Source organism: Micrasema longulum, unplaced genomic scaffold (assembly GCF_059751315.1).
Source record: "Micrasema longulum isolate JH-2025_06_02 unplaced genomic scaffold, ASM5975131v1 h1tg001687l, whole genome shotgun sequence".
NCBI classification, from domain to species: domain Eukaryota; kingdom Metazoa; phylum Arthropoda; class Insecta; order Trichoptera; family Brachycentridae; genus Micrasema; species Micrasema longulum.
Genome location: NW_028278865.1, coordinates 39,649 through 111,737, shown reverse-complemented (window position 1 = coordinate 111,737; position 72,089 = coordinate 39,649). Strand labels below are relative to the sequence as shown.

At 37.5% G+C, this 72,089-nt stretch overlaps 2 protein-coding genes and 1 long non-coding RNA gene across 3 annotated transcripts in view; 2 read left to right on the top strand and 1 right to left on the bottom strand.

Moving 5' to 3' along the window:
• Positions 1 to 18,193: 18,193 nt before the first annotated feature.
• Positions 18,194 to 42,089, top strand: LOC148274321 (myrosinase 1-like; the record flags this gene model as incomplete). Its single annotated transcript, XM_088237289.1, has 9 exons — positions 18,194 to 18,300; positions 21,659 to 21,806; positions 23,239 to 23,444; positions 26,140 to 26,361; positions 35,619 to 35,707; positions 36,790 to 36,921; positions 37,839 to 38,015; positions 39,343 to 39,581; positions 39,710 to 42,089. Coding segments are annotated over 9 exons (1,432 nt in total), but the record flags the coding sequence as incomplete, so codon positions are not given.
• Positions 42,090 to 46,035: 3,946 nt separating this feature from the next.
• On the bottom strand, positions 46,036 to 54,419 carry Trissin (trissin). Its single transcript, XM_088237287.1, has 4 exons — positions 54,388 to 54,419; positions 51,860 to 51,907; positions 48,098 to 48,243; positions 46,036 to 46,931 (listed from the first exon to the last, which is right to left on the bottom strand). Exons 2-4 carry the CDS (start codon positions 51,888 to 51,890, stop codon positions 46,770 to 46,772), a joined length of 339 nt encoding a protein of 112 aa, XP_088093413.1. The 5' UTR covers positions 51,891 to 51,907; positions 54,388 to 54,419; the 3' UTR covers positions 46,036 to 46,769.
• A 14,327-nt stretch (positions 54,420 to 68,746) lies between these two features.
• LOC148274319 (uncharacterized) overlaps positions 68,747 to 72,089 on the top strand; it is a 7,161-nt gene continuing 3,818 nt past the window's right edge. The window contains exon 1 of the long non-coding RNA XR_015824323.1: positions 68,747 to 68,909. This is a non-coding gene — a long non-coding RNA (uncharacterized LOC148274319). The remainder of the gene's footprint in view (positions 68,910 to 72,089) is intronic.

Genomic DNA, 72,089 nt, shown 5'->3' with positions numbered 1-72,089 from the left:
TTGTTAATTCACAATTTTTGTTGATTTATTTAAATCTATTAATATTACCTTGGAATAGGCCGAGCATAGAACGCCACACACGTTTATCCAGACTTACATTCCTAGTTTCAACATACGTTTTGATATATTTTTTTCCGAATTTCGAAATGAAAGGGGTCTAAAAAGATGCCTTTTGGATTATTCGGAATGCAAAAAATATCAAAAAAAATATCTGATATCACTTTTGGCCTTCAACTAGAGCTTGAAATTTTCGAAAAAAGTCCATTTTTTTGCCCTAAACCGGCTGTCATTTCATATTTGAGTAAGAAAATAAGTCAAATTAAATTTTAAAATGCGCATTAAGCCTTTTTAAATAAGCATCTTAGGGCGTGAGTTGCACTTTGTTTCGTAATAAACGGGTATTGTTTTCGTCAATATTAGCCAGGCGCTCGACGGTATCAGTTCCGCGGAGTGTAAACTTTTTGCGTTTCGGTAGTTTTAAAACGTGATCGAATTTGTAATGCGATTAAATAATATCTTTACTAACAAAAAAATAATTTTAATAATATGGATAATTAACAAAATGTTCAGACAGTTATGAACTTCAAACCTCGATTGAGAGCCAAACGTAGTATGGAATTTTTTTAAAAATATTTTTACGTTCAATGTGATCCAAAATGCAACGTTTTAGACCTGTGTCACATTCATGTCTAATAAAATAAAAAAACTTCATACTCTACTGTGCATAATCTCTTATTTTAATAATTCTCCCCTGATACATATGTATGTAATGTTAACAAATAAACGAACAAACAAACCATCTCGCCGTTAGGCAGCAAGGACAGAACGCCACATCACTCTGTCTTTGCATGCAGACCTCGCTCCCTCTACATTCATACATCTTCTCATGCACGCACGCCGATTTTTCCTACTTTTGACACGTCCGTCTTTAAGTATTTGATGGACTTGATCGTGCCATGTCTTTTTCTTGGTCCAATATAATATTTTTTACGTTCAATGTGATCCAAAATGCAATTACTGTCCAGTAAAAAAATTATGCTAATTATTAGTAGCATAAAAAATACTTTTAAATTTGTAATTTTGAATTCCCGCAAAAACCATGGTTCCGTGGGCCACGCCCCTAATACGTCACGATTCATGTTTATTTGTTCCTGGTCATTGAAATTTGTGTAGAACAATATCACGAATCTTGACGTCACAACAACCAAGGCCAAACACGTCGCGTTTTTCTACGAACGTATTTTTATTAAATTTATTTTTTACATTTATGTATGAAAACGTTTCTCTTCAATATCCTCTACATACTGATTTTGAAAAAAAATTAATTATTCTAAATATATTTCATATTTTTTTATCGGTATCGTAGTTTGTGATATTTTTCTACTTGAGAACAGAACTATGGACCAAATTCAATCGATTCACAGTATAGTCCTTCGGCTCAATCACAAATAACTATCGCCGTGCTAATAAGCGACGTGATAACAATTTCTCACCATGGTTGTTTATCGTATTCGCGATCAAAATGGAACATCCGTGAATACCTAATATTCAATGTCAAAATATTTACGTTTCGCGACGCATAATCCTGCTGCGCAATCACACATTTGATTTTTTTTTTTACAAATTTTTATTTAATGATTGTAATAATCTACTACTACTACCATCACGCCATTCCTCCGTAGAGGTAGGCAGAGAGAATGGACTGCCACACACGTCAATCCTAGCATACATTCCTAGCTTCTTCCACATTGATTTTGACATGCCCAGCCTTAAGATTTTGGTTTATCTGATCACGCCACGTCTTCCTCGGCCGTCCTCGTCTCACGTTGCCGTTCATTTTCGCCATACATACTCGTTTTACCATTCTTTCGTCGTCCATTCGTTCTACGTGACCGAACGATCTCAGAGACCCTTTCTTAATCTTGTCAATTGTACTTGACTCAGATTTACCCTCTCGCCTGATTTCATCGTTCGTAACCCTGTCATACATTGATTTCCCACAAATTCGTCGAAGAGATCGCATTTCAACCGCGTTGTCATCCTTCCTCTGCCAGTTCCACGTTTCACTTCCATACACAAGTATTGGGACTAAAACTCCGTTGTGCACTGCCAGTTTAGCTTCGATTGACATATTTTTATTAGCAATTACTGTTCATTTTGTTGCCCGCACTCACTCTTCTTTCAACATCCTTTTCTACTTTTCCATCTTTTGAAAACACGCTTCCCAGATACACAAATATACATAGATACATACAGAGAGGGAAAACATTTTTGAGAAGGGGATATGAAAGTCTAGGCATTTACAGGGCTTATGACCTGTCTACCTGTTACCATTTTGCCTAGGTTTGAAAATCCATATTTTTTCAATTCTTCCATTTGTTGATTTTAGTCAAGTTAAAGAGCCGAAACCTTTGTTGTTGTGAAGAGATTCCTCTGACTGAATTATTTCACATACTAGACGAAACAATTTTTTTATTTTTCTACTCTTCCGTCTCTTGAAAACATGCTTCCCAGATACACACATTCTTCTACTTTCTCGAGACATTCGTTGTTTACATTTATTATGCAGTCAGTACCCTCACTTTTTCCTTACTTCCTTTTTTGCATTTTCTGCAAATCATTCTTGCCGCTTGCTAGGGATTTAAGCATTGGTTGATTTCAAATAAAAGTAATAATTAAGCCAAGTGGTTTTTACTGATGATTCACCTAAATTAAATAATTAATTGTATGCGTTCTCACCTGTTTGATATCGCCTTGCGGTCTAATTAAAATTAAATTCAAACCATCTTGATTTTGATCGGATTGGATAAGAAATATCCGGCGGATAAAGTGAACCCCAACCGCAAATTTAAATACTGAAACAAACGTCTTAATCTTTAGACCACGGAGTGTGTTTTATTTTATTTAATACGAGCCAAACCCGGCAATTCTTAGCTATTGCTAGACTTGAGTACATCCATACTCGTTTATAGTCCAGAGCTTACTTCTTCCACTCCTTGACTACGCGGATGTATGTTATCCAGATGCTAACTCTGAATTTCTTGATAAGTTAGAACGTTTGCAGAATATTTGTATTCGTTATATCTTTGATCTTCGCAAATTTGACCACATAACCGAGTAGCGCACGCAGCTACACTGGCTCAGCATCAGGCATAGAAGAAACATTCACATTCTATCACTTTTATCACAATATCCCACTTCGCCTGTTTATCTGAGAGAGCTCATCCAACCTCTTTCACAACACGGGCTATCTCTCAGTGGCGAGCGGTGAGTTTTTAAATTGGTAAGCTACGAAAATTCTGATGAAATGTCCATGGCGGTAGTATGGCATATAAAAAACAAGTCTATTTTATATTTAATAAATAATTCCTAACAAATGGCTCCAGCGGCTAATAGTTTCAGTAAAAATATTTTCTAATGTAGCACAAACATTTGATTTAAAAAATACAATTTATAAAAAACATAATTGCAACATAATTGGCAAACAAATGTCTATCGCAGGAGGCTAAACTAGCAGTTCACAACGGAGTTCTAGTTCCAACTCTAATGTATGGGAGCGAAGTATGGAATTGGAAAAATAATGATGAAAGTAAGTTGAATGCTGTCGAAATGCGATCCCTCAGGCGAATGTGTGGTAAAACGATGTATGATAGGTGCACAAATGTCGAGATCCGTGAAGTGTGAAGGCTGAAACATGCATTATTGACAGAATTAAGAAAGGCGTGCTGCGTCGGTTTGGACATGTAGAGCGAATGGACAGCGAAAGAACGACTAAAAGGATCTACGATGCAAATGTTGATGGATGCAGAAAACGAGGAAGACCGAGAAAGTCATGGCACGATCAAGTCCATCAAATACTTGAAGATGGACATGTCAAAAGTAGGAATAATCGGCGTGCGTGCAAAAGAAGATGTATGAATGTAGAGGAAGCGAGGTCTGTATGCCAAGATAGAGTGTTATGGCGTTCTATCCTCTCTGCCTACCCCTACGGGGAAACGGCGTGATGGTTTGTTGTTGTTGTTGTTGTAATTGCAAAAAAAAATGGAACCCCTATGGACTCGAACCCCCGCCTGCGTCATTAGAAAGCAACGATCCATCCGCGCAGCTGTTTCGCGTTTTGGCCTAGGCGTCGAAAAAGTAATTAATAAACTAGATAATTCATTAGCGTACCGGTGCATCTTTGGTTAAGTCAGACTATTATAACTTGTCTTGAAATAAAACACTATTTCTTAATTTATGATAATAATTAAATAATTTAAAAGTATTCCTTACCGAGTACGATAGTTTTATTTAAATCTTAAAGTAGGGCACACATATCATACATATTGTTATGTGTGTTCTAATAATAACATTGCAAATATATTTAATTTATAAATTGTTTATCACATATGTCTTGACCATTATTTTAAATTTTGATATGTTTTTTTCTTCATAAATATTTTTTTCCATTTCGTAATACTTTTTAATTGCTTTAAATAATACGGAATTTTGTGACTTTGCCTTTTTCCTAAATGGAAGTCTAATTTTGTTCTTTTCTCTAGTATTGTGATCGTGTTCACGCTGGTTCCGATCAATTTTTTTCCAAAATTCTGTTTTTTTTATTAGAGTTTATAATTTTATGAACAAATATCATTGTATTGTAAAATATTCTTTGTTTATATGTTAATAATTTCATTTCATTTACCATCGACTTTACCCTCGTGTATCTGTTTTTTTTCAAAATGATTCTAAAGGCTTTATTTTGTAATACAGTTAGTTTATCTATGTTTTCTTTGTTTGATAAAAATAAAATGCTACTACAGTAGTTAACGTGTGGTTCAATAATTGCTTTGTAAATAGTTTTGCAGGAGTCCTTATCAATAAATCTTCTGATCCTTCCCAAAGTTGATATTGTTTTTGCAATCTTATTTATTACCATCTTAGCGTTTTGGTGAAATGTAAGTTTTGAATCCAACATTACACCTAAATATTTAATTTCAGTGACTTCATTAAGTTTTTCATTTTCTATTACAATTGATGCTGCAATTTCTATTCTTTTGTTTCCTATATTCATATATTTAGTTTTGTTAACATTTAATTTTAATTACCAAACAAAACATAAATTACGTTTTAAGAATCATTGTTTCATTGACTTTTATATCACATTATTATTCACAAAACGACATAAGTTATGCATATTATAATTCTTCATATATATTTATTCTTAATACTATACACTAGTAACGTTTTTACCATAACTCTAACTAAATTTGAAAAGTTTAAATAGACACTGAAGAATAACCTACAATATTCAACTGTCATCGTATGCACAAAAACGAATTACAATTCAAAAACAATTAGCGAATCTTTGTTTTTTAAAACCAACTAAAGGACTTATACTATATTATGGATTAAAATATCAATTCGTTTCGATTAAAATATCAAAATTTTTATTTATTTAAAGCAAATTTACTTTCAAACCACCGAAACATAAGTACGATCAATTGTAACTTCCGTGTTAAGACAGGTTGAAGAATTTGTATATCTGGGTAGTATGTTTACTAGATATGGAAATATGGACAAGGATATTGAAAGGAGGGTTAGTGCCGGTAACAGAGTTAATGGTGCCTTAAAGTCTGTCGTAGCAAATAAGTGTCTATCGCAAGAGGCTAAATTAGCAGTTCATTATGGAGTTCTGGTACCAACCCTAATGTATGGAAGCGGAGCATGGAGTTGGAAAAAAAGGGACGAAAGTAGACTGAATGCTGTTGAAATGCGATCCCTCGGGGGAATGTGCGGAAAAACAATGTATGATAGGTGCCCTAATGTCGAAATTAGAGCAGAATGCAAGGCTGAGTTAAGCATTATCGACAAAATTAAGAAAGGTCTTTTGCGATGGTTCGGTCATGTGGAGCGAATGAATGATGAAAGAACGGCCAAAAAGATTTATGATGCGAATGTGTCCGGTTGTAGAAGTCGAGGGAGGCCGAGAAAGACATGGCATGATCGAGTACAACAAATTCTTTAAAGTGGTCATGTGAAAAGTCGGAATAATCGACGTGCGTGCATGAGAAGATGTATGAATGTGAAGGAAGCAAAGGAAGTGTGCCAGGACAGAGTGGTGTGGCGTTCTATCCTCTCTGCCTACCCATCCGGGGAAATGGCGTGATGGTTAGTTAGTTAGTTAGTTAGTGTTAAGACATACAAAATATATTGGTTATCTCTTTCTCACACATAACGAGTGCGTATATTGTCACCTCCCTTAGACTGTCGTAAGTCAAATTGATGTATTTTAAAGAATACTAGCCCTTATGTCAAGTATTGAAAGACTAAATTGGATTAATGGACGCTGCAAGATTTTACTGTAATCGCAAGTGTAATTTTTCGAACGAGATTCTAAAGTTTTAGGTTAAAGACGTATTTGAATTAGTGATTTTAAAGGGAGCAGAGTAATCTCGTGAATTCCAGTAGTGATAATTTTGGCCAATAGAGGCGCAACTGGTCGCTGTATGGAGTAAAGGAATATGATATAAATTTACTTACCCAAGAAAAGTAATATATTTTTTTGGTGATGTGTTTTTTCCTATAGTACTACAGTATTATACAACATTACTTACGATGCCAAAAAAATATAGTAAGCTGCATGTAATCGATTATAAGGAGCATTCGCCCCTGCTATATCTTCGTTCTAGTAACCAGAGAACCCTTTTAATACCCTGTCATCGCTCTAATTTTCTTGCCTCCTCTTTCGCAGTAGTAGCCGCTCGACTGTGGAATAATCCACCCACTAATGAGAGACGACCCTTCTTTATTTACATATAAGTCAAGATTGAAATGTCACTTTATAAATATTTAAATTGTTCCTTTATCCTTTTTCTTTCCTTCCCATCCCCTTTCCTCTCTTCATAGTATAGTGCGTTTTTTATCTTTGCTTTTAATTTTTGTATAAATTTGTAAGATTCAATATGTCCGTGTATTTATAATTTTCTCAAACTGAACGGTTTGGGTAGGTAGGAATAAATTGCCTTAAGGCAATATGCCCGCCCTTGTATGTATGTATATATATATTGTATCGACACTTTCTTCTGTACGCGTTCAATCGCGGGAGTTGCCAAAGCCGTGCGCGACATTTGCGCAATTTGATGTATTTTTTCCTCGTGTCCCGCTGTCTTCGTTTGGAAAAAAGCGGACACAAGTTACGTCAGCTCAGAAATGTCATTGTTATTTTTGATTGTACTTTTTACAAGTACTGTGTGGAACGTATTTTAAATGAGGTTCAGTATATTGTGGGTCTATTTTTTTAAATATTTTTCTGTTTGCTATTTGATATTTTGTAAATATTAAGACAAGGAAACGTATTGGTAATAATAACACAGCTTTAATGTTTTTCTTCGATGTATTCAAGAAGTAAATTCTTTGATTCGCCAGTCAATTTACTATAATTATCGATTTCCTCTAGTGAATTCGTTCCACGTGTTTTTTTATTGCTTAAGTGTTCGACGTCTAGAATATTCGTATTCGTTAATCTGCGTGGCAAAAATAACTGTTATCCGCGTTATTTATTTATTTAAATATACGCCCAATGGGCATTTTAAGGACATATTAATACATGGAAAATTGTTGTAAAAGAAAGTAGAAAGACACAATGGTATATAGTAGTAGTGGTATATACCAGTGGCGAATGGTGATTTTATTTACAGGTAAGCTATAAAAAAATATCAAATATTTGTACCTACATAATGTAAGTAATAACTAACTAACTAACTAACCATCACGCCATTTCTCCAGAGGGGTAGGCAGAGAGGATAGAACGCCACACCACTCTGTCCTGGCACATTTCCTTTGCTTCCTTCACATTCATACATCTTCTCATGCACGCACGTCGATTATTCCGACTTTTCACATGACCACTTTCAAGAATTTGTTGTACTTGATCATGCCATGTCTTTCTCGGCCTTCCTCGACTTCTACAACCGGACACATTCGCATCATAAATCTTTTTAGCCGTTCTTTCATCATTCATTCGCTCCACATGACCGAACCATCGCAAAAGACCTTTCTTAATTTTGTCGATAATGCTTAACTCAGCCTTGCATTCTGCTCTAATTTCGACATTAGGGCACCTATCATACATTGTTTTTCCGCACATTCGCCTGAGGGATCGCATTTCAACAGCATTCAGTCTACTTTCGTCCCTTTTTTTCCAACTCCATGCTTCGCTTCCATACATTAGGGTTGGTACCAGAACTCCATTAAATAATATATACTTAAAATTGATTTTTTTCAGTGGTTCTGTGTGATGCAACATCTCTCATCCATGAAATCAACTCAATCTATGTAACTTCGTGATATATTATATTATAAAGATGTATTATCCATTACTTTAATACATAATTCATTAAAAAATAATAAAAAATACCAGTCGATATTAGGTATTCAATTGAAAACTCAACTGGCCGAATTGTTCTAGTAATTAATAGCGCTAAAAACGGCCGCGTGGAGCGCTATATGTCCCGCAATATGACGCATGAAAGTAATTATGGTCTTAATATACGTCAAAAGTACCATCTCAGAGAAAAATAGTCCTTAAGAAATAATGTTTTAAATACTTAACAAATTACAACAGAATACTTAAAATAAGGGAATACCGAAGTCTAGGCATTTACAGGGCTTATGCCCTGTCATTGGCTGGTTTAAGTGGCCACTTTACACACTGTGTAACATTCACCATTTTGCCTATGTTTAAACATCCATATTTCTTCAGTTATTCCATTTGTTGATTTAAGTGAAGTTGAAGAGCTGAAGCCTTTATTGTTATGAAGAGATTCATCAGACTGAATTATTTCACATACTAGGCAACGCCTGAAAACAATTTTTCAATTTTTAAACTTCTTCTTGGACCAGTAGGCTTCATTACAATATTTGTGTTTGTCCAAATGTTTGTAGACAAAATACTGGATTTCACCAGCTCGGGAGTCGTTAAGATTAACAAATTACAACAGGGATGGAGAATACCTTAAATAAGGGAATATGGAAGTCAAGGCATTTACAGGGCTTATGACCTGTCATTTGGCTGGTGTAAGTGGCCACTTTACACACTGTGTAACATTCACCATTTTGCCTATGTTTGAACATCCATATTTCTTCAGCTCTTCCATTTGTTGATTTAAGTGAAGTTGAAGAGCTGAAGCCTTTATTGTTGTGAAGAGATTCACCAGACTGAATTATTTCACATACTAGGCAACGCCTGAAAACAATTTTTCAATTTTTAAACTTCTTCTTGGACCAGTAGGCTTCATTACAATATTTGAGTTTGTCCAAATGTTTGTAGACAAAATACTGGATTTCACCCCCTCGGGAGTCGTTAAGATTAACAAATTACAACAGGGATGGAGAATACTTAAAATAAGGGGATACGGAAGTCTTGGTTGGCTGGTTTAAGTGGCCACTTTACACACTGTGTAACATTCACCATTTTGCCTATGTTTGAACATCCATATTTCTTCAGCTCTTCCATTTGTTGATTTAAGTGAAGTTGAAGAGCTGAAGCCTTTATTGTTGTGAAGAGATTCATCAGACTGAATTATTTCACATACTAGGCAACGCCTGAAAACAATTTTTCAATTTTTAAACTTCTTCTTGGACCAGTAGGCTTCATTACAATATTTGAGTTTGTCCAAATGTTTGTAGACAAAATACTGGATTTCACCAGCTCGGGAGTCGTTAAGATTGACAAATTACAACAGGGATGGAGAATACTTAAAATAAGGAAATACGGAGGTCTAGGCATTTACAGGGCTTATGACCTGTCATTGGCTGGTTCAAGTGGCCACTTTACACACTGTGTAACATTCACCATTTTGACATGTTTGAACATCCATATTTCTTCAGTTTTTCCATTTGTCTACAAACATTTGGACAAACTCAAATATTGTTTGAAATACTGTTTTCCAAATCAAGGATCTTCAAATAATTTGTGTAATCTGCATGTTTTATCAAGGAGGAAAAACCTGCATTGGGGTTAATATATTCAAAATATAATATACTTATTTGTATGAAAAAATAGCTATAATAATCGGCTAGTTTTTTGGCTCACCGGAGGCGTTGGGCGCGCTTTATTAAAATGTATATTTACATTAGGATAAAAATACAAACGGTAGAAATGATTAAAAATAAATATTAATTATTTATTTGTTTTTCTGTAAATAAAGTTACAACAAAACATTATTATGACTATTTTTCTTTGAGATGGTACTTTTGATATAAGATCATAATTACTTTCATGCGTCATATTGCGGGACATAAAGCGCTCCACGCGGCCGTTTTTAGCACTATTAATTACTGGAACAATGCGGCAAGTTGACATTTCAATTGAATACCCAATATCGACTGAATTCATAGTGGTATTCTGTTTATATTTTTTAATGAATTGTAGATTAAAGTAATGGATAGTATAATATATATATATTATCCATTAGATGAGAGTTGTTGTATCCCACAGAACCACAGAAAAATATCAATTTATAGTATATATTACTTGCATTATATTACGTACCTCCAATGTAGGTATATATATGATATTTTTTATAGCTTACCTGTAAATAAAATCACCATTCGCCACTGGTACAGATATTAATTTATTTTACAGAAAAAAACAGTCAACAATGATAATATGATAACATAAAAATGATACGGTTTCAAGACAGACCAGCGAAATTTTTAAATAAAAATCATACATATTGAATTGTGGTACAACAAAAGGGTGTGTATGTGTATTTGTGTAGGAGTAAGTGTTCAAGGGTGTGTAAGTGTGAGCATCATTCAATAGCAAGTGGGGGCGTATCGCAGCCAGAAAGAATGAGTATTAATTTATTTTTAAATAAATTAAGGGGCGTGTTAAATATATCAATAGATGAAAAAAAAGCATTATAGTTAGAGCAAGAACATATAGATAGAGGAAAGAGTGTTGTGCGTAGTTAGCGCTACAGACTGGCAGATGGAATAAATACTTATTTCTTGTCACGCGAAAGGGGACATTGAGATTAATTTTGGAGAGTAGGTTAAAAGAGTCATCAAGAGTGTAAATAGCGTAATTCAGATTTAGTGCGTCCATTTTCAAGGGTAAAATATCTATTTTGTTTAGCAGATTAGCTGTGAGTGCAAAGCGTTTTATTGTTTTTAAAATCTAGGTATTTTAAAGGGTTCGGAAATTCTTAAAATTAAACATAGTATTTGGTAAACTTTTTCAACCATATAATTGATGTGACACCCAAACAGCAATCTACTATTGAGAATAACTCCCAAGTCTCTGGGCCTCGATTACTATGGGAGGATAAAGACGTCACACATTCATTTGACAGCGATTACGAAGATATACTACTGACCCCCCACCTTCAAGTTTTGGGCAGGTACATCGATATAACACAAGGGGAAGCGTACGTCACGGTAAACATATCTAAGCACTTAAGTGACATAGCTTCATTCTGACGTCGTAGTTGACGCTAATTTCTACCGCGCGATTACGAAGATACACTACCGATTCCCCATCATCAAGTTTTGATGTAAGTACATCGGTTTTTACCGACGGGTCTAGAACCTCTCGATACGTCTATCTACGCATTAAAAGTGTCAAAAATTTTGTTCTACTTGTTTAATCGTTTCGAGGTTGGCACTTTTTTTCTTAAAAGCCTATTAAAAATATGAGAGAGAAATAAGTAAATTTTGAAGTCGAATTAAATTCCGACATAACTGTCACTTTTATAAAACGAACGCCTAGATGCGAAAATGACTTCACTAGGTTCTGTCATATCAACATATAAGAGTATCTAGGCGTCAGAAAGTTACCACTGTAAAAAAATAATTTAGTTATTTTATTTATTCCATCTGTTTTACTATCTTTCCGAGTGTTTGTATTGAGCCGTCAAAGGCGCCGTCTTTGAAGTCGATCGTTAAGCATACCGTCTAGGTGATTTCCAAAAGTCATAAAAAAATCATGTTCAAGCGAGCATTTTTTGCTTGAATTGGGATTTATTGGAGTTTATAATCGCTTTGAAGTGAGCACTTTTTACTACAGAAGCCTATTTAAAATAAAAATGAAAACTATTTTAAATGTTAATGACGTAAGGAACGCGGAGTAATTGTTTGCGGTCATTCCATTGGCTCGTTTCGATCATATGATGTGGATATGACAGTAGGTAGAACATACCGAGGTAGATACAGATAGTACATTATATATATACATATATATAGTTGGATAATTTACATAGCGCCATTTTTGTGAAAATCTTCTCAAGGGCGCTGTCCAATAAATACATATCCCAGTACGTCTTGCAGCTACAGAGCGCATGGACGGTTGGGATTCTAGTTCCTCGTTTTTAATTAAGATCAATCAAAAAATTTAACAGATAGGAGCTAGATTACAGGACGTCTTGCAGCTGCAGAGCGCATAGACTGTTAAAAATTTAGCCACCATTTATACATTTTAAAAATTGACAAATAAATTTATTGTATTAATGAAATTAAAAAAAAAAAAAAATGAATAAAAAAGGAGTAAGATTACAACATGTCTTGCAGCTACTAAGCGCATGGACGATTGGAATTCTTGACCCCATTTACAAAATTTAGGTATTTTTAAAGTTGATATATGAAAGCTAGATAACCAATCATCGTGCAGCTACAAAGCGCATGGACGAGTGGAATTCCAGCAAAGTTCAAACAATATCAATTAATTTATAAAAATAGAGCATAGTAGTAAATTGGTCAAGTGTTCGTGCCAAGAAGTAAGCAATCAAAAACTAAATAAATCAAACACTGTTTCAACTCCACGGTTAACAAAGGGAGATAGATGTCCGAGGAGAAGCTTTTGTAGACAGTAGGTAGATACCGTCGCCATGTGGCCCGCTGGCTGCTAGATAATTTCTGGAAACGCACGTGTGTAGTACTATTATACCTTTTGTTCCAACGACTTGGAGTCCATTTTGGTCCGTATTATTTCATTGTATAAGACGCAACATTCCTGTTTAATTCACTTTTTTACATTGATATTACTCAAACGCGTGTATGAGCGGTTTGATTTATCATTTTGTATATTATTAGACGGCATTAGTTAAGTATACCGTCTCGATATATACAGATGAAGGTAGCGTTAATAATCGAGGCACAGATCTCGCTACACCGCGATATGGAATTAATTATCTTTGATCGTATAATTGTGCGATTTTTAAAACTTTTAGTATATGTCATTGAATAACATAGCATCAAACCGCTCTCATTATGAACATTGTAGTAAATAATTATTTTACGAATTGTCTTGAGTTCGCGCGGTACGCGACCATGAAAATATTATCAGGACCCTTCACCAGTCATGACCAACTCGAGGAATGAATTAATTACAGTTTAATTGTACGTCCATTTTTGAAATATAATTATAATTATTAATGCAAAGATCAAGGATGCTTTAATTTATTGTATTTGGGAAATCAACAGTTCTACATACATATTTTTAGTAAACAAACAGATATAGTGTATAAACTCAGAACTAATAACAGATTTTCCACATAGTATACAAAGTTAGTAAAGAAAATATATTACATATCAAATAAATACATACAATTTATACATATAAAAATGTTATTTTCGTGTACTCAATAATCATAGATTTTTTAATATTTATTTTAAGAACATTAAGTTACTGTAAATTGGGCGGGATAAGGACAAGAATGCTTAAAGAGAGGATAAGGAGGGGAGGGGAGATGTACATATTTATTATTGTAATGTCTACATAATACATTTTTAGTGTAAATTTTAAATCTGACAGAGTGATGTTTGTGTAATCTATATTTTTAAATTTTGTATTGTACATTGAAAAAGTCCTACGAGAAAAAGCATTTTTAACATACGATGTTTTACTTATTGGTACATGAAACAGGTGGTGCCGTCTACAAATCCTGGCTGGCACATGTATTGTTATTAAACCGAGCAGCTCTGTACAGCCAACCATTCCTGTCATAATTTTGTGAAGCAGTAGTTGGTCCGCACACACTCTGCGGTATTGTAGAGAAATGATTCCACGGAAGGTGGAGGCAGTGAGAGTAGATATATAAGAAATACCGGTTTTGTATTTGAGGTACTTTATAAATTTGTTTTGAATATTTTCTATTCTACTTATATATATGGCATACTGGGGATTCCATATCTGAGAGGGGTATTCCAAATGGCTTCTGACAAATGTTTAATATAATGAAATAAGGGCCATAAATTTGATCAAATAAAAATATCCATTAATCAACGCATCGCATCTGGTCTAAACGAAAGACGCCATTTTGACATCTTCGCTAAAAATATTTCATGATATTTGCTTATTCCCATTTTCCTCAGTGGAGCATCAGCGCCTCGATGAACGCTATCTTCATCTGTATATATCGAGACGGTATACTTAACTTCTGTACTGTCTGTATCTTACCTCGGTATGTTCTACCTACTGTCATATCGACATCATATGATCGAAACAAGCCAATGGAATGACCGCAAACAATTACTCCGCGTTTCTTACGTCATTCACATTTAAAATATTTTTCATTTTCTCTTAAATGTTCTTCATCTCTGTTTTAATTTGTTAATATAAACAGCTCCCCAGGGAGTTGAATCCAGTCCTTGTCTACAAACAAAACAAAATGATTATTCATGGGTCAATATAAACAACTCTTTTGACGTTACTACAAAGTTATGTCGTCACTTTTTCTGACAACTGTCATTCTAATCATGAACATTTGAAAGACTGTAGGTATTATTTTCAATGTCCATCAAACACTTGACTGTCGAATTCCTAGGCACTTTTTGCTTTTGATTCGAGCAAAAAATTCGTATCTTGATAAAGGCGCGCTAATGACAGGCTTGAATAAAATTATTCCGCGTGCGTTTTTTTCAAAGCAATTTACTTACCGAACCATTTAATACGACAAAAAATTCAAGAGAATAATGCTGTGTGTTTTTTTGTTCGCATTCAAGATCATTTTTACTATCTAGAACCGGAAATTGGTCACACAAATAAATATAAGCAATAATTGTACAAAATTGAACCGAGGATAATACTTTTAAAAAAGCCAATATATGTATTATGTCAAGGAGTGGTTGGATCGAAGTCTTCTCTCGCTAAATTGTAATAAAACACTTTTAATTCCATTTTGTGGAGCGAATGAATGATGAAAGAACGGCTAAAAAGATTTATGATGCGAATGTGTCTGGTTGTAGAAGTCGAGGAAGGCCGAGAAAGACATGGCACGATCAAGTACAACGAATTCTTGAAAGTGGTCATGTGAAAAGTCGGAATAATCGACGTGCGTGCATGAGAAGATGTATGAATGTGAAGGAAGCAAAGGAAGTGTGCCAGGACAGAGTGGTGTGGCGTTCTATCCTCTCTGCCTACCCCTCTGGGGAAATGGCGTGATGGTTAGTTAGTTAGTTAGTTAATTCCAATAAAATAAATAAAACAATATTATTAATATTCAAAGCATTAACTTTGTGGTCTAACATTTTAATATAGTCCATTATTCGATATTTCATTGTAATGGTCACCCTACCCTCCCCCTCCCTTTTTCCTCCTTTTTCGATTGTTAATCCTTTTGAAATATTAGCTTCATAAGTCATTAACCCTCGGTGGTGGCGTAGGAAGCATGTGTCTAACCTGCATGTCGATTTTATATTTTTGCAAATATACTATGGTGAAGGTGTGTAGTGGTATTTGCATGTTGGTGTAGTGTTGTTGTCCTGACGAAGAGACGGGTTACGTCTCGAAACCGGTAGACTGATAAGTCGGTGAGTGGTTTTATACAAATTTAATTAACATAATATTAAATAAAACAACTTTGTTTACCACTAATTTTTAATTTTCACCGACCGGTTTCAAAGCAAACAAGCTTCTTTGTCAAGGTTTACGTAACTAATGAACCACTTATCAAAGCGCCGTTATGTGGACGATGTTTTTTGTTTATTTACAGGGTCGGTCGAAAACTTCAGACATTTCTAAATTTTCAAAATTCATTACGTAAAAAAAATAAAATTCACTTTAAAAATAGAAAAAGATAAAAAAATAAACTTTTTTGACTTGTCTTTAACAATAAAAAATAAAAAAATTGATTTCGATATATACCGTAAACCAACATATACATACACAATTATCCATAATTCTTCAAATCATCCAATTGCCCATAAATATTCCGCATTCCATTCAATGATATATAGGTTAATTAACGTTCCACTAGATGATACTAATTTTAAAAAAGAACTTAATAAAATAAAACAGATTGCTAGTAATAATGGATACAATGAGAACTTAATTGATAAAATATTAAATCAAAAACAAAAACACAAACTTATAAATAAATATTTATATTTGACTCCCACAGTAAATAAAGCAAACCCACGTAAACAATGGAGTAATATGTTAATGTTATCAGCTCCCCAGGGAGTTATATCCAGTCCTTGTCTGCAAAAATTTGGACAGACTCAAAATATTGTTGATAAATCCACCTGGTCCATGAAGAAGTATAGAAATTGAAAAAATAATATTTTCAGGCGTTGCCTAGTCTAGTATCTAGGTGAAATAATTCAATTAGCTGAATCTCACCCGCATAAATAAAGGTTTCAGCTCTTTAACTTCACAAACATCGACAGATGAAAGAATTGAAGTAATATAGATGTTCAAATATGGGCAGAATGGTAATGTTACACAGTGTGTAAAGTGGCCACTTAAACCAGCCATTGACAGGTAATAAGGCCTGACTTCTAAATTACCTTCTCTTAAATGTTCTTCATCTCTGTTGTAATATGTTAATATAAACAGCTCCCCAGGGAGTTGAATCCAGTCCTTGTCTGCAAAAATTTGGACAAACTCAAAATATTGTTGATAAATTCCCTGGTCCATGAAGAAGTATAGAAATTGAAAAAATAATATTTTCAGGCGTTGCCTAGTCTAGTATGTAGGTGAAATAATTCAATTAGCTGAATCTCACCCGCATAAATAAAGGTTTCAGCTCTTTAACTTCACAAACATCAACAGATGAAAGAATTGACGTAATATAGATGTTCAAATATGGGCAGAATGGTGAATGTTACACAGTGTGTAAAGTGGCCACTTAAACCAGTCAATGACAGGTCATAAGCCCTGTAGATGCCTTGACTTTTATATTACCTTCTTTAAAATGTTCTTCATCTCTGTTGTAATATGTTGATATATGCAGCTCCCCAGGGAGTTGAATCCAGTCCTTGTCTACAAAAATTTGGACAAACTCAAAATATTGTAAATTAACCATAATTTATTTCAAAGATGATAATATTTCAAGTCTAACTGCTGAAAACATGAAAAAACCACAGGGTATCGCTGACGACTCGGGCGAATCGTTCGCCCGCGCCAACTTCCCGAGAGCTACTAAGTAGCTATAAAGTACTGGACTACGTGACTGACTGAGAGTATACTTTTGATGATATTTGTAATTTATCCCCGATTTCCGATGAAATGCTTTTTTACGCCTAATTAGTACTTATTCTTTAATAACGAATTATTTCAGTCAATACGTAAATGTGTAGAAATACTGCCAGAATCTTAAAGAAACATGGTGGGATCACATTTCGTGTGTAATTAGAAAATGAATGTATAAGTAGCAAATGCATTACTTAAAAATTGAATTATTTTTCCATCTTTCAGATTGTCGAAGGAACAAAATGAACATTTCGTTAGTGTTGCCAGGGTAGTAAATTTTTTTGACCTACTTTGCTCATTTAATGATAGAACTAATGAAAATTGAACCTCGGATTAAACAACTCCGTGGTGGACATTTGACCGACATTATCTTTAAAACATCAAATATTATTTATCACGATGTAAAAATATCCGTTTAATGTCAAATAAAATTTGTTTTAATTCTTTTAAATAAATGACACTTTATTTATTTACTTTGTTGTGCCAATCAATATTTCCGCGTGTACAATAAAATTTTAGAGAAAGCAACAGATTGCTTTTTTTACCTTACATTTGTGTTATAATTATATATTATCCATCGTGCAACATTACGCGGCGGCATCACGAATGCGCGCGGTGACAGTGGGGCATAGTGGGGTGATGCATTCAAATATGATTCTATGCTCCTTCTGGACTTTCTGGACTATGCTTTGCAGCATCAGGCGACGACGGTGAGTGACTGGTGTGTTTTGATTTCAGCTCTGCAGACCTGACCGTGGAATATAACATCAGGAAATTTCCCGTAGGCTTTAAGTTTGGGACCGCGACAGCCGCCTACCAGATCGAGGGAGCTTGGAATGTCTCCGGTAAGCTAAATATCATTAAAAAAAGATAAATATAACCACTTTTTTTAAACCACCCTAGTCCTTAAAATATAGCTTGATTGAACTGACAGCTGTCAAACTAATGTCTCTAGAGATGCGAAATTACTGATCACTGATCAAATCGATTTTATCGGTTTTTTCATGCAAACATGAAGCTCTGTTTCCGAAAATTGATACAAAAACAAGCCTATTATAGTGTTTATATTTATTTCAACAAAGAGGGAAAAAGATTTCGAGAAGGGAATATAGAAGTCTAGGCATTTACAGGGCTTATGACCTGTCATTGGCTGGTTTGAGTGGCCACTTTACACACTGTGTATAAAAATTGGAAAATTGTTTCCAGGCGTTGCCTAGTAGGTGATTTGGTTCAGCCGGATGAATCTCACCCACGTGATAAAGGTTTCAGCTCTTTTACTTCACAAAAGTCAACAGATGGAAGAGTTGAGGAAATGTGGATGTTCAAACATGGGCAGAATGGTGAATGTTACACAGTGTGTAAAGTGGCCACTCAAACCAGCCAATGACAGGTCATAAGCCCTGTAAATGCCTAGACTTCCATATTCCCTTCTCGAAAACTTTTTCCCTCTCTGTTGAAATAAATTTAAATACGAACAACTCCATAGGGAGGAAACCCAGCCAGTCTGCTATTATAGTGTGTTTAAGACAATTATTCACCAACAATATTTTGAGTTTGTCCGAATTTTTTTAAACAAGGACAGTATTCAACTCCCTGGGGAGCTGTTTATATTAACATATTACAACATAGATGAAGAACATTTAAAAGAAGGAAAAGTGGCCACTTAAACCAGCCAATGACAGGTCATAAGCCCTGTAGATGCCTAGACTTCTATATTACCTTCTCTTAAATGTTCTTCATCTATGTTGTAATATGTTAACAATTATTCACCAAAAATATGACATTTATACTATTTTTCATGCAAAACATCAAATAAATGCAACAATTTTTTAGTATGTCTAAATGCTTGCAGACTGGCTGGATTTCCTCCCTAAGGAGTTATTTATATTTAAATTTATTTCAACAGAGAGGGAAAACATTTTATAGATGGAAATATGGAAGTCTAGGCATTTACTGGGCTTATGACCTGTCATTTGCTGGTTTAAGTGGCCACTTTACACACTGTGTAACATTCAGCATTTTGCCCATTGTTTAAACATCCACATGTCCTCAACTCTTCCATCTGTTGACTTTTGTGAAGTAAATATGCTGAATGTTTTATCATGCGGGTGAGATTCATCCGGCTGAACCAAATCACCTACTAGGCAACGCCTGAAAACAATTTTCCAATTTTTATACTTCTTCTTTTACCAGGTAGTAATTCAACAATGTTTGATTATGTCCAAATGCTTGCAGACTGGCTGGATTTCCTCCCTAGGGAGTTGTTCATATTTAAATTAGAAGATAAATATAAACACTTTTTTTTAAACCACCCTAGTCCTTAAAATATAGCTTGATCGAACTGACAGCTGTCAAACTAATGTCTCTAGAGATGGGAAGTTACTGATCACTGATCAAATCGATTTTATCGGTTTTTTCATGCAAATATGAAGCTCTGTTTCCGAAAATTGATACAAAACAAGCCTATTATAGTGTGCTTAAGACCATTATTCACCAAAAATATGACATTTATACTTTTTTTCATGCACAACATCAAATAAATTCAGCAATGTTTTAGTATGTCTAAATGCTTGCAGACTGGCTGGATTTTCTCCCTAGGGAGTTATTTATACTTAAATTTATTTCAACAGAGAGGGAAAACATTTTATAGATGGGAATATGGAAGTCTAGGCATTTACTGGGCTTATAACCTGTCATTTGCTGGTTCAAGTGGCCACTTTACACACTGTGTAACATTCACCATTTTGCCCATGTTTAAACCTCCACATGTCCTCAACTCTTCCATCTGTTGACTTTTGTGAAGTAAAGGAGCTGAAACCTTTATCACGCGGATGAGATTCATCCGGCTGAACCAAATCTCCCACTAGGCAACGCCTGAAAACAATTTTCCAATTTTTATACTTCTTCTTTTACCAGGTAGTTAATTCAACATTGGTTGAGTATGTCCAAATGCTTGCAGACTGGCTGGATTCCCTTCCTAGGGAGTTGTTCATATTTAAATCAACAGAGAGCAGGATGAATCTCACCTGCATAAATAAAGGTTTTAACTCCTTTATTTCGCAAAAGTCAACAGATGGAAGAATTGAGGAAATGTGGACGTCCAACAATTGTTTTATTAGCAATTACTGTGCTTAGTACGCCGTTCATTTTGTTGCCCGCATTCACTCTCCTTTTAACATCTTTTTCTACTTTTCCATCTTTTGAAAACACGCTTCCCAGATACTCAAATATACATAGATACAAACAGAGAGGGAAAACATTTTTGAGAAGGGAATATGAAAGTCTAGGCATTTACAGGGCTTATGACCTGTCATTGGCTGGTCTAAGTGGCCAATTTACACACTGTGTAACATTCATCATTCTGCCCACGTTTGAAAATCCACATTTCCCCAACTCAACCGAGCTGAAACCTTTATCGCGTGGGTGAGATTCATCCGAAAGGATTCAGCTCTTTTGCTTCACAAAAGTCAACAGATGAAAAAGTTGAGCAAATGTGTTTGTTTAAACATGGGCAGAATGGTGAATGTTACACAGCGTGTAAAGTGGCCACTTAAACCAGCCAATGATAGGTCATAAGCCCTGTAAATGGCTAGACTCACATATTCCCTTCTCAAAAATGTTTTTGCTATCTGTTCTTTTGTTACCAAGAATTACGGGTCTCCTTTGCTGCTATCAAAAAGCACGGCATCATCAGCATACAGAAGACAGTTAAAATTATGCCAACAATGTTTGATTATGTCCAAATGCTTGCAGACCGGCTGGATTTCCTCCCTAGAGAGTTGTTCATATTTAAATTTATTACTAGGAGAGAACTCCCTAGGGAGAAATACCGGCCAGTCTGCAAGCATTTGGACATACCCAAACATTGTTGAATTACTATCTGGTAAAAGAAGAAGTATAAACATTGGAAAATTGTTTTCAGGCGTTGCCTAGTAGGTGATTTGGTTCAGCCGGATGAATCTCACCCACAGAATAAAGGTTTCAGCTCCTGTACTTCACAAAAGTCAGCAGATGGAAGAGTCGAGGAAATGTAGATGTTTAAACATGGGCAGAATGGTGAATGTTACACAGCGTGTAAAGTGGCCACTTAAACCGCCAATGATAGGTCATAAGCACTGTAAATGGCTAGACTCCCATATTCCCTTCTCAAAAATGTTTTTGCTCTCTGTTGAAACTAATTTAAGTATTTTTTATTCTTCACAGATAAATCTGAGAATATTTGGGACCGCTTCACTCACACCAGACCAGATCTGATAGAAGACGGGTCCAATGGAGATATCGCTTGCGACTCTTATCACAACTACAAAGAAGACGTTAGGCTTCTGCGCGACCTGGGGGTAGATTTCTACAGGTAAAATATCAAAAGACAAAAATAAAACACCCTGTGATCTCCATTTGAGAACCGCTTTGTCGATACTCGACGTTTGTTTAAAAGGCTATGCATTTGAGCGATCTCAATGAACAATAATGAACATGCTTAAGTTATCGCAGTCATTAGTCAACGCGTGTAATCTCTAAGTCAACGCTCGTGTTGGTGTGTTTTTTGTTTGCCTCGCAAATAAATACAGCTCACTGGCGAAAAATCACCGTTTACTATAAAAAATCTATTAAAAGCGTATTAAAAACATAGGAGAGAAATAAGTACATTTTTAAGTCGAATTTAATGATTGTCAGTTTTGAAAACGAACGCTTAGATGCATAAATAGTGTGGCTAGATTCTGACCTATTAAATTTAAATCATTAATTTAGTATTTTTTTTTCCATCTGTTTTACCATCTTTTTTTTTAATTAAAAGAAATTTTTACATTTTTATGATTTACCCAAATATTTCATTTTGATGGCCATTTTTAACGAGTTGTAAATAACTCACTATTAGAAAATGGGAATCAAGTTGGGGTGAAGTGGGATTTGAACCATAGATATTTGGTGTGTTTTTTGTTTTTCTCGTAAATAAATACAGCTCACTGGCGAAAAATCACCGTTTACTATAAAAAATCTATTAAAAGCCAATTAAAAACATAGGAGAGAAATAAGTACATTTTAAAGTCGAATTTAATGATTGTCAGTTTTGAAAACGAACGCTTGGATGCATAAATAGTGTGGCTAGATTCTGACCTATTAAATTGAAATTATTAATTTAGTAAAATTTTTTTCCATCTGTTTTACCATCTTTTTTTTTTAATTAAAAGAAATTTTTACATTTTTATGGTTTACCCAAATATTTCATTTTGATGGCCATTTTTTACGAGTTGTAAATAACTCACTATTAGAAAATGGGAATCAAGTTGGGGTAAAGTGGGATTTGAACCATAGATATTTGGTGTGTTTTTTGTTTTTCTCGTAAATAAATACAGTTCACTGGCGAAAAATCGCCGTTTACTATAAAAAATCTATTAAAAGCGTATTAAAAACATAGGAGAGAAATAAGTACATTTTAAAGTCGAATTTAATGATTGTCAGTTTTAAAAACGAACGCTTAGATGCAAAAATAGTGTGGCTAGATTCTGACGTATTAAATTTAAATTATAAATTTAGTAATTATTTTTTTCCATCTGTTTTACTATTTTCCTGAATATACGTATCGAGACGTCAAAGGAGCCGGCTTTGTGATCACTCGGTAGATAAATACAGATGATATTTAAGCATACTGTCTTGGTCATTGTCAAAAGTCATATAAAAATCATATTCGAATAGCAAAAAGAAACAGACGTGCGATCACATCGAGAGCTAGAAACGTACTGGTAGGTACAAAAACACCCAATGTAAGATGCGTTTTTTTTTAGATTCTCTTTTTCGTGGGGAAGAATTCTGCCTTCTGGATTCACCAACAAAATAAGCAAGGATGGAGTGAACTACTACAACAACGTCGTCAACGAGCTGCTGAAGAGCAACATAGAGCCTATTGTCACCCTGTACCACTGGGACTTGCCGCAAAACCTGCAGGAGCTGGGAGGGTGGGCCAATCCTCTGATCGCTGATTTCTTCGAATGTAAGTTCATTTCTGTTATTGTATTTTTTGTTTGGTCATAAAATAGTGCCAACTCAATAATAACACCTTTGTTTCTCGAACCGAATGCTAAAATTAATGGCGAGCTACCTCCAAAACCGAAATCAATACGTTTCACATGGCTTGCATCAAATTTTTTTAGTACTTATTTGGGTGTCCCCCAGGGATCCAACCTGGGCCCCTTGCTGTTCTCTATTTTTATCAATGATATTAACAAAGTTGTAGTCAATTCGCATTTTTAATTATTCGCGGATGACTTGAAGCTATTTTTGAGGGTAAAAACTTTGGATGATTTTCGTACTCTCCAGGCGGAGAAGACGAAATAAATTATTGTTCAATATTTCTAAATGCTCAGTTATGTCCTTCACCAGGGACCACAAAACGCCTTTTTTTCGCTATGGAATGAATGGCCAGAATCTTATGCGCACTTCGAAGGTTAAAGATCTAGGCATCACTTTTGTGAGTTTCCTGACATTTCATGATCAGATCGAAACAGTTTTTAGTATAGTAAAATAAATAAAACAACTTTGTTTTTAACCACTAATTTGTATTTTTCACCGACCGGTTTCCAAAGCAAACAAGCTTCTTTGTCAAGGTTTACGTAACTAATGAATTGATTCCTTTTTTGTAGTACTTTGTAGTAGTTCGTTGAAGATGTTAGGATTCGTCTCGCGTGCTGCCAGGATTTTTGGTAATACACGAGTACTGATAATTCTTAATGACTCGTTGGTGCGAAGTAGACTCGAGAGTGGCTCGATGATTTGGGGACCGTGTGAGTTGAAGTACTGTCTTATGGTGGAGAGGCTTCAGAAGAAATGTGCGGATATTATCCATGGCTTTATCCTACTGAGTTCCTCCAGGGTATGCTTAGTTTCAGCAGTTTGAAGACTAGAAGGAATGTGTATTTAACTACGCACTTCTTTCCATTGTTGCGCGGAATTATTGACAAGCTTGAATTTTTTTATTTTTTTAAATTTATTTATTCACACTCTTTATCAAAATACAATTCCATGTTCACTTTGCCCAGCTAACAAGGGTACATACCCCGTTCCAAGCTAGGCAATTACATTTTAATATATTATAATAGTTAACAAATTAATATAGAGCACAGACAAACAAAATATAAACTTATTCGGATACACATTTTGATTCATATACATATATACACACATATATATAAATATACACATATATACACATGTACATACACACATACGTACATACACCCATGCGCATACACATACATACATTCATAAAAACATAGACAATTTATTTATGCGAAACTTCATGGTTGTCATCTATAAATATATTTTTTTTAAATTGTTCCTTATTTTTTATATTTTATTTTTGACATCCAGTAAGGTTCTCCAATCCGTGGCATGCATCAACTTTTCTGACTCCCTACGACCAATGTCACGAAAGAGCGAGGTCAACACCTTCCGTCACTTGACAACACTCCCGTCTTTCCACGATTCTGGCAAAAGGTTATGGACCTACGTAATTGTGTTGTCTCGATGCCAGAACAGTGTTGACCCCTTCACTCAGCATCAGATCCCTATTAGAGTATCTTGTATTATGGTTGTGGTTGACGCTTGGGTAAATGTCTCTCTTTATGTGTGTAACCACTGCCGTTCTCAATATATACTGTTGAATAATATTCAGTACTCTGAATTCTTTGAAGAGCAAGTCACTTGGATAGCGAAATGTTTTTTTTTAAATGACTCGGATTAAAGATTTCTGTGCAATTGCTACAGGTTCAAGGGCGGTTTTTGTGCAAATTATGGGGAGCATTGACATAAATTATTTCACACTCCAATATACAGGATCAACCTACCAATAGTTATGCCTGTTGGAAGGGCTATCTCTATGTTAAACAATATTACTTTGGGCATTGACATTTTTCACGTCTCTGAGGGAGTTTTTCGTTACAAGATACTCTTACTTTTTGAACATATTATTCTCTGGATATTGAGTATACTTATGGGTTATTTTTATACATACCTAATTTTACATAATTATTTCCATATGTATGAATTAAGATATTCCATTTTGTAATGTACATAAATATAAATAAATAAAATTGAAATTGAATTCATTTATTATCAAAGCTGATATGCTTAAATCTTTTTTTGCCAAAGTTTTGGTTGTTGGCGCATTTTAACTTTTTCCAAACAAATCTAGTCCATTTTTGAACCCATTGAAACTACACGTTGAGATCAGCTCTTGTGAGAGCTTATTCCAACCATCGACAACCCTATTGCTTCCGTAGATTTAGATCAAATCTTGTTTTCTCCAGCCTGAGACTGAGGCCTCAAAGACAAGAAATCTTGCTTAAGCTTGAACATGGGATCCAAATTTTGGCAGTCATAGTGACTGTTGAGTATCTCGTATGTCTCTATCGGGTTTTCCCTTTCTCGCCGTTCCTGCAGCGTTGTGAGATCGAGGGTTTCCAGTCTCTCTACATATGGAAGCCGTTTAGGCTCGGCTGCAGCTTTGAATCGCGTCTTTGGACTCTTTCCATCAAGTTGACATTCTTAACAAAATAGGGATTCCATACCCGAAACCCGTATTCGACAGTAGGTCTGATATGTGTTTCGTATATTTTTAGTAGCATATTCACTAATTCACCATATTTTAAAACAATACTCCATAAATTTTGTTCATCTGTACTTTTCAGTGTACGCCAAGACTGTCTTCACCCTGTTCGGCGACAGGGTAAAGACCTGGCTGACGTTCAACGAGCCCTACGAGGTCTGCCAGGGCGGCTACGGGGAGATGCGCCGGGCGCCCGCCCTGAACTTCTCCGGCACGGCCGACTACCTGTGTGCGCACACGCTGCTGCGCGCGCACGCCAAGGCCTACCGGCTCTACGACAAGCACTTCAGGCCGACGCAGAAAGGTAGCTGATTTGTGCATCCAACATTTTTAATTTGTCATTGGGGTATTTAGGAAGCATGCCGTAAGGCAATGCTCCCACGATATAAAAGAACTACATCTTAAATTTTGTTTCGTTACACGTTTATTCCGCTTGTCACGGGCGGTCTTTTGCCTTTTTTAAAAAATGCACGGTCTGACGTGGTATTGCCATGCTTGAATTTTAACGTAGCAAAAATATCATTTGGACCCGTGCTTAATTACGCGCTGCTGAAATGGGGCAGAACGAAATATAATCGTTACAATATGCCTGGAAAGTAAATTGGTGATGAACAAAAGTATTTGAAAGGGGAACTGAGGTTACTGACTTAAGCGTATGTTAGAGTTAATGGGGGATTCACATCTTGGTTTGCGATCTCAAAAGGCGTGAAACTGGGATGTGTAATGTTGCCGTGGTTGTTAAATCTATACATAGACAACTGTATGGAGGAGAAGGAATGTATGGGTATTGGAGCAAAAATAGATAATTTTTCAGTAAGCTGCTCGTTGTATGCTGATGATGCAGTTCTGCTAGCAAGCAGCATGGATGATTTGCAGCAAATAGTCTCTAGAATGTATGATGTATGCCTGGAGAGCGAATTGGCGATGAACGAAAGTAAGTAAAAAGTAATGGTATTTGAAAGGCAGTGAGGTTACTGACTGCATAATAAATGTAAACAACGAAAGTCTCAAACAAGTAGAAGAATTTGTGTATTTGGAAAGCGTTTTTTCAAGAGATGGAAAAGCAGAAAAAGATGTTGCAAGGAGAGTGAATGTTGGCAAGAAAATGAACGGCGCACTAAGTTTAGTAATTGCTAATAAAAATATGTCGATCGACGCTTAACTGGCAGTGCACAACGGAGTTTTAGTCCCAACACGTATGTGTGGAAGTGAAACACGGAACTGGCAGAGGAAGGATGAAAACCGAGTGAACACGGTTGAAATACGATCTCTTAGACGAATATGTGGAAAATCAATGTATGACAGGTGTTCCGGACGCGTAAAATCGAATAAATTAAAATAATACAATAATTAGAAAGGATCCCCGGTAAATGTATAGAACTGATGGCTGGGCTCTCAATAAAGATAAAATGGTCACTTTCGAGCCTGGCCTCAGTATTACCGGGGAAAAATAGCTAGGTTAAAATGAATAAAATGTACAAAAATATATTATGTAAATGTCATGTTGCGCGCGTCGCGGCTGCCGACGAAATGGCCCGTACGGGCATTGAGCGCCCGTATTTACGCCACCTGCGGCCGGCGGCATGTAGCGAGTGGCGGGGAAAGATTACCCCCACCACTCCGAGGCAGCCGGCGCGGGTGGGATGGCCGACTCACGGAGCCCGACGCGCACCGCTTTATAAGGCGGTCAATTAGAAATATTAAATCAGTTGAGTTCCTAACTCTGAACAGTTCACACGTGTTTTATTCCGTTCTCCGTCCTGTTCGCCTTCCTGCACTTCGCTCTTCGCTCCGCTCTGCCTGCTGACTGCCTTCGCCTCTCTGCACCACTTGGACCGGGTGGAAAGTCCTTTTCAGGGCTATTGAGGTTGACTTGCGGTCGGCGCAGCTGTGCTCCTACCTTCCGACTTTGTCTTTGGCTCTGTCTGGGAGGGCGGCTTCCCACTTACGCCGGGAAGCTTGACTGCGGCAGACGCGGGTGACGAACCGGCGAAACTTTCATCGTGGTAACGCGTACGTTACATTTGGTCCTTCGGAGCTAAGGATCGTCGCCAGTGGTCTCCAGTCTACAACACACCTACAGCATGCCGGTCAACAGATCGCCTGTGTCGACGCGTTCGGGAACGCGTCGAGACGCCGGCACGGAGCACGAAGAGGAGCTTCAGGAGCCCCAACCGGGGTCTGTACGAGCACATCAGGAGGAGCCCCAGCCAGGGCCTTCACACGACTGCCAGGAGGAGCCTCATCAAGGACTTCTGGAGGAACAAAAGGACTCGGACGAGGGATCCGCACCCTCGGAGCGGTCCATCTCATCGGCGACATTTCGCCGACAGATGGAGGAACGCGAGGCGCATCACGAGAGGCAGGTGAGCAGCCTCAACGAGATCATCGCCGCGCTGAAGGCCGCCAACGCGAGAGAGGACGCCAGACGAGACATGGCAACCCCCCTCACGCCCACCATCGAGAGGGACCTCACATCGCACGGGACGTCGGAACCGGCTCACAAGCCGCTGCCGCTGACGTCAGACGCGTCTAGGACCGACGCAGCCCTCAGTACGAGGGAGGCTGCCGCCGCACGCCACGCCGCACGCTACGCCGCTGATCCGGAGGATACCGGAGCGGCGTACATCCAGCAGCCGAGCCACTACGACAGCAGCCGGGCGAGAGACGGGGCCGCTTGGAAGCGCCCTGTCACCGACGCGGAAGCAGCCTTCAGCACAAGGGAGGCCGCCGCCGCACGCCACACCACACGCTACGCCGCTGATCCGGAGGACACCGGAGCGGCGTACATCCATCCACCGAGCCACTACGACAGCGGCCGGGTGAGAGACGGGGCCGCATGGAAGCGCCCTGTCGCCGACACGGAAGCAGCCTTCAGAGCAAGGGAGGCCGCCACCGCACGCTACGCCGCTGATCCGGAGGACACCGGAGCGGCGTACACACTTCCGCCGAGCCACTACGACAGCGGCCGGGTGAGAGACGGGGTGCCACGGAGGCACCCGGTCGCAGAGGCGGACTCCAGGACGAAGGAGGCCGCCAACACACGCTACGCCGCTGATCCGGAGGACACCGGAGCGGCGTACACACTTCCGCCGAGCCACTACGACAGCGGCCGGGTGAGAGACGGGGTGCCACGGAGGCACCCGGTCGCAGAGGCGGACTCCAGGACGAAGGAGGCCGCCAACACACGCTACGCCGCTGATCCGGAGGACACCGGAGCGGCGTACACATTTCCGCCGAGCCACTACGACAGCGGCCGGGTGAGAGACGGGGTGCCACGGAGGCACCCGGTCGCAGAGACGGACTCCAGGATGAAGGAGCCCGCCAACACACGCTACGCCGCTGATCCGGAGGACACCGGAGCGGCGTACACATTTCCGCCGAGCCACTACGACAGCGGCCGGGTGAGAGACGGGGTGCCACGGAGGCACCCGGTCGCAGAGACGGACTCCAGGATGAAGGAGCCCGCCAACACACGCTACGCCGCTGAGCCGGCCTACGCCGGAGCGACAAACGCACATTTACAAGGCCGCTACAATGAGCGGCATCGGGACAATGAGGCGCCACCTGCACACAGCCGAAGGGAGGACGCCGACGTACGCTACGCCGCCGGGCCAGGCGAGCCCGTAGCGGCACGTACTATACCACTGGGGGGCTACGAGTTTCGTGACCCGGTGAGCGCGTGGGTACAAGAGGGGCTACCCACGGAATACATGCCGCCGGGTGCCACCGGCGAGCCTGTGACGAAATACAGACAGCCGCCGGAGTGGCACACGTTCATGGCGAGGCAAACCGGCGCTAGGGATCTACCGCAATTCTCCGGCGACCCGCTAGAATGGCGAATATTTAAGGCGCAATTTGATCAATCGACACAGATGTGCTCCCTTACAAACGCGGAGAACATTCTCCGTCTGCAACGAGCCCTCACAGGACGGGCCAAGGCCACAGTGTCGTCTTTGCTGGTAGATCCCCGAAATGTGCCGGACATTGTGAAGATGTTAGAGGCCGCCTTTGGACACCCGGAGATCGTCGTGGACAGAGTACTGGAGCGGATAAGAAAACTCCCTAAACTGGCCGACAACGCATCCCTGGAGGCCCTGACGGACTACGCGGTCGCGATAAGAAACGTCGTATCGACCGTAGAGGGCCTCGATGGAAGCCACCTCTCCTCCCCGAAGCTTCTGTCCGAGATGACTCAGAAGCTGCCACGAGTCGAGAGGATGATGTGGATTATGTCACGAGCGGATACCGTGAGAAAAGCTACCCCCAGGGATCTGGCACTGTGGCTAGCGAGACTGACCGGTGCAATACCGAATGCGGGTTGCATCGGGATCAGCACGGAACCCGCCCGAGTGGAGAAAAGGCGTACCCAAGAAAGGCACGTGTTTCTCACTCAGGACAAAAAATGCCTGTTCTGCGACATGAGTGGACACGCATTCGGACAATGCCGGAAGTTTCTCCGGAAAACGGTAGAGGAGAGGTGGACAATTGTGCGTGCCAAGTTCGTGTGCTACGGATGCCTAGAACCGGGACACAAAACGACCACCTGTGAAGCGGCGAAGTGCGACGAGTGCCACGGGCGGCATCATCGGTCACTACACCGCGAGAGAGTGGACAGTACGCCGAACGAGCAAGTCTTATTGACAAGGCGAACGGAAGTCCCAGTGACCTTCAAGGTAGTGCCAGTAACCTTGAAGGGCCCGCGTGGGTCAATGGAGATCCACGCACTACTAGACGAGGGTTCATCGGTAACTCTCCTCGAGGAGGATGTCGCCCGTGCAGTGGGCGCCACCGGGGCCTGCGAGGAGTTGAGACTCATCGGTGCCAGTGGGAACACGGACACGCTACAATCACAGCGTGTATCCGTAATCCTCGTTAAAGGAAACAAAGAATTTGGTGTCCAGGCACAGACGGTGCGGGTCATGGATCTGCCGCACCGCAACCGAAAGAGCACCAAGACACACGGGCCAGGCATCAAGCCGAAGATGTTAATCGGTCTTGATTACGCCACCCTAATGGTATCTACAGGCCCGCCAGTCCTACAAGAGGACGGGCGGCTAACCATCGAGACGGCCCTAGGAGCCGTCACCTACGGCGGGGCTGTGCACCCCGCCTTTGAATTACCCCCAGACGGCCAGGGTGAAAGGGACTTAGCGGAACTGGTAAAGAAGAGCTTCGCCGTTGACTCGCTAGGTGTAACCACCCTGGAACGTTGCCGCGCCGCAGATGTGCGAGCGGCGGAGCTCATGAGCAGCTCAACCACACAACTACCATCCGGACGATGGGAGACCGGTTTACTGTGGGCGAAAGACGGAGATTCTTTGCCCTGCAACCGGCAAGCAGCCATGAAGCGGCTGCACTCCCTGGAAAATAAACTACGGAAGGATCCGATACTGGCGATCGCATATCGCGCCAAGATGGCGGACTACATTGAAAAGGGATACGCCGTCAAACTAAGCCGCGAGGAGGTAGACGCCCACCATTCGCGCAAATGGTACCTGCCCCACTTCGCGGTGACAAACCCCAACAAGCCTGGCAAGATAAGGGTCGTGTTCGACGCCGCCGCCCAGTTCCAGAGGACGGCGTTGAACGACCATCTACTGACGGGACCTGACCTGCTTTCATCCCTCCTCGGAAACGTGATCCGCTTCAGAGAGGGACGAGTAGCCATCGCGGCCGACATACGGGAGATGTTCCTGCGGATAAGAATCCGGGAAGCCGACCAGCAATCGCAGCGGTTCCTATGGCGGACGCAGGACGGGCAGGAGCCCGACACGTTTGTCTTCGCGTCCATGATGTTTGGAGCGAAGTGCTCACCCAGCAGCGCGCAATTCGTGCGAAACACAGTCGCACGAGCACACGCGAAAGAATTTCCCGCCGCAGCAGAGGCGATCGAGCACAATATGTACATGGATGACTACCTAGACGCCACAGACAGCGAAGAAACAGCTGCAAGCCTGGTACGAGATGTTACCCTCGTACTCGGCAATGGCGGGTTCCGGCTCACCGGGTGGGCTTCAAACAAACCAGATGTCCTGGAAGAAGTAAAGGCCGACGACCGGGCCAATACAGCAGTCACCATAGGGGAAGAAGTAATGACGGAGCGGGTCCTCGGGATCGTATGGGATCCCAAGAGCGACCTATTTATATTTCGGCACGGAGCCGAAAGTGCAGCCATCCCGGAGCGACCCACCAAGCGCGGCATGTTGAGCGCCGCCATGAGTATCTTCGACCCAGTAGGCTTCATTGCGTGCCTCACGATACGGGCGAAGATATTGCTGCAAGCCATCTGGAGGACAAACACAGGTTGGGACCAACCGCTGCAACCGGACCACGCCGAAAAGTGGTTGGAATGGCGCGACCTGCTGGCAGCGAACGGCTGTACAATACCGAGATGCTCGCTGCAAGGGCAGAAAGAACCCGTGACACTGCACGTGTTCTGCGACGCGTCAGAGCAGGCATGCTGCACAGTGGCATACTTTGTGGGGGCCGATACCACAAGTTTCGCAATGGCGAAGTGCAAGGTGGCCCCCCTAAAGCCTCTGTCAGTGCCTAGACTAGAACTCCAGGCAGCGCTACTAGCGGCAAGGATGGCCGCCACCATAAAAAAAGAGAGTCGAGCTCTCATCACCCAAACCGTGTTCTGGACGGACTCGAGCACGGTCCTGTGTTGGCTGCGAACCGACCCACTGCGGTACAGCACGTTCGTCGCAAACAGGCTGGGCGAGATTGACGAGCTCACAGACGTACGGGACTGGAAATGGGTCCCCACCAAGGACAACCCAGCCGACATAGGGACCCGCGACAAGGGCCCACCCGACCTTGCGAGGTCGGGACTATGGTTCGGAGGCCCCGGCTTCCTGAGAAAAGGGGAAGCCGACTGGCCGAAAGAGAAGAAGTTACTACAACAACCGGACGAGAAGACGCTGGAGCGGAAACAACCCCGCCACTTCGTGGGCCACATCAGACGGACGGAGGCCCTACCCCAGGTGCAGCGCTTCTCGTCGTGGACCCGACTCGTCAGGGCGACGGCATGGGTGCTGCGATTCATCGCACGATGCCGCCGCCACGAGTCCCTACCGTCCCCAGGGGGGACCTTTGAACTTCACGCCTCAGAAACACGGGCCGCAGAAATCATGCTGCTGAAGCGGTCCCAGGAGACGGCTTTCGGAGAAGAGCTGGAGCTCCTGAGACGAAAGGCGCCTATCCCGCCGCACAGCCGCCTCCATGCAGCGGCACCCTTCTTAGACGAAGAGGGAGTCATCCGGATGGGAACGCGCATCCAAGCGGCACACAGCTTCGCAGAGGACTGCAGCGCGCCGCCTATCATGGACGGGACCTGCCCATACACCCGGCTGCTGATCACGCACAGCCACCGGAAGGGTGGCCACCCGGGAGTCGAGAGGACGATCGCCGACCTGAGAGCCAGCTACCTCATCCTGCGACTCCGCGGGGCTGTGAGGAAGATAACACGATGGTGCCCGCTGTGTAAAATGCTGCGCAGCCGGCCCCAACCCCCGCTGATGGGGCAACTGCCTGAGGCCCGACTGGCCTTCAGGACGCCGCCGTTCACGCACTGCGGGCTTGACTTCTTCGGGCCGATGATGATCACCAACGGCCGAAGAAAAGAAAAGCGCTATGGGGCACTGTTCACCTGCCTCACCACACGCGCGATCCACCTGGAGCTAGCGTCGTCCCTCGAAAGCGACTCCGCCATAATGGCCATAAGAAGGATGGCCGCCCGCAGAGGCTGCCCACACGCGTTATACTCGGACAACGCTACCAACTTCAGGGGAGCGGACAAAGAGCTGAAACAGGCCGTAGACGAGCTCCTGGCGGACCCCAGAATGCTCGCCGAACTTACAGTTCGCAAAATTGAGTGGAAATTCATTCCGCCCTCATCACCTCATATGGGGGGAGCGTGGGAAAGACTCGTGAGATCTGTAAAACGAGCCCTCCACGCAACCCTCAACGAGCAGGCTCCAAGAGAGGAGACCCTCAAAACCATACTGGCTGAAGCAGAGTACACCGTGAACAATCACCCGCTCACGCATGTGTCAACCAAGCCCAACGACGAAGCACCGCTGACCCCGAACCACTTCTTGCTCGGGTCAGCCAATACACAGCCAACTCTGGCATATTATAACAAAAAGGAAGAAGGGGCCTGCCTTCATAAGCAATGGAGGATCGCCCAGAAAATGGCCGACATGTTTTGGCGCCGATGGCTGAAGGAGTATCTTCCCACCTTGGCGCACAGGAAGAAATGGCGCGAGCCCGCGCCTCCAATACAGGTCGGGGACCTCGCGCTCATCATGGACCCAAATCTGCCGCGGAATTCTTGGCCTCGCGGCAGAGTCACCCGTGCAGAACCAGCAGCTGACGGACAAGTACGAGTCGTCGAGGTGCGGACCACCAACGGCACCTACACCAGACCAGCGGTGAAGATCGCCGTACTAATGAAGGAAGAGGAACAACGCGCCCAGCAGGAAAATAGTACAGACTAGCTGCACGGGGGGAGTGTTCCGGACGCGTAAAATCGAATAAATTAAAATAATACAATAATTAGAAAGGATCCCCGGTAAATGTATAGAACTGATGGCTGGGCTCTCAATAAAGATAAAATGGTCACTTTCGAGCCTGGCCTCAGTATTACCGGGGAAAAATAGCTAGGTTAAAATGAATAAAATGTACAAAAATATATTATGTAAATGTCATGTTGCGCGCGTCGCGGCTGCCGACGAAATGGCCCGTACGGGCATTGAGCGCCCGTATTTACGCCACCTGCGGCCGGCGGCATGTAGCGAGTGGCGGGGAAAGATTACCCCCACCACTCCGAGGCAGCCGGCGCGGGTGGGATGGCCGACTCACGGAGCCCGACGCGCACCGCTTTATAAGGCGGTCAATTAGAAATATTAAATCAGTTGAGTTCCTAACTCTGAACAGTTCACACGTGTTTTATTCCGTTCTCCGTCCTGTTCGCCTTCCTGCACTTCGCTCTTCGCTCCGCTCTGCCTGCTGACTGCCTTCGCCTCTCTGCACCACTTGGACCGGGTGGAAAGTCCTTTTCAGGGCTATTGAGGTTGACTTGCGGTCGGCGCAGCTGTGCTCCTACCTTCCGACTTTGTCTTTGGCTCTGTCTGGGAGGGCGGCTTCCCACTTACGCCGGGAAGCTTGACTGCGGCAGACGCGGGTGACGAACCGGCGAAACTTTCATCGTGGTAACGCGTACGTTACAACAGGGTTACGAATGATGAAATCAGGCGAGAGTGCATATCTGAGTCAGGTTTAAGTGATAAAATTAAGAAAGGGTTTCTGAGATGGTTTGGTCATGTATAACGAATGGACGACGAAAGAATGGTTAAACAAGTATATATGTCGAAAATGAGCGGTTATGTTAGACGAAGACGACCGAGGAAAACGTGGCATGATCAGATAAACCAAAATCTTAAGTCTGGTCATGTCAAAAGATGATTCGCCTTCTGCGCTGTCCAATACGATTGTCGACAGGCGTTGGTTTCCGGGTGAGCCCCGCGAAATTAAACAGTAATATTTTTGTTTTAGGGAAAATCGCACTGACCCTAAACGGAGACTGGTACGAAGCGCTGAGTGATGCCGATCTGGAGTTATCCGAGAGAGGAAGACAGTTTGAGGTTTGTATTGAGAACACAGTTCTACAGTCAGAGTAATGATGCGCCAATCTATAGAGAAGCCCAAACGTAGGAAAACCATTCTTTGACTATTTGGTATTGGCCGTACTCAGGTCGAGAATTGCCAAATGAATATCAATTAGCATTGTAAATTTTATTTTGTAAAGCTGGAAATACATTTGTGTGTTTATTTTTTTATTCATTTTATTCACAATTCACTTATGTTACATTTATTGACACATATTCCCAACTCCGTGGAACCAAAGACCTGTGTTGAGTTTGTTTGTTTGTCCGTCACATCTCCGAAACGGCGAGTCGTAGCGGCCTGAGATTTGGACACGTCATTTAAGATGCGATTTCAAGGTTAATATTGCTATTTTCGAGTAAAATTTGAATCGACCTCTACTCGATAAAGACTCAAACTTTATATGGATGCCTAGTGCGGCCCCGACATATTGCCCGTAATCAACTGTCATTATCAACAGTAAACATGCTTTAATTCACAAATTTATCCCCTAAATTGAGAAAAAATTGTATCTGAAGTAAATTTGTTGATACAAGGAAAGTTTTTAAGCAACAAAATACACGTGTCGGGACAATAATTGCCAAAAATCAATGTTAATCATGGGAAAATATTCTAAATCAATTCCCTGTGAAAACTGACTCCTTAAACAGCTTTGACGCTCCTACTGCTGCAACCAAACATACTGCAATTCACCATAGTGGATTTTTATTTATTATAACGTTAATATCCAAGTTATTTAAAAACGAAGTCAAGCACAGCGACAAAAGCATCCGAAAGAACCATTATGCGTATGTTGTCAAACAAACAAAATGGCCGCTAATTTATTGCTAACCAACATCGCTTGCGTTCTATGAAACATAGTGATAGGGGTTCTACGTATGAAATTAAGCGAATAAGCGAATTTTCAAGGTTATTCCATTTGCTCAATCACAACGTCCGCTCTTGTCGACGCGATTGTTTATCGTCTTAACAATGCCAATGGAACAGCAATTGAAATTTATCGTTCGGGATTATTGCATTGATAAATCTCTCATTCTGTTTTGTTGTCTTTTCTCCTTAGCTCGGTTGGTTCGCCCATCCGATCTTTTCCAAAACCGGAGACTACCCTGCCGTGATGAAGGAGCGAGTCGCCAGGAGAAGTATGGAGCAAGGCTTCAGGCGTTCTAGACTCCCCGAGTTCACCCCGGAAGAGGTAACAGTAATTGAATAATTCAAATTAACACTCGTCCATGCATCTCCAAATCTGTCTAGCGGAATCATTTCAGCGTATATTAGCCATATAATTCCTGGATTTAAAAACCTTAATATACCAACACGTAGAACTAGACAAAATAGTCTATATTATTGTCACCCTTCTCGAATTGACTATCTTTGTCACGCACCAATACCGCGCATACACAGACTAGGAAACGAGTGTACCTCTCATATGGACATTTTTAACTCGAGTCTCTGTGAATTCAAATCATCTCTTTGTAAATATTTGATGATGTTCTACAGTAACGATTAACGAATTATTTGCAAAAGCTACTTATTAAGTTTTAATTTTGTTTTTAAATTTTTGTATATCTAACTAAATAATTAGCTTGTATATTTCATATTGTAAAAGGCACTTGTGTCGTATAGTAAATAAATAAATATCAAGGGCTCATCAAAGACTTTGAACGTAGTACAGAAAGCAGCCGGCAGAGGCGAATTGTCCAAATAAGCGATTATGCACAGCTCAAAAATGTTTGCCCTCTCTGTTGCAACAAATTGATTTAAAATTAAATTATTTTTTATCATGGGGAACCATGATTATGGGGTATCTTCAGTAGCTCAATCACAAATAACTGTCGACGTGATAACAATAATTTCTCTCCGTGGTTGTTTATCGTATTCGCGATCACACTGAAACATCCGTGAACACCTAATATTAAATATTAAAATATTTACGTTTCGCGACGTATAATCCTGCCGCGCAATCACATATTTGAATTTCACCGGTGTAAATTTGGAAAATATTACAAAACTGCTATTTTCATTTATTTATTTATTATTTATCACGCTATTTATTGCGTTTAGCCGGCAGAATATACCAATTTTTTGGCTTTAATTTAAATTTTGTTCTAGATCAAGGAAATACAAGGAACATACGACTTTTTCGGCTTTAATCACTACACCAGCCAGACTGTGAAGGAAATGAAGGCGGACAGATTTGACCCAGAAGTCTCTCAACCAAACGACAGGGGTATCCTGTTAGCTCCGGACGCCAGTTGGAAACAATCCACAGCTTCGACCTGGCTGTCTGTAAGTTTTTTCTTAACCCTTAAAAGGGTCATCAGTGCCTCGATTATGATGGGAATATGACGTCATACCTTAACCTTGACGTATAGTTATCTAGCGATTATAAAGATATACCACAGACCCCCCGCATTCAAGTTTTGGGTAGGTACATCGATTTAAAACAAGGGAAAGCGAACGTCACGGTACACATATCTACGCTCTAAAATAACACAGCTTCAGTATGACGTCATAGTTGAAGATAAAAATCTCCCGACCGACTACAAAGATGTACTACCGATACTCCCACCATCAAGTTTTGATGTAAGTACATCGGTTTATAACGACGGGTCTAGAACCCCTCGATACGTCTATCTACGCATTAAAAGTGTCAAAAATTTTGCTCCACCGAGCAATTTTTCCTTTAATAATAATTTATTAAAATTTTTCATCGTTTTGAGGTTTTTGAAATCACCAGCTCTGTTTGTATTTCCACCAAAAATAGAAAATTAGTTATTGATGCCAAAATAAGGTGAAGAAGAAGTGTGACTAAACTACTCATAAATGAGTAGTTTTACGTTTTGACACATTAGTTTCCTTATAGACGTCGATTTGAATTCAACCATGCCGTGTTGTGTCCTTTTAAAGTGTAAAAATACTTCTAGGATCTTAAAGAAACAGGATGGGATCACATTTCATGCGCAATTAGCAAATGAATGTGTAAGTAGCAAATACATTACTTAAAAATTGAATTATTTTTCCATCTGTCAGATTGTCGAAAAAATCGAAATGGACATTTCGTTAGTGTTACCCTACTTTGCTCATCTAATGAGAGAACTAGTGAAAATTCGACCTCGGATTAAACAACTCTGTGGTGGACATTTAACCGACATTATCTTTAAAACATCAAATAATATTTACGTTTAAAGGTCATTATTAAATTACTCTTATTAAATGACTCTTTAATTATCTACTCTGTTATGTCAATCAATATTTCCGCGTGCACAACAAAATTTTAGAGAAATTAACAAGTGGCTTTTTTTTTTACCTATCTTTGTGTTATGATTATATTTTTTCCCATCGTGCCGCATTATGCGGCGACATCACGAATGCGCACGGCGAAAGTGGGAGGATTTTCAGACACAGTCCGATGTATTCAAATATGATTCTACGCTCCTTCTGGACAATTCTCAATTATGTTTCTGCATAATAAAGTTCGGTTGCAAATCTCACAATTCTCTTTTCAAAATTAATCGTCACTCCTTCAATGGAGATCTCTAAGTTTGCTTTTAATACTTTCACGTGTTTATTGGTGTTTGTAGTTTGTGGAATTTCCGTATTTTTTGATTTCTAGATTGTTCCGAGCGGCTTCAATAAGCTTCTCAACTGGATCAAAGAAGAGTATGACAATCCCGAAGTGTATATAATTGAGAACGGGTACTCGGACTTCGGCTACCTGGACGACAGCGAGAGAGTCGACTATCTTCGGCAGTACATACACGCCATGCTGGACGCCATAGACCAGGGCTGCAAGGTGACCGCCTACACGGTGTGGAGCTTCATGGACAACTTCGAATGGCGATCCGGATACAAGTGAGTTTGTTTGTCAGAAAAATCTGCTGCTAAACAACAACAGTTTTTGTGCATATATTTTTTTTTACTTCTCTAAAGATTTCAGAGTTTTTCATTGTGTTAACGTTTATATTTGATTTATTTTTTAGTGGACATTTTGGCCTGTACGCCGTTGACTTCAAGGATCCCCGCAGGAAAAGGAGACCAAAAAAATCAGCTGCTTTCTTCAAAGACATCATAAAAAATCACGCCATTTCTTAAAGACATCATAAAAAATCACGCCATTTCTTAAAGACATCATAAAAAACCACGCCATTTCTTAAAGACATCATAAAAAATCACGCCATTTCTTAAAGACATCATAAAAAACCACGCCATTTCTTAAAGACATCATAAAAAATCACGCCATTTCTTAAAGACATCATAAAAAACCACGCCATTTCTTAAAGACATCATAAAAAATCACGCCATTTCTTAAAGACATCACAAAAAATCATATTATTTCTTAAGGACATCTTATAAAATCATACCATTTCTGAGGAAGATTTTATATGATGTCTTTAAAGACTAATGTCTTTAAAGACATCTTTAAAGAAATTTCTTAAAGGCATTCTAAAAATCATGCCAAAAGACGTCATAAAATCATGCCATTTCATAAAGACGTCATAAAAAAATATGCCATTGCTTCTTTACATCATAAAAAATCATGCCATTTCTTAAAGACATCATAAAAAATCACACTATTTTTTATGTTTTTAAAGACATCATTTAAAATCACGCCATTTCTTAAAGACATCATATAAAATCATGCCATTTCTTAAGAAGATTTTATATGATGTCTTTAAAGACATCATTTAAAATCATGCGATTTCTTAAAGACATAATAAAAAATCACGCCATTTCTTAAGTTGGCTTAATTGAAGCACGAAATGCAGCGTACCTTGATAGTACGTTACATGCATGGTAAGGTAATTAGTCTTACGCTTCCGATGCCAGTCCAGAAAGTCAACCCTGCCAGGAATAGAACCTTGGCTGGCGAATAAGTCAACCGACTTTTAACTGCCACGGCCACTCGATCTTTAACTTTCAGTAGCGCCATCGAGTAGAAAACACTCGTCCAAGATCTAGTTTCACACACAGAACTGTATTCCTCATCCACTTGCACACACAGAAAAGTAATTGTTTTATAAGTTTTTTTTTTAAATATAGTAATTTTTCTACCTATTTAGGTTAGGTTAGGTTGCTTGCTCGCTCGCTCGTTGAGTTAGCTCTGAGGTAAATAAACATGTATACAGTGATAAATTACGTCAATAAGGTTCGAATTACTTTTGGCACTGACACAACGCCAATGCCAATGAAAGTCTGGGGAGTTAAAAAAACTATCATTATTCCCTCTACGCACTTAATGGTGCATAGGGCACTGCATTACTGCACCAATCACAGAGTGTCACAGATTTTTTGTGTTGCATGAAACTAAGGTGATTAGTCTTACGCTTCATGTGCTAGTTCGGGACTATGAAATAAAGCTTTACCAGCAGCAAACTCTCTCTTTGACCTCTTCGAGCGGAAAGCTGTTTTGGGTTTTTTTTTTTAGATTTTTTTTTTTTGATTTGATTTTAATTTATTTTTTTGTATTATTAATCGTTACCATTCCCCTTTCCGCAACCAGTGGTGCATAGAGCACCGCATTTGTAAGGCGATCAGTCCTACGTCACAGGTGCCAGTCCAGGAACAGACAGTTTAAACAACCTTTGAAATCAATATTTCACGTTCGTCCTCCCAGGAACCAAACCCGGGACCTCGAGAATGGTAGGCGAACACGCCATTCATTACACTACGAGGCACATGTATCTTTAGGGTCGAAAATATTCGTCCAGGATTCTGGTTCTATTTCACAAGTAGAACTGTATTCTTTATAAGCCTAGACACAGTTTTTTTTTTATTACTTTTATTTCTTCTGGTTACAATTTTAAACCTTTGTAGAGTAATTTTTATGGCGCAGTCCGACATATTACAATGAAAACGAGAATGTTTATGTTGAGTGACGTTAGCAGGCGCTACTCAGGGGTCGACCGTAATTTAAGGGGATTAAAAGTATTTTGAATTAAACACATGTGTTTGTCTTCGACAGTTTAATATGAAATGTTTTTATTAAAATTAATTACACATTTTCTAATTATATTACTTTACATTTATAAATTAAATTAAAATAAATGAAATTATAAAAATAACCAGCTCTTTGTTTACTTGACCAGTATGTTAAAAATAAATCATTAGTAAAATATTTTTTAGTTAACAATGTTCTGAGTATATCCAAATATTTGTAGACAGGGTTGGACTCCACCCCTTAGTGAGGTTATCAAGATTGACATTGTGTATATTGGTAACAGAAAAAGTCAACACTTATGGTATGTAAAGTGGTTACTAACCAGTCAACGACAGGTCATAAGCCCTGTAAATGCTTAGACTTCCATATTACCTTCTCAAGTATTATTATCTTACATATATTGCAATATTTATCAATATTCAGTAATTCATTGGTAAAAACAAAATGACGGTTATTTGACGCTGCAAAATATTTTTTCTTCTCCTCGTGAAATGGATTTAGAAAAAATATTTTTATTTTTAAAATTAATATGAATATTGCTAAGAAATGTTTTCATGCATAACTGTGAAAAAGAAATTATAAAAAAAGTGTCTCTGGAAAAACACGACATGTTTGACATTGATAATTGTGACGTCAAGTTTCGCGATGAAGTTCTATACAAATTTAAGCGGTTACGGAAAAAGTTCAAAATTAACATGATTCGTGACGTGTCCGTTTTCTCATGAATTTAAAAATGTTTTTTATACTACTAATAATAAATACCAAAAAAGTAGGTTATTTACTCAACAGTATTTCATACTTTAATTGTTTTTTAAAAAAGTTATATTTTTCTTTTGTAGTTTAAAAATATCGTTTTTGAAATGGGTGTTTGCATGTTTAAGGTTGACCGGTTTGGTATTTGTAAGTAATTTTTACCCTTAAAAGACTGTGGTAAATAATTCATTTGCGCGCGGTGATGTAAAATTATGTTATCACAAGCAGAAAACGAAATATTCTTAAGTTCAGACATTGGGAAAAAAAATAAAAAAAGTTTTTTTGTGGAAAGGACTGGATTTAACTCTCCGGGGAGCTGTTGATAATAACATATCAAAACAAATTAATCACATTTTATAGAAGGTAATATAGAAATTAAGGCATCTACAGGGCTTATGACCTGTCATCAATTAGTTGAATCTCATCCGCGTAAATAAAGCTCTATAACTTCACAAACGTCAACAGATGAAAGGATTGAAGGAATATATATGTTCAAATATGGGCGGAATGGTGAAAGTGAGTCAAGTGTAAAGTAACCACTTAAACCAGGCTTTGACAGGTCATTAGCCCTGCAGATGCCTAGACTTCTACTTTACCTTCTCTAAAATGTTCTCTGTTGTGATATGTCAACATTCTGTTGAATAATCCATTATTCATAAAAATGAACATATAATTGTGCGTGCATCTTCCATCACTGTCAATAACTGAATGAATCTCTTTTCACACAAACACCGGCCACAGAACAGCTTCTCTGTCTTTCTAGTTACGAGTTCTGTCGTCGTCTCTTATGTATAATTACTGTCTGACGTCACGTTCATTCTCCGCGTAGCAAGGATATTTTTTTTATATTAAAATCAAGATTTTGCATAATCATACAAAATTTTATACTCTAAATCCGGTGTGGAAATGTCCATTTGAAAATCAGAAAAGATACCACTTTAAAATTTTAAAAAATAAGAGAGATATATTTAAGTCTTGCGTCGTATGTAGACTCGTGTGATATCAAAGCCACGCAAGAGTTAATAAGACAAAACCCGCAGCAACCATTGCACGTTGGTATCGCGTCCTACAAAAAGTGGAAGTGGTTAATAATACGTAACTAAGCAGTGTTTGAACGGATTTTATTAATGCCCATTGTTTGATTAATCGCTGGTTTCCAGATTATGAAAGCTGACTCATGTATTCTGCTCAATCAGGAACATCTTGAACAATGGCACTCTCAGAACTGTGTATTTTGTTATTTTCCAGTCAGTGGCAACTTCTGGTGTAGTAGGCTGGGGAGGTTGCGCTGCGTCTATCAAAAACCCCTAATAAACGTACTAAAATTAATACTAAGAGTGATGCTACGATGTCCTCCCATTTTCCTATCTGAGACATTGTTCCAATTCATGAAGGTACTGGACATTAGACAATTTTTTTCAAAAGGGTCATTAACATATTTCTGGTCAAGCGGTTACAAGAGGAGATCCCAGCAGAATGCTCGTCCGAGGTTTTCCTGTAATTTCAATTATTTCATTCTAAAAACAGGTACGACATTTGCTCAGAGGGACTTCTCTTTTGTGGCCCTGATAGTGTTCAATGTCCCGGAGAATGCCATTTTCAGAAAGAGTGTACAAGTCTGGATTTTGTCTCAGGGAAGAGACCATTGCAGGAGACTGGTGCAAAATATTGCATAGATTTATATACTATTAAGCGTGTTGTCCAGATGAAATTTGAAATATATGTATGCTTATGTAATAATATTTAATTTTTGCAATAATTTAATTAGGTATGTTCATGGGTGGGTCGGTATTTTTTTTCTGAATTTTGAAATGAAAGGGGTTTTAAAAGTTGGATTACTCGGAATGCAAAAAATGACAAAAAAATATTTGACACCACTTTTGGCACTCAGACAGAGCTTGAAGCTTTTGAGGAACTCTATGTGGCTATTTAAACCAGCCAACGGCAGGCTTATGCCTTGTGGATGCCCAGTCTTCTATATCCCCTTCTCTAAAGAGTTCTTCATTTCTCTTGAGTCTAGTCCTTGACTATAAAATTTGGACTAACCAAAACATAGTCGATTCAGTTATGTTGATAGTTTTGTATCGTAACACTGGTCTGCATGCAAATTGGCCCTGACACCATTCCCGCTGATTCTTAAGTAAAATGATCTCCTAAATCCGAATATGACACCCGTTTTCACTTACCTCCCACCACTTTCGGTGGAGTATTTGTATCAGTTTTCGATAATTTAGAGGGATGAAAAGGATTATAGCTTTCACATTTCTTCTGAGGAGCTGCATGAATTTAGATTTTGAAAGGGGAGTAAGTGCCGGGAACGGGGTGAACGGTGCACTGAAATCTACTTTGGCAAATAAATGATTGTCGCAGGAGGCAGAACTAGCTGTTCACAATGGAGTTCTAGTGCTAACTCTAATGTATGGGAGCGAAGTACGGAATTGGAAAAATAATTATGGAAGTAGGCTAATTGCTGTCGAAATGCAATCCCTTAGTCAGATTAGTGGTAAAACGATGTATGAAAGGTGCTCAAATGCCGAGATCCGTGAACTATGTAAGGCTGAGACATGCATCTCGACAGAATCAAGAAAAGGGTGCTGCGCTGGTTTGGACACGTGGAGCGAATGGACAGCAAACGGCTAAAAGGATCTACGATGCGAATGTCGATGGACGCAGAAAACGATCCATCAAATACTTGAAGGTGGACATATCAAGAGCGGGAATAATCGGCGTGTGTACATGAGAAGATGTATGAATGTAGAGGAAGCGAGGTCTGTACGCAAAGACAGAGTGATATGGCGTTTTGTTTTGTCTGCCTGATTGGAATACTAATGCAGCCTATATGCCCTATGCACCATTGGGTGCGGAAAGGGAATGATGGTGAAAAACAAAATAGCGGGAGCTCCCCCAAAACAGCGTGAGATGTAGGAAAACAGGGGTTATATTTGGATTCAGGAAGTCATTTAACATAAGAACCAGCAGGAACGGAGTCAGGGTTTGAAAAAATAGTGACGTATTTAAAAGATTATTTTGAAATTGACTCTGTACCAAAATATATCCAGCCAATATATTTAGTACAAAATATTTCTAAATCATATTTTGAAATGTTTAAATAGTTTTTTAATCCATTGATAACTTTATGATATTAAAAATACTTTGCAAAGAGAGTTTGCTCGGAACAGGGCGAACTTAAATCAACCTTGGTAAATTGAGGAGGCATTGGGTTGGTTCACTGATGCTAAAGAAGATTCGTCGTCGTCTGATGATATTCCAATGCCTCATTTAACCCTAAGGTTGATAATCTAGATCAGTGGATGTCGCCAATGTTAAACGATGGGTTCTTCGCAGTAATGAAGCTGAAGGACAAACACCGTTGGCTGATGAAAAGTGGAGCGGCAGGCCGTTGACTGCAGTGACTCTATGACATCGTTCGCGGTGACCGCCGAATACCTATATATGAATTCTGTCGCATTCTCTCCCCCAGTTAAAGGTAGTGTGACGATTTTCGACATCTGGGGTACTCAAAGGTTTGTGATTTTTACCGCAATGGAATACATGACCAAAACTGTGGACATGGACGGAGATTGAATTGAAAAATGACAAATTAATCGTCAATAGTGTGGTTTTCAACCTGTGTAATTGCGTTATTTCTTGACAGTTAAAAAGAGAAATAAAATAGGAGGCATTAGGTCTTGGGTCTTGACTGACCCTCGTACAGAAGCTGGGATTTGAATAGGATATTTTGAGATTTGCATGACCCTAGGGTGGTATTCTAGATCATCTTGGACCTTTAGAGAGTGATTAATTTGATTTTTTGACAAACGCGTGCAATTTAAAACAAAAATTTTCATTAAGACCATTGTAGCGACGCTACGCATTACCTAAAACACTTCATTAGGTTGAATTGACATAATCACATTCGTTTTTTTTCGTTTTTGAAGCAGTTTCAGACACCATTTGACGTTTGATTTTCAGTGTGGTCATTATACGAAGCAAAGACAAAAAAACAATCTTCAATAGAGTAGAGAAGATCCAGTAGACCAACCCAGGTGGCTCTTGGTTCAGCCGTTCCCAAAGAGCCAGGTTTCAACCAGCCAACGCGTTGACAGTTGAACTATCATTATTCATTCGAAAAAAGACCTATATATGTCGATGACATACTTTGCCTTCATTGTTCGAATTATTGAGCTCCATATAATTTTCGTTCACGCACACTATGGACAGATACATTTTGTTTTGTTGTTAAAACAAATAGATAAATGATGAAACTATACAAATTCAAATGAAACTTAAATTATTTTACATTAATTAGCAGTTTTTATGCGAATGTGGTTATGTCGTCGGTTCCTGAGTTATTTCGCGTCGTAGACCAGCTGAAGCCGGCCCATTTCTGACTCCGCGGCCTGAGATCTTGCGACCACTTGAGGAGACTGGTAAGGAAATTGCAACGCGGCGTATGGTACGTAAGCAGGATACACTTGCCTGCCCTGAGAGTTGGCCACGGAAACTTCAAGCTGAAACCAAAAGATTCATTAGGACTTATTTTCTCGGTGGATAAATAAAAACGATCGCAAAGCATACCGTCTTAGTAATTGTCAAAAGTCACATAAAAATCATGTTCAAGTGAGCATTTTTTGCTTGAATTAACTCATTGAAGTTAATAATCGCTTCGAAGTGGGCACTTTTTATCACAGAAGCCAATTTAAAATATAAATGACAACTATTTTAAATGAAAGAAAGAACGCGAACTTAATTTTCGGGGTTATTCATTGGTTTTATTCGATCATATGACGTCGGTAGAACATAGCGAGATAGATACAGATAGTACAAAAATTAAGTATACCGTCTCGATATGTAAATATAAAAATAGCGTTCATAATCGAGGCCCAGATCTGACAGGATGTATAACAGGGCCATGGATAGTAGCGAGAAGGTCCATTCGATAATCATAGAGATTAGGAAAAGACAGGAGTTTATAATCGTTTGAAGTGGCAACGTTTTGTCGCAGAGGCCTTTTTAAATTATAAATGAGAACGGTTTTAAATTTTAATTGAGTAAATTTTTGGCGTCATCATTAGTTGGATTCGAACATATGACGTAGAGATGACAAGTCTGTAGAATATACCGAGGAAGATACATATAGTAAGGAAGTTAAGTTTACCGTCTTATTCGTATTCAGATGAAGATAGCGTTCACTTGTTTTCTTGACGTCATATGATCGAATAAAACCAATTAACGACCCCGAAAATTTAGTCCGCGTTCTTTACTTCATTAAAATTAAAAATAGTTCTCAATTATATTTTTAATTGGCTTCTGTGATAGAAATTTCCCACATCAAAGCGATTATAAACTCCAGTAAATCCTAATTTAAGCAAAAAATGCTCGCTTTGCGGTATGCTAAACGATCATCTGTCTTTTGTCTCGATAGTAACACAGACGGAAAAAATAAAGTAACGAACTTTTTTTATAGTAGCAACTTTCTTACGCCTAGATAATCTTATGTATTAATAGAGCAGAATCTAGCGACATTATTTTTTGTATCTAGCCACTCGTTTTTAAAACTGACACATTAATTTAACTGGCCAACCTCAGAACGGTTGGCGGTACCTACTTCTGAGACACTACATTTATAATCGCGGCCCACGCGTGCCCACTCGCGCATCTAATGCTCTGAACTCACCCTCAGATCTGGACTGCTTTCCTCTGGCATGGCTCTCTTTCTCAAATAGTTGAAGCAGCACGTCTTGAACTGTTTCGTCCCGCAGACCTTGCGGCATTCCTCTCCGCACTCGTCACAGCAGATGACCAGGGACACCAGGCAACTGCCTGAAACAAGAAAACGTCCAAATCTGTATCCTGGATCTCAAGAGCCGCTGTCAGATTTCGCATTCCACCGCGCTGTTTAGTCGAGGGTCCATCTAAATTAAATGTCTGTATGCCAAAGCAGCCCGTCCACAGTTGGGATAAAATAAGTATTATTGTCTTATGGCCCTTTCAATCACAAATAACTATCGACGTGCTTTAAAACACGCTAAGCATTTGGGCGAATACAATGAACAATAGTGAACACGCTTAAGTTATTTTATTGATTTATTTAACTTTTGTGCATTATGTTATTTGTACATTGGCGGGCTTATTGCCAAATGGCAATTTCTTCCAACCAACATTGGTTTTATTTTTATAATTCAAGTTACAGAACATATGTTCTTGAATATTCTTGAATATTCAATAGAAAAAAGATTAAAAAGCTAAAGATACATTAAAATTGAAATAAACGTATTTGCTTATAAATTACCTTAAATCAAAACTATTACTCAATGGGAAAAAGGAAGAAAAGAGAAAAGAGGAAGGAGGAGAGACAAAGGAAGAGAAAGGAGATGTTTCTTCAGACGTGATTTAAACAAAGATAATGTAGAAACATCTTTGATGGTGGATGGGAGATGATTCTACGGTCGAGCCGCATGGACACTATTTGAGTTAGAGAAGAAAGAGGAATTGTGGCTGGGTATTAAGAGAGTGCCTCGAGAATTAGAACGAAGAGGTAAACCATGAACTGATAAGCGTTGAATTTTTTCACGCAGGTACATAGGAGCGTTAGGACTATGAAGTACATTGAACAGAAGTGAGAGGGAGTGATGATGGGAGTCTCTCCGCTGTCTAATTTTGAGCCATTTCAGTTGCCTACGATAATCAGAAATGTGGTCATATTTCCTAAGACCAAAAATGTACCTTATGCATGTATTCTGAAGTAGTTCAAGTTTATCGAGTTGCTCACAGCTTAAATCAGTCGTGGAAACATCAGCGTAATCTAGAATGGGCAGTAGTAATGCTTGTACAAGGGTGCATTTAGTACTAATGGGTAAAAATTTTTGCAACCTTCTAAGTGAGTGTAGACTGAACAATATTTTGCCGCTTAGTTCATTAGTATGAGCTCGCCAGCAGAGATGTTCATCCATTTGTACTCCTAGATTGTTTACGGATTTCCTGTATTGAATATTGGTACCATTGACAATAAGAGGATTAAGTGAAGGTTTGTCTAGCTTACTAAGCAATCTTTGACTACCTGCAAACATAATTTGTGTTTTAGATGGGTTTATTAGTAAACCATACTCTTTTGTCCATGTTGACACGCAATTTAGTGTATTAGACATGGATTCTATTGCTTCGCTGGTGTTTTCAGGTCTGCAATGAAGATATATTTGTAAATCATCTGCAATTTTACTAAATGTTTTATTGTTATTTGTTGTGGCTTGACACGGGCATAGCCTAAAAAGCCTAATGAGTTCATTAATATTTAAACTAGTGTAATTTTGAATGAATACAAAATAAATATAGATAACAATTTTTCATCATGGTATCTCCATAACATTTGTGAACACCTGATATTAAATGATGAAATATCTACGTTTCGGGACGTATAATCCTGCTGCACAATCACATATTTGAATTTCACCGGTGTAAATATGGAAAATATTCCAAAACTGCTATTTTCATTAATGTCAAGAATAGCAGTCGCCATTGTAAATGTAATTTAATTTTTCTTTTTTTGTATTAGATACTCCTTATTGCATTATTTTTTATAGTAAACGCCGATTTTTTGCCAGTGAACTGTATTTATTTACGAGGAAAACAAAAAACAAACCGATCGAGCGTTGACTTAGAGATTACACACGCGTTGACTTACGACCGCGATGACTTAAGCATGTTCATTATAATTCTTTGTGATCGCTCAAATGCTTGGCATGCTTCTTGACATTTGGCTTGCCAAACGCCGGCTAAATGCAATAAATATCGTGATAAATAATAAATAAATAAAATAATTAAATAAAAATAGCAGTTTTGGAATATTTTCCATATTTACACCGGTGAAATTCAAATATGTGATTGCCCAGCAGGATTGTACGTCGCGAAACGTAAATATTTTGGCGTTTAATATTAGGAGTTCACGGATGTTGAATTGCGATCTCAAATACGATAAACAACCACGGTGACAAATTGTTTTCACGTCGTTATTTGTGATTGGCCACGGGACAGTATTTGTAGCGCATAATCTGAGTCTATTTGTATTGATATTAGATTAGACCCAGACGAGTTGAATATTATGTATTTATTTTATTTATTTATTTATACTTTTACATTGTTTGTTTTTTTTTTTATATACATAATAATGTTCCCTCACTGGGGTGTCCCGTGCCGAGGGAAACATTTTACAAAACGTGAAACATGCCTAAGATTAGCTATTTCACAAAGTTAACAAAAAAAAACAATAAAAAACGTAATTAAACCAGTTAACTTAATTATAATTAACATTATAAACAATAAAAAATAAAAATATTTATAAAAAGCACAACCAATTTATACAGACTAATTAATAAAATTCATAAATAGTGAATACATTTTAAATATTTGGCTTGATCCACTCATTGATCGCTCTAGTGCTTAGCATGCTTTCAAGCACATCGATGGTTATTTGTGATTAAGCGACAGGCCGCTTTCAAACGGAAAAAAAACCGTAATAATCACATTCTAAAGATATCAACAATATTTTGAGTTTGTCCAAATTTTTGTAGACAAGGACTGGATTTAACTCTCTGGGGAGCTGTTTATATTAATATATTACAACAATGAAAAACATTTAAGAGAAGGTTTTTTCAATCAATCATGAAACTCTGTTTCCGAAAATTGATACAAAAACGCAAAAGCAAGCCTATTATAGTGTGTTTAAGACCATTATTTACAAAAAATATGACATTTATAGTATTTTTCATGCACAACATCAAATAAATTCAGCAATGTTTTAGTATGTCTAAATGCTTGCAGACTGGCTGGATTTCCTCCTTAGGGAGTTATTTATATTTAAATTTATTTCAACAGAGAGGGAAAACATTTTATAGAAGGTAATATAGAAGTCTAGGCATCTACAGGGCTTATGACCTGTCAATGGCTGGTTTAAGTGGCCACTTTACACACTGTGTAACATTCACCATTCTGCCTATATTTGAACATCTATATTCCTTCAATTCTTCCATCTGTTAATGTTTGTGAAGTTAAAGAGCTAAAACCTTTATTTATGCGGGTGAGATTCATCTAATTGAATTATTTCACCTACATACTAGACTAGGCAACGCCTGAAAATATTATTTTTTCAATTTCTATACTTCTTCATGGACCAGGTAATTAATCAACAATACTGTAGATGCCTAGACTTCTATATTACCTTCTCTTAAATGTTCTTCATCTCTGTTGTAATATATTAATTCTAAAGATATGTTTTTTAAAATAGTTATTTACACATTTCTGTCACGAGAAAAGATCCCAGCAGAATGCTCGTACGCAATTTTCGTGTAATTTGAATTATTTAATACCAAGCACACATACGACTTTTCACAAAAACGGCGCTATATAAATTATCCAAATGTAATAATAATAATAACACTCTTACCCAGAACGAAAAACAGCGCGTTGTTTTTCATTTTGATGAAGCTTTCACCTAGAACAAAGAAAAAATGTTTTTTTTCGATTTTGATAATTTCACGAGTGGAAAATCTAGGACTAAGGGAGATAAGGTCGTTAACGTATCATGCTACGCGGACGATGCAACCACAGTAGCGAAATCAAAAGATGATTATTTGCTTGTTTTACAAGTTTCATCTGGCATCTCAGAAATTTATGTTAGTAGATTTAAATTAACATATTACAACAGAGATGAAGAATAGAAATTCAAATCGGGTTGTGGTCCTGTGGCTAGTGTCTCGAACTCACGGATCAAATGTCCGTGGTGCAAATCCCACTCTACCCCAACTTGATTCCCATTTTCTAAAAGTGAGTTATTTACAACTCGTTGAAAAATGCCAATCAAAAGGTAAATCATAAAAACGCAAATATTTATTTTAAACAAAAAAATAAAAATATTTAAAATAAGGAAATTTAGAAGTCTAGGCATCTACTGGGCTAATTATCTGTCATTGGCTGGTTTTAGTGGCCACTTTACACACTGTGTGACATTCACCATACTGCCCATATTTGAACATCTATATTATTCCAATCCTTTGATCTGTTGATTTTTTTTAAGTTAAAGAGCTGAAACCTTTATTTATGCGGGTGATATTCGTGTAATCAAATTATTTCACCTGCATACTAGACTAGGCAACGCCTGAAAATGTTATTTTTTCAATTTCTATACTTCTTCATGGACCAGGTGGATTTATCAACAATATTTTGAGTTTGTCAAAATTTTTGTAGACAAGGACTGGCTTCAACTCCCTAGGAAGCTCTTATCTCTGTTGTTATGTGTTACTTGTGTACAAAAATTTGGAGTGACTCAAAAAATTGACAGAAAGTTTTCTTTCAGTATTTCGTAATACAAATAGTGGCCCGAGTATTACTAATTTTATTGAAATATACCGTGGCTGCTATTCTGAATCTTTTGGCTGAAATAGAGAAGATCCCTACTGTTTATAACGTGGGGATTTTTATTTTTTGCATGCGCTTACACTTTGCTACATATATGGCAACATTTATAATTTAACGCCAAGTTAGTTACAAATTAAACTATAAATACATTTATTTATTTAGTTTACAAACAATGAAAAATAATACATAAAACACCTAAATATTGAAAAAGTAAAAAAAATTCACTATTTATTTTTCATCAATTAGTTAACATTAATTTAATGCATATTTTTTTTAAATTAGAAAAAATAAATTATTAAACTAAATATAAATTATTGTAAAAATTTAAAACAAAGTTTTAAAATTCTACTAATCAATACTAAAATAATTATTAATAAAATATCAACAATACTTTGAGTTTGTCCAAATTTTTGTAGACAAGGACTGGATTCAACTCCCTGGGGAGCTGTTTATATTTACATATTACAACAGAGATGAAGATCGTTTTAGATATGGTTATATAGAAGTCTAGGCATCAAAGCAAGTCTCGGCATAAACAAAAATGGGCAGAATGGTGAATCTTACAGTGTGTAAAGTGGTCACATTAACCAGCCAATGACAATATTACCTTCTCTAAAATGTTCTTCATCTCTGCTATCATATGTTAATATAAACAGCTCCCCGGGGAGTGGAATCCCGTCCTAGTCTACAAAAATTTAGACAAACTCAAAATATTGTTGATAAATCCACCTGGTCCACGAAGAAAAACAGAAATAAAAAAATAAAAATTCAGGCGTTGTACGAGAAATAATTTAATTACACGAATCTCACCCGCATGAAAAAAGGTTTCAGCTCTTTAACTCCACAAACATCAACAGATGAAAGAATTGAAGGAATATAGATGTTCAAATATGGGCAGAATGTTGCATGTTACACAGTGTGTAAAGTGGTTACTTAAACCAGCCAATGACAGGTCATAAGCCCTGTAGATGCCTAGACTTCTTTATTACGTTTTCTTAAATGTTCTTCATCTCTGTTGTAATATGTTAATATAAACAGCTCCCCAGGGAGTTGAATCCAGTCCTTGTTTACAAAAATTTGGACAAACTCAAAATATTGTTGATAAATTACCTGGTCCATGAAGAAGTATAGAAATTGAAAAAATAACATTTTCAGGCGTTGCCTAGTCTAGTATGCAGGTGAAATAATTCAATTGGATGAATCTCACCCGCATAAATAAAGGTTTCAGCTCTTTAACTCCACAAACATCAACAGATGAAAGAATTGAAGAAATATATATGTTCAAATACGGGCAGAATGTTGCATGTTACACAGTGTGTAAAGTGGTTATTTAAACCAGCCAATGACAGGTCATAAGCCCTGTAGATACCTAGACTTCTATATTAATTCTTTTAAATGTTCTGTATCTCTGTTGTAATATTTAAATATCTATAAGGCGTCTCTAGCTGTTATTTAATTTAATTTATTAAGTTAAATGTCCCTATTTATGAATGTACTGATACAGTATGGCGTTCTTTCGTCATCCATTCGCTCCAAATTATTAGAGAAAATCATTACCTCGTATGTGGTACTGTCGTTAGATGCGCCTGATAGATTGAAAATTTGTTTGCCAGAATTATCCCTTTTATAGATAATTTTTATCAATTCCAGAAAACGTCAACTCTGAAACAATAATTTTATTAAGTCAGTAAATTTTTAATGCATGTATCTCATAGAAAGCTGTCAAGAGGTACTACATAAGCATCCAGGCGTTTGAAGAACACAGTTCTCTGTGTGAAATAGAACCAAAACATATTATAAACTATGATTAATAATAAAAATAATGTGACCTCACTGCCACTGGGGTTACCCGTGCCGAGGACACTTAACAATATACTTTTTTTTATATATTTTTACAATTGAGAATAAACAAAGAAGACTAACTTAATAAACAAAGATGATTAACAAAATGTTCAGACAGTTTTAAACACTACGTATTTTTGTTAATAATCAATTTATTTAATATATTATTTATAATACAAAACGCACTATGAAAATAACAAAAATCTAACATAAGCTATACACTCGTGGAGCGGTTGATTCAATATTGGTTAATATGTAAATATAATCTAGCAATTTTTGTACATAAAATAATTTAGGGGATGAATAAAATAAAATCAATAATAAAATTTAACTAACATTGTCATACATATGAAACAAGGGCCGGAAAAAAATAGGATTAGCAATGAGGAGAAAAACAGAATCTCAAAACTCATTGTACAAGGGGTTGAAGCTGTACAATGAGTTACCTGAAGAAATAGGGGAGATTGAAAAAATCGAAATCAATTTAATTTATTTTATTTATTTATTATCATTATATGTATTACATACACAAAATTTTAATTTATGTAAAGTTGCTTTAACTGTCTAACTAGGGTTATTTACCCCGTTCTGAAACAGTCAAAAAATATAAAAAACAGTAATCAATTTATAGAAACAGTTATAAAGATACAGGACAAAGTGAAAAACAAAGTAAAAAATGGAATGGTAAAAAATGTAGTAAAAACATAGTAAAATGTAATAAAAACATAGTAAAATTGTAGTAAAAACATAGTAAAAATGTAGTAAAAACATAATAAAAATGTAGTAAAAAAAACGTTGCAAAAAATTACGTTATAATTAAAAATATATATGCTATTGAGAAATTTTGATAAAAAAATTGTAATGTTATTAATTGTAGTTAATATTAATTTTTAAGATGTAATGAACTAACGTAATTAAACATAAATAAAAAAGAATGTAGCTATTTTAAAATTCCATTTAATATTTTCAATCCTTTCAAAGCATTCTCTAAATGACTGCGTAAAAAAGTGAAATATGAGTCTTCAACGTATCAAGTTTTTAAAGGCTTTGGAAATCCTCAAAATGAAGCCCTGGATTTGGTAAAGCTAGGGTTTCCTAGGACAGCGGTGCCCGTATCTTCTGTTAATAAATTTTGTAAAACCGTTTTCTTAGGAAACCCTAGCTTTAAGCTAGGGTTTCCTAGGACAGCGGTGCCCGTATTTTAACGGCCATAGTTAACGGTGATGCGGTAGACAGCCGTCGTAACGTCGACTAGAGAGTGGTTTCTTAAGCTCGGGTTTCCTAGGACAGCGGTGCCCGTATTTTAACGGCCGTAGTGAACATTAACGCGGCTGACAGCCGTCGTAACGGTGACTAGAGAGTGGTTTCCTATAAAAATGGTGTTGATAACACCGTTGAAAAATAAAACCACTCTCTAGTCACCACTACGACGGCTGTCCACCGCATCACCGTTCACTACGGTCGTTAAGATACGGGCACCGCTATCCTAGGAAACCCTAGCTTTAGGGAAACGGTGTTAAATGGTGTTGATAACACCGTTTTTCTAGGAAACGACACTCTAGTCACCGTTACGACGGTTATCCACCGCATCACCGTGCACTACGGCCGTTAAAATACGGGCACCGCTGTCCTAGGAAAATGTTCTTCATCTCTGCTGTAATATGTTAATATTAACAGCTCCCCTGGGAGTTAAATCCAGTCCTTGTCTGTAAAATTAGGACAAACTCAAAATATTGTTGATAAATCCATCTGGTTCATGAAGAAGTATAAAAAATTAAAAACAAAATTTTCTAGTCTGTCTAGGCACTTACAGGGCTTATGACCTGTCATTGGGTGGTTTACGTGGCCACTTTACAACACTGTGTAACATACAACCTGTTCAGAGAGTGATACCGTACGCGATCTGGGTGTTATTCTTGATAGCAAACTTACATTTGAGAATCACTTCGATGACATACTGACCCGTGCACATGGAAACCTTGGTTTTGTACTTCGTACATGTCAGGTATTTAAAGATATCGCGTGTATTAAAATGGTCTACTTTGCTCATGTTCGCAGTTTGCTCGAGTATGCCTCTTCTGTTTGGTCTCCACAATATGTCACACATAAAGAAAAGTTGAGAAAATTCAATGGACATTTCTTAGACATCTTAACTGGAGATGCAGGTATACCGATCTCAATTATATGTCTTCCTGCAAAAAACACCACTCGCTTACTTTAGAAGATCGCCGTCTACTGTTGGACATGGGGGTGCTTCATGACATACTCAGTGGACGCCTTGATAGTCCGGCTCTTTTGTCGGAGTTATCATTAAATGTCCCCGGCTACCGCACCCGTCACACGTCGAGCTCTCTATTTCATGTGCCAGCAGTTCGTACGAACTATGCCCAGAACTCTCCACTTATACGTTTTGCTAGTGAATATAATTTGAACTTTCCCCTTATTGATCCATTTGATTGTAAAAAAAATAACATTTAAAATGCGCGTCTTTAAACATACTTTTTTGTCTTATACTTAGTTTCAATAATAAAGTTTTATTTCATTTTATTAAATTTTATCTCTAATTCTTAATATTTATATATATTTATATTTCGATACCTGACACCCTCTTTCCAATATAACACCCACACACCCACCCTCTCACTCACTTACACTCACACAAACACACTAGTATGTATTGTACGTGTATTTAATGTATTTCTGTGGATATCTGTCATTGGTTTTATTCTCTGTATATGTTATTTGTTATATTTTTTATTACATGTATTACTGTTGATATCCCCAATAAATAAAAATAAAAATAAAAATACACCATTATACCTATGTTTAAACATCCATATATCCTTAACTCTTCCATCTGTCGACTTTGTTAATTTAAAAAAATTTACCCATAATATAAAGGTGAGATTCATCCGTCTGAACTAATTCACCTACTAGGCCAGCCTGTCTGCAAACATTTGGACATACTCAAAACATTGTTGAAGTAAATATTTTTTTATTTAATCAACTTTGATAAGGAAACCCTAGCTTAAGCTTTTCAAACAATACAATTTAAATGTCCACAATCTAATGCCAATGGTTGCGAACCGCTGATCTTTATATTCATTAATATATCGTCCACCGCCTGCATATCAATCAAATTCAATACTTTATATTCAATCGAACTACTAAATTAATTTTAATATTTTTTCTTCAAAGGAAAGACGTCCCTTTGGGGTGTTGCATATTTAATACTTTAAGAAATACAATTTCGACAACTTTTGTAAAATTAATATAAATCAACAATATTTTGAGTTTGTCCGAATTTTTGTAGACAGTGCTGGATTCAACTGCCCGGGGAGCTGTTAATATTAACGTATTACAACAGAGATGAAGAAAATTTTAGGGAAGGTGATACAGAAGTTTAGGAATCTGCAAGGCTTATGACCTGTCATCATGGTCAATGTACTTCATAGTCCTAACGCTCCTATATACCTGCGTAAAAAAATTCAACGCTGATCAGTTCATGGTTTACCTCTTCGATCTAATTCTCAAGGCACTCTCTTAATACCCGTCCACAATTCCTCTTTCTTCTCTAACTCATATAGTGTCCATGCGGCTCGGCTGTGGAATCATCTCCCATCCACCATCAAAGATGTTACTACATTATCTCTGTTTAAATCACGTCTGAAGAAACATCTTCTTTCTCTTCCTTAATCTCTCTCCTTTCCTCTTTCCTCTTTTTTCCTATTTTCATTGAGTAATAGTTTTAATTTAAGGAAATTTATAAACAATACGTTTAATTCTATTTTATATATCTTTAGCTTTTTAATTTTTATTTTCTATGAATATGTGCTTTAACATGAATTATAAAAATAAAACTATAATTTAATTGGTTGTTGGAAGAAATTACCATTTAGCAATAAGCCCGCCAATGTACAAATAACATTATGTACAAAAAGTTAAATAAATAAATATATCATTGTAGCATTCATCATTCTGCTCATATTTGAACTTCTATATTCCGTCAATTCTTTCATCTGTTGATGTTTTTGAAGTTAAAGAGCTGAAACCTTTATTAACGCGGGTGAGATTCATCTGATTGAATTATTTCACCGACATACTGGGCAACGCTTGAAATTCTTATTTTTCTATTTTAGCCTCGTAGATTTATAGACTGAACTGATTTATGAATGAACAACGAAGAAACGTGGCTTATAAAGAGGCCACAGGACGCAGTCAACGCCCAGTTTTATTCTGCCTATATCTGAACATCTGTTTTCCTTAGATTCTTTCATCTGTTGATGTTTGTGAAGTTAAAGAGCTGAAACCTGCAGGGAGATTCATCTGATTTCATTATTTCACCTACAGAGACTTACTCCAGCCAATGACAGGTCATAAGCCCTGTGGATGCCTAGACTTAGACTTATATATTCCCTTCTCTAAAATGCTCTTCATCTCTGCTGTAATATGTTAATATTAACAGCTCCCCGGGGAGTTGAATCCAGTCCTTGTCTGTAAAAATTAGGACAAACTCAAAATATTTTTGATAAATCCATCTGGTTCATGAAGAAGTATAAAAAATTAAAAACAACATTTTCTAGTCTGTCTAGGCATTTACAGGGCTTATGACCTGTCATTGGGTGGTTTACGTGGCCACTTTACACACTGTGACACCATTATACCTATGTTTAAACATCCATATATCCTTAACTCTTCCATCTGTCGACTTTGTTAATTTAAAAATCTGAAACCTATGATATAAAGGTGAAATTCATGCGTCTGAACTAATTCACCCACTAGGCCAGCCTGTCTGCAAACGTTTGGACATACTCAAAACATTGTTGAAGTAAATATTTTTTTATTTAATCAACTTGTTTGATAAATTTAATTATAAATATGGATTTTTTTAATTTTTTTTTTATCGATATTCCTACAGAGATGAGGTAGAATTTTTTCAAATTCAGGATTATCGATATTCGAGCGTTTACAGGGCTTATGACCTGTCATTGGCTGGGTTGAGTGGCCACTTTACGTTTTACAACATTCCCCATTCCGCTTATTCTCGGAAGAGTCTTAAATACATAAAATAAAGTAATATGCTAATTAAAAATACTTAACTTCAATATCAATACATAGATGGCGCTCCAACACGCTAGTGAATGGTTTCTCATTTAATAAGATATATACAAGAATCAAAATGTTACCTGTGTCGATATTCGCTAATAAGCGGAATGGGGAATGTTGTAAAACGTAAAGTGGCCACTCAACCCAGCCAATGACAGGTCATAAGCCCTGTAAACGCTCTAATATCGATAATCCTGAATTTGAAAAAATTCTACCTCATCTCTGTAGGAATATTGATAAAAAAATACTCTACTTATTTTGGCTTGTATAGAAATCCACAAACATAAAATAGCAATTATTTTTAGTATATAAGGAAACTTTGTAAATATATTATTTATTTATTTATTTATTTATTCACACTCTTTATCAAAATACAATGCGTCACAATATACCCTTTGTATATTTTGTAAATATAAATAAAGTAGAATTACAATCCAATAAACTTGTTTTATTTTGGATACATTACCAAATTAAATATGGAAATGGAATTCTACCAATTATCTGCATGCACAATAAATCTGTGCGAAGGTTTTCACGGTCACTGTTATCAATAGTATGTATCTTTTTTGGGTGATACCGTGTATGTTGGATTTGATCCGACGTTTCGGCTACCATTGCAGGAGCCATCTTCAGTTTTCCCGGAAGATGGCTCCTGCAATGGTAGCCGAAACGTTGGATCAAATCCAACATTTAGGGAAAACTGAAGATGGCTCCTGCTATGGTAGCCGAAACGTCGGATCAAATCCAACATACACGGTATCACCCAAAAAAGATACATAATATTCACAATAAATCTGTTTATTAAGTTGGTCTTCTGTGTTTATTCTCAAATGTAAAAATATTTCAGTAAAGAGTATATTGTCAAGTGTCCTATGCACGGGTAACCCCAGTGAGGTCACATTATTTTCATTATAAATAATAGTTTGTAAGAAAAAAAATGTGAATAAATAAATTATAATGAAAATAATGTGACCTCACTGGGGTTACCCGTGCATAGGACACTTGACAATATACTCTTTACTGAAATATTTTTACATTTGAGAATAAACACAGAAGACCAACTTAATAAACAGATTTATTGTGAATATTATGTATCTTTTTTGGGTGATACCGTGTATGTTGGATTTGATCCGACGTTTCGGCTACCATTGCAGGAGCCATCTTCAGTTTTCCCTAAATGTTGGATTTGATCCAACGTTTCGGCTACCATTGCAGGAGCCATCTTCCGGGAAAACTGAAGATGGCTCCTGCAATGGTAGCCGAAACGTCGGATCAAATCCAACATACACGGTATCACCCAAAAAAGATACATAATATTGATAACAGTGACCGTGAAAACCTTCGCACAGATTTATTGTGCATGCAGATAATTGGTAGAATTCCATATTTAATTTGGTAATGTATCCAAAATAAAACAAGTTTATTGGATTGTAATTCTACTTTATTTATATTTACAAAATATACAAAGGGTATATTGTGACGCATTGTATTTTGATAAAGAGTGTGAATAAATAAATAAATAAATAAATAATATATTTACAAAGTTTCCTTATATACTAAAAATAATTGCTATTTTATGTTTGTGGATTTCTATACAAGCCAAAATAAGTAGAGTATTTTTTTATCAATATTACTACAGAGATGAGGTAGAATTTTTTCAATTCAGGATTATCGATATTAGAGCGTTTACAGGGCTTATGACCTGTCATTGGCTGGGTTGAGTGGCCACTTTACGTTTTACAACATTCCCCATTCCGCTTATCAGCGAATATCGACACAGGTACCATTTTGATTCTTGTATATATCTTATTAAATGAGAAACCATTCACTAGCGTGTTGGAGCACCATCTATGTATTGATATTGAAGTTAAGTATTTTTAATTAGCATATTACTTTATTTTATGTATTTAAGACTCTTCCGAGTTAAATTAAGTACTAGTAATCGCCTGCAGATGATTCTGCAATTTATTTATACTTATATTTTGACCAGATCTTATTACACAACATTATTTTTTGGTATGTGTATTTTTGTACATACACAAATCTGGATTTCTCCCGAGGGGGAGTAGGTATATATATATATATTTTTTTTTAAATAAAAAAATATATATACCTACTCCCCCTCGGGAGAAATCTAGATTTGTGTATGTACAAAAATACACATACCAAAAAATAATATAAATATGGATATAAATAAGTTGAAAGTACTGCACATGACTCCCCAATACTGTGCGAAAAAGACAACAGCACGTCGGATTGATTATGCCTAGGAAAAATTGACAAGATCGGCGTTTCGCTGTCCCGTCTTCCGCACCCCAAAATTGAATCGATTTGATTGTTTTTTTTAAGAAAGGGTAACAGCTTGCCACCACATACCGCACACCATTTGATGACGTAGGCCTCCTTGGCGGTGCCCACATACACGGAAAAGTTGCTCGTTGCCGAACGAGAGAATTCTGTAATCTGGTAGCCTTAGCATATTTGTGCTGAACGAAGGTAATCCAGGGTTCCTACGTATTCTGATGGAAGTTAAAATTTATATTTAATTTTATCTACAAAGTAAAATTAAGTTTTCTTTATGAAAAATATAATATGTTTACAATTTTACCGACAAAGATACTTTGAATTTTTAATTTTCATACAAATATACACACTTTCGTATATAAATATCGAAATTAGTTTATACCGTCTCAGTAAATACCGATGAAGAAAGCCGTTCATAATCGGCCCTGGGCCTCGATTATGAACGCTATCTTTATCTGTATATATCGAGACGGTATACTTAACTTCTGTACTATCTGTATCTACCTCGGTATGTTCTATCTACTTGCCATATCCACATCATATGATCGAAGCAAGCCAATGGAATGACCGCAAACAATTACTCCGCGTTCCTTACGTCATTAACATTTAAAATAGTTCTTATTTATATTTTAAATAGGCTTCTGTAATAAAAAGTGCCCACTTCTAAGCGATTAAAAACTCCGATAAATCTTAATTCAAGCAAAAAATGCTCGCTGGAACATAATTTTTATACGACTTTTGACAATTGCCAAGACGGTACGCTTAACGATCGTCTGTATTTATCTACCGATTGATTACAAAGCCGGCTCCTTTAACGTCTCAATACGTACACTCGGAAAAATAGTAAAACAGATGGAAAAAATGTAATAACTAAATATTTTTTTATAGTGGCATTTTTCTTACGCCTAGATACTATTAAATGTTAATAGGGCAGAATCTAGCAAAATTATTTTTTGCATCTAGCCGCTCGTTTTCAAAACTGACAGTTATATCAAAATTGAATTCGACTTTAAAATTTACTTATTTCATACAAGCTTTCTGAAACCAACCTTAAAGCGATAAAAAATTTAAATAAACCATTTTTAAAGGAAAAATTTATCGGTGGTACAATTTTTTAACACTTTTAATGCGTATATAGCCGTATTGAAGGGTTCTAGACCCATTGGTATAAACCGATGTACTTACATCAAAACTTGATGATGGGGGGGATCAGTAGTGTATCTTCGTAGTCGGTTGTGAGAATTTTATTATAGAATCTTATCTAGAAGCTATGTCATTTTAGAGCGTAGATATGTGTACCGTGACGTACGTTCCCCTTGATTTATATCGATGTACCTACCCAAAACTTGGAGGTGAGGGGTCGGTAGTATATCTTTGTAATCGCTAGAGCGAATTTATCTTCAACTATACCATCATAATTGAGGCCCAGGTCTAATCCACCTAGGCTTCTATAGTACCTTCTCTAAAATGTTCTTCATCTCTACTGAAATATACAAATACAATTTTAAAAATATTTAAACACAATAAAGATATATTTTAATATCTAAACCGTCAGAATATTAAGTCAGAAACAGTACGTATGATAATATACATTTGATCCGCGTCACAAATCGTTCACACGACAGCGGATTATGATAAAGTCAAACGACAGCTGATTTATGGCGGCCATTTTGTATACAGCCCGTCGCTAATTGGCCGGCGCTGTAAATCTGTCATGGCGGCGCGCAGACTGGCGGGAAAACGTAAATCAATTATTGTCAGCGTCGAGTGCTTGTTCACTGGAGCTTCTTTTTACACGGGGAAACGTTCCACACAGCACCGTGTATAATAAAACCGTGTTAAAAACACATTTCTTTTGAAATGTAACTATGACTGAATGTAAGATTGTAGTAAATGGATATAGTTTGAAACAGGTCGAAGAATTTGTATATCTGGGTAGTATGTTACTATACTAGAGATGGAAATATGGACGAGGATATTGAAAGGAGGGTTAGTGCCGGTAACAGAGTTAATGGTGCCCTAAAGTCTGTCGTAGCAAATAAGTGTCTATCGCAAGAGGCTAAATTAGCAGTTCATAATGGAGTTCTGGTACCGACCCTAATGTATGGAAGCGAAGCATGGAGTTGGAAAAAAAGGGACGAAAGTAGACTGAATGCTGTTGAAATGCGATCCCTCAGGCGAATGTGCGGAAAAACAATGTATGATAGGTGCCCTAATGTCGAAATTAGAGCAGAATGCAAGGCTGAGTTAAGCATTATCGACAAAATTAAGAAAGGTCTTTTGCGATGGTTCGGTCATGTGGAGCGAATGAATGATGAAAGAACGGCTAAAAAGATTTATGATGCGAATGTGTCCGGTTGTAGAAGTCGAGGAAGGCCGAGAAAGACATGGCATGATCGAGTACAACAAATTCTTGAAAGTGGTCATGTGAAAAGTCGGAATAATCGACGTGCGTGCATGAGAAGATGTATGAATGTGAAGGAAGTAAAGGAAGTGTGCCAGGACAGAGTGGTGTGGCGTTCTATCCTCTCTGCCTACCCCTCCGGGGAAATGGCGTGATGGTAAGTTAGTAGTAGTTAGTTAGTGTGTGTTAAAAACACATAGAATGAAATAACAACGCCGAATCCCTGTTTAGAAATCAATTAGGTGTTTTAAAAACAATGTTGTTTACTGTTTATTGCATAGAATACATCGGACTAGGTCCGAAAATTCTCCCACTTTGCCCCACTTTCACCGCGCGCATTCGACGATGTCGCCGTGTAATGTTGCACGATGGGAAAAAATATAATCATAACACAAATGTAGGGTAAAAAAAGCAATCTGTTAATTTCTCTAAAATTTTATCGTGCGCGCGGAAATATTGATTAACACAACAGAGTAGATAAGTAAAGGGTCATTTAATAATAGTAATTGAATTAATGAACTTTGAACTTAAAATATAAAACAAATTTTATTTTACATAAAACAGATATTTTTATATCATGTAAAATAATATTTGATGTTTTAAAGATAATGTTGGTCATATGTCCACCACAGAGTTTTTTAATCCAAGGTCCAATTTTCATTAGTTCTCTCATTAGATGAGCAAAGTAGGGTAAAAAAAATACTACCCTGGCAACACTAACGAAATGTTCATTTCGTTTCTTCAACAATCTGACAGATGAAAAATAATTCAATTTTTAAGTAATGCATTTGCTACATGCACATTTATTTGCTTATTACACATGAAATGTGATTCCATCCTGTTTCTTTAAGATCCTAGCAGTATTTCTACACTTTAAAGGGATAGTTTAATACGGCGTAGTTGAATTCAAATCAGGGGTTGCGTACTGAGCGACGTCTACAAAGAAACTAATGGGTCAAAACGTAAAACTACTCATTTATGAGTAGTTTAGTCGCCTTCTGTTTGAAGCTCGTCTGCGGTTTCTGGACTATTTTTTAATCTATGGTTTATTGTGCCAAAGATTTTTTCTTCAATATAAAATGACATCAAACGACTTTGAAATTGTAACAAAGATTAGAAGGTCACCAAGTATCATAATTATGGGGAATTTCAGTGTTTTTAAAAAAATAAAATATTTGTTAATAGACTATTATACCAAGCCAAAAACTTTTTGAATTTATTTTGGTGTAGGTAAAACTTACTACTTAATAGAAAAACCATAGGAGTGAACTAGTTAAACGAATTAGAAAATGTATAAACAAATTTATGAGATTAAAGAATATATTAAAAATCAACCATTTAAAAATAGCTTTTTACTCAATTGTACAATCTTTGTTACAATATGGTATTGTAGGATGGGGTGGTGCATACGCCAATATATTAAACCCTCTTAAAAAAGTACAAACATACAAAATGATAAATCAAACTTCTATAACTAACTTATACAAAAAAATATTCATTTAAAAATGTAAATTGAACCGGAATGTTGCGTCTCATAAAATGAAATAATACGGACCAAAATGGACACCGAGTCGTTGGAACAATAGGCATAATCCCCCAGTCTACACACGTGCGTTTCCAGAAATTCTCCAGCAGCCTAGTGGACCACATGGTGACGATATCTACCCACTGTCTACAAAAGATTCTCTTCGGACATCTATCTCCCTTTGTTAACCATGGAGTTGAAACAGTGCTTTATTTATTTAGTTTTTTATTGCTTAGTTCTTGGCATGAACACTTGACAAACTTACTACTATGCTCAATAGAGCATAGTAGTAAGTTTGTAAAATATTTTATAAATTTATTGATATCATTCTAACTTTGCTAGAATTCCACTCGTCCATGCGCTTTGTAGCTGCACGACGATTGGTTATCTAGCTTTCATATACCAACTTAAAAATACCTAAATTTTATAAATGGGGTCCAGAATTCCAATCGTCTATGCGCTTAGTAGCTGCAAGACGTGTTGTAATCTTACTCCTTTTTATTATTCATATTATTATTTTTATTTTTTTAGTATCATTAATACACTAAATTTATTTGTCAATTTTTAAAATGTGTAAATGGGGGCTAAATTTCTAACTGTCTATGCGCTCTGTAGCTGCAAGACGTCCTGTAATCTAGCTCCTATCTGTTATAATTTTTTATTGATCTTAATTGAAAACGAGGAACTAGAATCCCAACCGTCCATGCGCTCTGTAGCTGCAAGACGTACTGGGATATTTATTAATTGTACAGCGCCCTTGAGGTGATTTTCACAAAAATGGCGCTATATAAATTATTCAACTATATATATATATACATATACAAAGATTGATTATTAAAGTAATTCTAAAGACACCCTCAACATTAAACACGGAGAGTCTATTTGAAATATTTGAGGTTCATACAGTAGACACTCTTTATAAAATAAATTCCATTATACAAATTTATAAAAAATAAAAGAATTTGAGATGAATAAGTCACTCAGATACCAACATAATATTAAAATTGCTGAATTTCACAAAAGTCATGGTCAAAATAGCTTTGTCTTCAAAGTTGTAAAAAATTCTAATAATCTTCCCAATGAACTAAAAACTATTAAAAATAATATATCAATAAATAAATTTAAAGTTGATCTAAAGAAATTTTTTGAACACGTGTAAAAACTACATTAAATTTTAATTAGTGTGAATGTAATTTTGTTCTATGTTTTTTCTTTATATATCCTATGTTTTTTTTTTCTCGAGTACTCGTATTTGAAATTATATAAACTCATATTTAAATTTATTTCAACAGAGAGGGAAAAATTTTTGAGAAGGGAATATGGAAGTCTAGGCATTTACAGGGCTTATGACCTGTCATTGGCTGGTTTAAGTGGCCACTTTACACACTGTGTAACATTCACCATTCTGCCCAAGTTTGAACATCCACATTTCCTCAACTCTTCCATCTGTTGACTTTTTTCCCTCTCTGTTGAAATAAATTTAAATATGAACAACTCCCTAGGGAGGAAATCCAGCCAGTCTGCAAGCATTTGGACATAATCAAACATTGTTGAATCACTACCTGGTAAAAGAAGAAGTATAAAAATTGAAAAATTGTTTTCAGGCGTTGCCTAGTAGGTGATTTGGTTCAGCCGGATGAATCTCACCCACGTGATAAAGGTTTCAGCTCTTTTACTTCACAAAAGTAAAAATATGTAAATATATATACACATACCAAAAATAATATTGTGTTATCCAGTCTTTTTTATAAATCAAAAACTTTGTTCTAAAAACGGAAATAATTCTAATGTGTGAAGCCTATGTAAAAACTAAAATATGTTATACGCAACTACTATGGGGAACAGGAAATCAAAATGACATAACAAGACTACAAAGACAGCAAAATAAAATATTAAAGTTAGTATATGACCTACTCTATCTAACAGCAACTTAAGAACTTTTTAAACAAGCTAAAAAATTACATGTGGCTGAACTCTTTAAACTAGAATCCTTAAAATTTGTTCATAAATTAGCCACTGATGTAATTGTAGACGAAGAATTAAAGCTTGAAATAAACTGTAGTAAACATGAACACGATACGAAAATTTCAGAAAAATATAATTTACAACATTTTAAAACGAGAAAAGAACAATCGGGACTAATAAACTATGGACTAAAATTGTAAAATAAACTAACAGACAAAACCAAACAAAAGACTCAGACAACCTTTACAAAAGATGTAAAAATATTATTATTAACAGTAGAATGTGAATTTCAAAAGTAAAAATATTTTGTTAAATGTATGCAACCCGTAAGGGTTTATCAATGAAATTTAAATAAATAAAAAAACAATTAAAAAAAATTGTTACATGAAGGTAAGATGATTAGTCTTACGCTTCAGGTACCAGTCCAGGGTCTATGAAATATTCTAGTGGGAAAACACCCTTTTACATAAATATTTTATATTATCATGTCGGGTATCGAACCCAAGATCCTAGTAGGCAAACGCGCTGACGAACAAACACGACGAGGCCAACAAATGAATTAATTTCATTAAAAAAAAACTTCCAGTACAATTAAACGCTCATCTTTTTACTGCGCGCAAGAAAACATTTTTGTATCCAATTTCTCTTCGCTAATAAGGTATTTGTTATACATTTGAATTTTTACACAACATGGCATGCTTTTCAATTCGGGTAAGTACTGCGGTTCGTGTTATTTCCTGAGTTGTCGATGCTATATTCTTACGTCTGGTACAGAGCGGTCTATGGCCTCGCAAAATGGCCGCCTAACGCCGACAAAAATGGCATCTGTCAGTTGCCGGAGAATAACTGTTGTATACAAAGCTGTTTTTGCCATTATTTGCACAAATTTATTTTAAACTAGAGGATTTTCGCTTCGGAAGAAACATTGTAAAGGTATTTACGTACTTAGATTTCAAGATAATGGATTTTAATATGTTAATTTTGTTATGTTCATCCGTCCAGCGAAGTCAAGATGTAAGGCATGCCACAACCCGCAGTTTTTAAACCATATTTTCGTTGAAATTTATTCATGTAATCCAATATACAATACAAATACATAGTTTTCAAAAGAAAATGTTTACACAATGAGTACATTCTATATGATTTCCTTTTTATTTATGGATGTAGCCACTCCACTGGCCCGCAGCCCCTTTTTCAAGTAATTAAAATTGTATTCTGATATATGTGACATATTCCTCAGCTTCCTGTCTAGTCTTTTTAGCAATCCATTAATGGATTCTAGTTTTAAAAACACTCTTTTTCATTTTACTCACCAATATGTCCATACTTTAAAAGTTGTATAGCTTAGGGGCCACAAAAGTAAAGTGTCTTTGTCTGTAATTTGTTTGTTTCTTTAGGAGCAGAAGAATTATTTTCTGTCTTTGCCTAGTGTCGTTAATTTGTTGTTCGTCGTTATGTCTGTCACGCTTTTGATGGAAATATCTTAAAATTGTCTTTATGTATATTTGTATTATGTGTCTAGTACTGGAAATTCTGTAAACAGTCTGTCTGTAGAGTATTGCTAAGGCTTTTTGTTGGCTACTCTCAGTAAGGCTTTTTGTGCTTTTATTAATGGCTCTAATGTGGTTTTGCTTGGTAATGTTTGGATAATTTATATAGCGCCATTTTTGTGAAAATCACATCAAGGGCGCTGTATAATTAATAAATATCCCGTACGTCTTGCAGCTACAGAGCGCATAGACGGTTGGGATTCTAGTTCCTCGTTTTCAATTAAAACCAATCGAAAAATATAACAGATAGGAGCTAGATTACAGGACGTCTTGCAGCTATAGAGCGCATAGACAGTTAGAAATTTAGCCCCCAATTGTACATTTTAAAAATTGACAAATAAATTTAGTGTATTAATGATACTAAAAAAAATAAAATAATATGAATAATAAAAAGAAGTAAGATTACAACACGTCTTGCTGCTTCTAAGCGCATAGACGTTTAGAATTCTAGACCCTATTTACAAAATTTTGGTATTTTAAAGTTGGTATATGGTAAAGATGGCTTGATAACCAATCACCGTGCAGCTACAAAGCGCATGGACGAGTGGAATTCTAGCAAAGTTAGAATGATATCAGTAAATTTACAAAAAATAGAGCATAGTAGTAAGTTTGTCAAGTGTTCATGCCAAGAAGTAAGCAATAAAAAACTAAATAAATAAAGCACTGTTTCAACTCCACGGTTAACAAAGGGAGATAGATGTCCGAAGAGAATCTTTTGTAGACAGTAGGTAGATACCGTCACCATGTGGTCCACTGGCTGCTGGAGAATTTCTGGAAACGCAAGTGTGTAGACTGGGGGAGTATGCCTATTGTTCCAAAGACTTGGTGTCCATTTTGGTTTGGCAATTACAGTCGCTGTTTCTTGCATTTGTACATTCAACAATTTTAAGGATATTTTCTATTGGCTGATTCCGTCTGTCTGTACTAAAAGTCAGATATTTTGTTTTGTGCGCGTTGATATATATTTATGTTTTGAATCTGTATCTCATTTTTATGTTGTTTATATCAATTTGACGCTTTCATGCTTTTTATCAAGTCTTATTTTCTTTCGTGTCCGAACGACGCGTATAATACGGGCTGTGCTGTCTCAGAAAAATGCTGAAAATATTACAGTAACTTAATTTAAATTATTCCGCCCTTTTGTTTTATTCTTATAGTACCCGCGAATAGTTCTCGCCCTCCAAGCCACAAGCTCAATCACAAATAACTATCGACGTGCTAATAAGCGACGTGATAACAATTTCTCACCGTGGTTGTTTGTCGCATTCGCGACCTCAATGCAACATCCGTGAACACCTAATATTAAATGTCAAAATATTCACGTTTCGCGACGTATAATCCTGCTGCGCAATCACATATTTGAATTTCACCTTTGCAAATATGGAGCATATTCCAAAACTGCTATTTTTATTTATTTATTTATTATTTATCACGCTATTCGTTGCATTTAGCCGGCGGTTGGCGGGCCAAATGTCAAGGAAAGCAGTCGCCATAGTCATCGTTTGTAATTTAATTTTCACTTTTTTGTATTAGATACTCCTTACTATATTGGAAATGCAATATATTGTATTATTTTTTATAGTAAACGCCGATTTTTCGCCAGTGAACTGTATTTATTTATGAGGAAAACAAAAAACAAACCGACACGAGCGTTTATTTAGAGTGAGACTGGCTACTGTGTGCAAGGCGAGAGTTTACATTTTGCTGAATCTCTCCCTCCAAGCCCAGATCCGTAAAGTATCGGGCTATTAGATAAGAGACGAGCTCTTTAACAACATCAGGTTTAACCAGTGGTCTCCCGAGGATGAGGCTCCCTTTATGATGTAAACCATCACCACCACATTCACATATAATGTGTAAAGGTGTTTCCTCATCTGCTCTGCAGAACCTATGTACATCTAGAAGTTTGGGAAAGGTTCACTCTAGGGCGGTGTTTATTCAATCTGCATTGCCCTGGGCGGGTTCTAGTGATAACCCTCACTTGCGAGTACCCTTTTATCAGTTCCTTGCCCCTTATTTATTATTCATTTGACACTATATACATATACAATAAATATACATATAAGGGCGGGCATATTGCCTTAAGGCAATTTCTTCCTACCTACCCAAACCGTTCAGTTTGAGAAAATTATAAATACATGGACATATTGAATCTTACAATTTTATACAAAAATTAAAAGCAAAGATTAACAAAAATAAATATAAATATTAAAAAAAATAACACCATACTATGAAGAGAGGAGAGGGGATGGGAAGGAAAGAAGAAGGATAAAGAAACAATTTAAATATTTAGATAGTGACATTTCAATCTTGACTTAAATGTAAATAAAGAAGGGGCGTCTCTAAGATTAGTGGGTAGATTATTCCACAATCGAGCGGCTACTACTGTAAAAGAGGAGGCAAAAAAATTAGAGCGATGACAGGGTATTAAAAGGGTTCTCTCGTTACTAGAACGAAGAGATAGTCCGTGTTGTGAAAGAGGTTGGATGAGCTCTCTCAGATAAACAGGCGCAGTGGGATTATTTAAAATATTGTGAAGAAGTGATAGAATGTGAATGTTTCT

Excerpts from the sequence above, each read along its gene's own strand:
- Trissin (XM_088237287.1), bottom strand. The coding sequence starts at position 51,890 with ATGAAAAACAACGCGCTGTTTTTCGTTCTGG. Across the intron at positions 48,244-51,859 it reads CGCGCTGTTTTTCGTTCTGG|GCAGTTGCCTGGTGTCCCTG; the intron begins GTAAGAGTGTTA and ends TTCTTGTTTCAG. Across the intron at positions 46,932-48,097 it reads AAAGCAGTCCAGATCTGAGG|CTTGAAGTTTCCGTGGCCAA; the intron begins GTGAGTTCAGAG and ends TTTTGGTTTCAG.